At 45.2% G+C, this 71,733-nt stretch overlaps 2 protein-coding genes across 8 annotated transcripts; one reads left to right on the forward strand and one right to left on the reverse strand.

The window, feature by feature from the left end:
• Positions 1-6,784: 6,784 nt before the first annotated feature.
• CDCA2 (cell division cycle associated 2) lies at positions 6,785-46,318 on the reverse strand. 7 transcript variants are annotated; one of them, XM_075601575.1, is made up of 16 exons: positions 43,408-43,485; positions 42,424-42,976; positions 40,748-40,881; positions 39,899-40,043; positions 38,956-39,092; positions 38,121-38,211; positions 37,478-37,713; positions 30,767-30,839; positions 29,837-30,096; positions 28,994-29,066; positions 28,753-28,881; positions 28,097-28,167; positions 27,594-27,731; positions 20,841-21,018; positions 19,195-20,516; positions 6,785-11,213 (listed from the first exon to the last, which is right to left on the reverse strand). In XM_075601575.1, the coding sequence occupies exons 1-15, from the start codon at positions 43,468-43,470 to the stop codon at positions 19,231-19,233; spliced, it is 3,567 nt and encodes a 1,188-aa protein (XP_075457690.1). In that variant the 5' UTR covers positions 43,471-43,485; the 3' UTR covers positions 6,785-11,213; positions 19,195-19,230. The 7 variants fall into 7 exon arrangements, with proteins under 7 accessions (XP_075457690.1, XP_075457693.1, XP_075457692.1 ...); XM_075601578.1 differs by lacking the exons at positions 6,785-11,213; positions 43,408-43,485 and adding exons at positions 45,534-45,596; positions 46,001-46,318 and having other exon boundaries at positions 18,239-20,516; XM_075601577.1 differs by lacking the exons at positions 6,785-11,213; positions 43,408-43,485 and adding an exon at positions 46,001-46,317 and having other exon boundaries at positions 18,239-20,516.
• A 1,193-nt stretch (positions 46,319-47,511) lies between these two features.
• On the forward strand, positions 47,512-59,880 carry KCTD9 (potassium channel tetramerization domain containing 9). The gene is made up of 12 exons (XM_075601581.1): positions 47,512-47,674; positions 48,683-48,804; positions 50,451-50,494; positions 50,624-50,720; positions 50,977-51,035; positions 53,926-54,054; positions 54,146-54,213; positions 54,775-54,870; positions 55,517-55,666; positions 57,917-58,022; positions 58,230-58,363; positions 58,444-59,880. Exons 1-12 carry the CDS (start codon positions 47,597-47,599, stop codon positions 58,558-58,560), a joined length of 1,200 nt encoding a protein of 399 aa, XP_075457696.1. The 5' UTR covers positions 47,512-47,596; the 3' UTR covers positions 58,561-59,880.
• Positions 59,881-71,733: the final 11,853 nt, after the last annotated feature.

Consider the following 71,733-nt stretch of genomic DNA (forward strand, 5'->3'; position numbering starts at 1 on the left):
TAGTTTGGGTCGTGGGATGTACGTCTGTCCTGCGGGTCGAGATGGGTGTTTGGGGGTTACCATATCTCGTCGCTGGTGTCTCGTTCCTCAGGCTGCTTGCGCTGTATGTGGTTTGAGCACCTAAGAAGAAGCTGGGGTCGTTCCTCGTCCTTGCTGCTTCGCGAATGAAGCTCAAGAAAACTGAGAATGGGGGGTAGACGACTTGCTTCTCCCTTTTGTATTTGGAGCCTTGTGAGATCCATTTTTCTTGGAGGTTGAAGGGTAGCTTCTCCAGGATGGGTCTCACTCCACGAGCTGAGTCTAGGACTTGAGACCTATTAAGGAATGGTCTTTCCTTGCGAACTCCAGTTCTTGCAGCAGGTCTCCAAGATCTCGTAACTTCGAGTAGTCTTTAGTTGTGATCTTGGGGAAGCTTTGGACTCTTTTGAAGAGCGAATCCTCGACTGCTTCGGGGCTGCCGTAGGATTCTTCCAGCCATTCCCACACTAGGTCCAGACCTACTTGGGGTTGATTCGCGTTCGCTGCCCGCAGTCTTTTTGCGTACTCTCTGGAATTGTTCCCCAGGAACTTGACTAACAGGTTGAGCTCTTCCCTTGCTGAGAAGTCCAAGCTGTGGATTGCGTCTTTGAACGTGAACTTCCACGTCCGGTAGTTTTCAGGGCGGTCGTCGAAGCAGATGAGCCCTGCTTGTACCAGGTCGCGCCGGATCATGTACTTGGCTATGTCTGTCAGACCTGAGGCATCGGCGTGTTTGTCCCGTTCTGAGGTAGTTGCTGGGACGGTCTGTGCGGTCGCCTCTTCCTTGGCGTGGACGCGTGATGGCTGCTGGCTAGTGTGAGGGGCTGTTTTCTCCCGCGTGGGTGTACCTGGATTGCGAGCCTGTTGTGGTGCATCCGTGTGCGCGCTGGCATGTGGATCACTGTTGCGGCAGTGGCTATCCCAGGCAGCATGTGCCATTGATGGAGCAGCGTCTTCTCCTCGTGGTCCTAGCGAGTTTTCGGTGTCTGTGGAGTCGCTCCATCCGTGTTGAGATGGTGCGCTGGTGTTCACACTGAAGAGGCTCCTTACGTAGTCTTCAGTGCGTTGGACTGGATCCTCTGAGGCGATCCGTCTGTACGGTTGCTCCCCGCCGTCCTGTTGCGCGGCTGCTTCTAGGACTTTGGCTTGGGCTATAGCGGCGGCGGCTTCCTTCTCTTGATTAAGTGCCTCTAGTTCCGCATCAAATTCGGCTTTCCTTCGCGCAGTGGCTGCGGCAGTAGCGGCGGCGTTAGCGGCAGCAGTGGCGGCATTAGCGGCAGCATTAGCCGCAGCAGTGGCGTTAGCGGCGGCTGTCTGTTCCTCCTCTTCTATGCGCGCTCTTCCTGCTCTTATGGCTGCCTCTCTGCGACTATATTCGGCCCTTGCACGTGCGGCCTCTGCGGTGGCTCGCGCCTTGGTAGCATTTGTGCTTGCGCTGGACGCGTTAGATTGTGCTGATCTTGCTGACCTTGATGAATGTCTAGATGTGCTGGAGCGCTGTGATGCAGTTTCCAGCAAAAGGTCTTTCCTCTTACTCTCGGCTTCCGTGATAGAGGTTCGCACGTGGCTGTCACGTGTCAAGTCAATATTGAGCTGTAAGTCCCTTTCTTGCAGGCTTTCACCGGTGTTAGCCCTGGCCAGGTAAGTGACGTATACCTCTGACAGTCTTTGGTAGCGTGCGTGATCTATCTTTAATTGAGTTATTGCCTGCTCGAGCTGTTGTACAGAATTGCCAGCGCCGGCGACATTGCATACCCCAAGTGCGGATGTTTCCCAGGCCAACTCTAATTTGGCGCGGTACGCTTCAATGTCAGTCTCATATTTTTCGCGGGCCTTTTGTGTCAGTGTGACTGTCCGTTTGGGCCTTGCGCCTGCCTGCGCCTGTTGCGGTTGCGCGGCGTTCTCTGTGTCTGAGTGATCGCTTTCCTGCGTGATGTCTGGTGAGGCTCTGAGTTCTGCCATGCTGTAGGTGTGTGTAGGCCTTTTTCCAGTGCGTGTGGCATGCGGTCTTTTACCTTGTCAGCGATGGGCGACTGTCTCAGATGATGCCGAGCGGTGTCCTGCAGCGTGCAGCGTAGGGGTAGCTGTACTCACAGGTGTCCGTTGGCTCTGACCCGTGTCCTGGCGGGTGTCCGGCGGCGTGGCCCTTGATGGCGCTGGCCGTGGGAACGTGCGCAGGGGTAGGTGGGAAGGTGGGTCCTCACTATAGGGCTGTGCAGAGGGTGAACTCAGACAGAGAAAAAGCCAGTTGGGTATTGTGTAAGAAGCGCTGTATGTTGCAAGGCTGCTGTGCAGTTTGAGCTGCTGCTTGTCTGTTAAGGCTGCAGGCTGCTGTGCAGTTTGAGCTACTAGGTGCTTCCTTTGTCTGCAGTAGAGGCTGCTCCGTATAGCTGTGTATGCTGCTTGCATGTACTGCTGTAGAGGTTGCTCTATATTGTCATGGAGTCTGGAGTAGCAGCTCCTGTAAGTGTCTGTAAGGCACACGATATCTTTTCACTATTCTGGAAGCCAGAGGGTCACGTGGTGATGACTTAGCTCAGATAGTGTCAACTCGCCCTCTTTTCCAAGCACGACAAGGTCTGTTTCTTTTCTTACTTTATTTTGGGGAAAACAGGTAAAAACAGTTTCTTGTGTAGAGGTGTAGGTATCTCTGTGTGTGCTTAGTAGTAAAGGGAGGTGAAAAGATAATTCTGCAGCACCTTACAGGGGTTACAGCCAGGTACTCACGAGTCCAGAGAAAATGGTGGAAAGGAAAAAGCAATGTCTGCTGGGTAGTAAGATAGTCTGGGGACAGAGAATCTGTGGCCAGAGCAGAGGGGGAGAAAGCAGACTAGCCCATTAGAGAGAAAGGCTGGGGCTGCCATGGCAACTCACAGGAGTGTCTGGGGAAGCTACAATATGTAGCAATAATGTAGCATCTACAATGCAGCAAGCAGCTGGAAGAGGGGAAATAGCACTGTGTTTTGTGTGCAGAACCAAACACATACAGCTGGCACTAATAAGCTGACAAGCAGGGCTGCGAGGAAAAGGGGGGGGTGTGAAGCAGAAATGTAGACGGGTATACCTGTTCCATGACACTAACAAATAAAATTGTCCTTAAAACGAAATTCACAAAAATGACCTCTGTAGGACCCTTTTCTAATGACAGAGGGGTACTCAAGAAATCCTGGAACTGATTTCGGCAGGCAATGCCAGCTACGACCGCTACGTTCTCAAAAAGTGGGATATAGAAAATTTTCTGAGTCAAAATTTTTGAAGCCGGCTCGCGTCTATTAAGCACAGAGCATCTTTGAATTTGCCACTGATAGTTAGGCGCTTGGAATTTGCCCTCCTGATTGGCTGCAAGGTTTCTTATGGGTTCCAGTGTCCCATTCACAAACCTCTACAGCCTATCAGACTGTGGGAATTCTCTTGCCTGCCAATAACCGATTTGCCGGTATTGTAAAGCCGGGGGGGGGGGGGGGGAGGGACGACCTTTTCTCATTCTGCCAAGGGGCATGCGCCAACCTGGCACTTCTGCCTCTTAGCATACTGAGCCCACCTGCTGTCCAGGCTCCACAGAGTCTGGGTTTGGGCAAATGGTGGCCAGATAGCCCTGTGTTAGCCCAGGATGCAGGTACTCAAGCAGAACTGCAGTTCCCCTCCTGTTCTGACACCTTGGCATCCCTCAGGTTTTCAAGTCCCGACTCCGCACAGACCCATAGGCACCAAGCGTGGTAGCCATCGGTCCCTCGGAATCCAGGACTCGGAAATCCCACAGTTCATTGACAGTTTATCAGTATATATACTGTACGTGTTAGACATAACTCTTTAATAAAATATACTGTGTCCTGTATCTTGTGTGATAAAAATGTGTAATTCCCATTCTGGTGTCAGGGATGGAGTAAGGGGATATACTGCCTACAATCACTAGCCTCATCCTTGCCACACTCTAGAAATAACTTTAAACATTTTACAAACTAAAAAACACTCACAGCTTTATCATACAGCTGGATCATCCCCTGAACCCCTATACTAGGTTCAGGGTACCTGGGCATGCACCTGGGCACCCCTCCTTATACTTGGGATCCCCTGTATGTTGCAGGTATACATTAACCCATTCATGCCCTGTTTACCTTGTCTTGATTATGCTGCAGTAGGAATCCTGGCGGTGAGTCGCAAGAACGTTTTCAGGGTAGGAGTTTGCTTGGAGCAATGTGCTTTGATATATCCGAGAATCTCACTTGATTCCCGGATCCAGCTTTTGGGGTATCAAATAACTTTGGACCCCCGATACATAGCCACATTCTGTAAAGACTTTCTCTGGCAAACCCACCCTGAAACTTACAGCCTAGAAATCTCCTGGTCCCAGCACCCGAAGAAAGGCAAAACACAGAAAAATCTTTAATGTCGCATAATTTGCACACAGTCACAGCAATGCATTTCCAACATCTAGGTGCAAGAGCTGACACGCTAGGACCTCAACACACGAATCGGGGGTACCAAAGTGGGCTGAACCTTTATTAGTGAGCCTGGGTAGCCCTTCACCATCACAGTGTTCCTTCCACATAATGATCCCTTCTTCTCCCACGGGTGTGGGGGTTATCCTTGAGAAGGCCTTGCGCTTCCTATAGTTCTGAGACTGAGAAGACATCATTAAAACCACCAATTGTGATAGGGTCACTCCCAAGTCGGAGCCACCAGTTGACAGGCGACTAGGATATTCGGGCTGAGGGCCTACACAAAACTCTCACCCCGACTGGGGGTAGATGGCGGGTTGGAATTTTCGGCCCTAAGGGGTGCCTCTAGTGTAGTACTGGAAGTAAAGGCCACCCAAGGTATGGGTGAACTTACAACCGAAGTGCTGCTCCTCCAGGGAGCACAAGAGGTACGTAAGAGTTCAGCCCGATTGGGTGCGCCAACGGGGAGTCCCGGGTTAGATGTCACGGGTACGGTGGGTAAGGTGGGATAGATCACCGGACAGCCTGTGGCTGGGGCTTCTGGTAAATACAGGGGCCACGGGGCACCTTCTTTACATAGGTCGTGACCGGCGGCTGCTAGGACTTTAGTCCACCGGTGCATAGCATCATACTTGCAACCTAAGATCCGTGCATTGTCTAGGCCGTGGAGTTGGTAGAGATGCGTGCCGATCTCATGCAGGGCATGTTGGCGGGGATGTCTCCCATGGCAAGCACGTGGCATGGCTCTCGTGAAGCCCCAAGGCCCAGTCATGGACCTCTTGTTAGGTTAGTACAAATATGTTCTCTTTAATTTGGTACTAAGATTTGCGGGCACCCCAGGTCTGAATCTCAGCAGCGCCTCCAAATGTAGCCCCTTTTTCCCTATATTAGGGTGACTACGTGTGCTGCTAATATCTGCACGGCAAACAGGAGGCCTGATCCTCCGCCACAGGGAGCCTGGGATGTATATATCAGTATCTACTAACAGCGCCTTCACCTGGGAAGGATCCTCACACAGTAGGATAGCCCCTCCCAAGACAATATGCCCAGTAATACACACAAATAATGGGTAGCAGTATTTACTGGAAGGTACTAAACAATAACTATGAACACACACAATATACATATACAGTATAACTTATACCGACCTGTGGTGTATTCCTACAATACTTGGGTGCAGGGACACCAGTGTCCCAATGTCCAGGCCACGAAGGCCTTTCTCGCCCCCAAGTGTGAGACAGCACTGCCCCACAATGTGTTGGTGCACTTATTGAAACATCTGCCCGGAGCTCCAGCCCCGGGTTTCGTTGAGTAAGGCCAAGTAAACGGCCAGTCTGTTCCACCGAAGATCAGTCTCCGTGTGGGGTGGCCTCCAGCCAGAGCGTCCCACATTTAGATAGTCTCTGAGATGATGGCTGGTCTGGTCCCAGATGCAGGCCACGGTAACTGCGTGCGTCCATCACGGGACAAAGGTACTAGCACCAACAGGCTAAGTGAAGCGTCCCTATCTGAGTGGCCTTCCCAATAGCACCCCAAGCTAGTGTTGGTCAGGGCCTAGCTGGGACCTGAAGGGGAATACTCTGGCCTAGTCCAGCGGAGCACTTCTCCCTGGACCTTACCTTAAAAAGGAGATCGCAGGCCCCATAGTTTGATTCCATAAATTGTAACAATTTATTGGTTCCAAATATATATATACGAAGCTCTAGATTTGTGACTGTGTACACGTCGGGTAAAAGAAAGGCACCTATTTTCTTCTTCCCAAACCAACAGATAGCTGAATACAGCACAAAAAGTAGGGGATGCAAATCAGCATGAAAAGCACATATAAACTTGTTAGGAAGCAAAATGAGTATGTTTAACACATCCAAAAAAAATCCAAAGCAAACAGAAAACAGTCATTAAAATGAACAACAATGTTGTCTGAAAATCCATGTGTAGGGGTTAAGAGCGCACGAGAAGCTGAAATGCTGTGTTACAGAGACAGATTTTGGCTGCAGAGGTAAGTAAAACCGCAAACAAAATATTAAAACTGAAAAAAACACGTCTTCCTGTCAGATGATGAGTGAAAGCAGCTGAAAATGATTTTTCCCAATAAAAAGATGATTATTACTCAAGAAAAAAAACAAACATCTGCGCTGGACATAGGATCTGCCAAATTACCGCCCCCCCCCCTCCTTCTCTGTACCCCACCTATGTAAGTGCACAGCTGAGTGTTCAACCTGACTGCAGAGCATCACAAAGACACTGTTGCAGTGTGTGTGTGTGTGTGTGTGTGTGTGTGTGTGTGTGTGTGTGTATACATATATATTAATGATTTGTTCCCACAGCCTTTCATGGGATCCCTCTGCTAGGCATGTAGAGGAGCAGATTTTGGGGGTGATCTGAAGCCACAGAAACGCGGTGACAGGAGCGTTGGAGAGCGCAGGAAGGAGGGTGAAATAAAACACATCCTATTGAAGGGAAATGCGAGCTCCTTAAGAAAGAAAAACAGGCAGAGGAAAGACGTGGGCATATCAGGATACAAATGGGCCGCTGGGGAGAGATGCATTCCACACGCATGATGTTATGAGAGGGGCAGATACCAGAGAGAGCACCTGCACGACTCAATTACATCCTTGTTCTGAGCACCAGCATTACAGCTCTGACATGGCAGGAAGTGCTTATGTTATATATCAAACCCGCTGCCACGGGAGCAGATATGGAATACATCAGCCGGGGAGTCAGGAACTAAGCGATCGTAACCCTCCCACTGCTGGACCCGAGAACAGCCTGGGAGAGGAAATGAGCGTGCTGTGCTATAAAACGACTATCTACTGTATACATTGTAAAATTAACATGCTTCAATGTATAACTATGCCAAGTATCTCTATACACTGATAATAAACACGACACACTGTATAATGATGATAGGAATCTCTGTACTGATGAGGGAAAATGTTGTTGAGTCTCTCTATATACCAATGAACAAGCTGTGCTGTATAATGATTCCGAGTATCTCTACACACTGATAATGAACACGCCACTGTATAATTATACTGAGTATCTCTATACTGATATTGACACGCTTTGCTATTATTCTGTGTATCTATATACGCTGATGACCACACTGCACTGTATAATTGTGTTAAGTATGTCTATATACCCATACGAATAATGAATGTCATGGGAGACCAGGTCCTTTTTACACCATTTATATATTACCGGGAGCATTCATTAGGCAGAACAAGATAGTAAAAACAAATTGCGTTTATTTTGGTAATCCCACGTACAACAAGAAAACATACACAAGAAACAGTTAAAGATACACTTCCTGGGGGTCTAGAGTAAAAATCTAGGCTTTCCTAGGTGCAGGGCGCACACTTGGATGAGCTCACCCTGACTGGGATATACCCCTGGTTCTCCTGGTTCGGCTTAAATTCCTAGCTACGACCGCTCCGTTCGATTTTGAGAACTTGGGCGCAAAAGACGGGACGTGGTCTCTGCTAGGCAAACTTTTCAGGCTTTTAAACGAAGCCGGTCGCTCTGTTATTTCGAACAGAGCAACTTTGAAAAGCCCACCATAGTTTCATCGACTCACCTCATAGGTTGGCTCGGATGGACTTTCCCCTTCTCTTGATCAGCACCTTACTGTGACAGTGAGGGATTTAACCAGGCTCACTACTAAAGGTTAAGCTCGTTTGGTTACCTCTGATCCATGTATTGGGGTTCAGGAGTATCAGCTCTTGATCCCAGTGATTGTATATGCATTTTGAATAATTATTGGACAATAAAGAATTTATATGTTTTTACCTTTCCAGGAGTGCCAGCAGGCAGAGATAGCTGGACTATGGGTTTCAAGGTGGGTTTTACGGAGAAAGTGTTTTCAGAATGTGCCGGGTTCCAGAGTTGCTGATAACCCAAAAATGTACCGGGAATCAGGTCGGAATCCCGGATACATATAGGCACATTGCTCCGGCAAAATCCCCCCTTGAAAATGCTTGTGCGACTCATTGCTAGGATTTCCTGCTTCAGCACAGACCAGAAAGGTAAATGGGGCAATGGGATGTGAGGTGTCCCTGGAACAGTCAAGGGGTCACTAGATTAAGGGGGGTTGCCCAGGTCACCCAGTATATGGGTTCTGGGGGTGCTCCAACCATAGATAAGGTTGTGAGGATTTTTAAAGTCTAAGTCTAGTTATAGTGTGTGGGGAATATGGCTAGGAGGAAAAAAGTGCAAGCTTCTTATTCTATTCCCTATAACCATAAGATTTAGGAAAGTATCAAATGTATGGTTTATTTAACAGTGTGTTTAAAGTACATATATGCTGTGCATGGTATAATGAGCTGGGTCTTTCCGGACCGATGTTCTGAGTGAGTCACTGGGCTACCAGCTTGGTACCACTTTGTCTACCCAGACATGAAAGCCACAGTGGATATCAGAGGTGTGAAGAACATTTGGGCAGGAGGTTTAAGCTTGAGCACCGAATATAAATCCCACTTTTTGCGGTCAAGTTCTGAGAATTGAACGTAGCAGTCGCGGCTAGGATTGCAAGCCGAGAATAGTTCCAGAACGTTTGGAGCTAACTACCGGTCAAGGGATTTCAGCACCTACAGAAGAGAGCGGTGGCGTCAGGAACTTCATGCCGATTTGAGTTCCAGGACATTTCGGTCTGAGTCCCGGTCAACTAAAAACTTTGGTTTCTCGTTCATTTCCACAAGGAAAGTCTAGTTTTGTAGCACAGACCCCCAGTAAGGCACGTTCTATAGTGTCGGGCGTGTGCTACGTCGTGCGCACGCGCGGATTTTTAGTTGGCTGACGTCAGTTCTATACAAGGGCCGCGCGCGCACGGAAAGGAGAAGGGAGCCGAAAGATAGCGGAAAAGATGAGGAAAATCATCTTTTCGCGCCGCTGCCTGCGCTCAAATGTATGTATGTGTGTGTATGTATGCATGTGTATGTATTTGTGTGTCTGCACAAGTCTAATACATTTTTTCTTTTTACTAATGGTTTTTTTTTAATAAATAATAAATTATACATAAACACACACACATACACACACCCATATACATACACACATAAACACACACACACCCATATACATACACACGTAAACACACTCAACACTGTATACACTCAACACAGTATATTCACGAAAAGCATGCGGCACGTGTACGCGCGTTCGCATATGCAGCAAGGCCGCATGCTGTATATAACAACCCTTTGTGTGTCTTTCTCGTGTATTTTGTGTTTCATTGTGTGTTTACCTATTTTAAGTGAATAAACCGCAATTTATTTCATCAACTCGTTTTGCTCAGTTTTATGATCCCGGTATAAAGGTGTAAATGCTGGTCTCCCGTGACACTTACATACACTCCGCTGGGCTATCCCCAGAATGGAGGGGGAAGGAGCAGCCAATTGGAGCGTGTGATTTACTCCCCGTCAGCCAATAGAAAGAGGGTCTTGTCTCCGACTGACGTCAGAGGAATAGGTGTGCCCAGCAAGCTCGAAAAGCCAAGTGAGTGGGAAAAATTATTTTAGCCAAAAGGAGAGCAAACTCATTGCCACCTGCAGGGCCGGCTCCACCAATTCTGGAAACTACAAAAGGTGTCCCCACGGGGTGCCCTTTGTAGTCCGGACCTGGCCATTCGCCCTTTCTTCGCCCACAAACATTTTCACACCTCTGGACATCCTCACCCCTTTGAACTACGGACCCTATGCAGACTTGCTGGCACCTTAACTGGATGCCTGGGCAAGCTGCATAGAGCCTTATAATAAATTTTTCAAACGTGATAAAACATACCTCAATACATGGGGGAAATTGCAGGGACTCATGACTGTAAGGGACTTAGGACTGGGATATCGGGACTCGAAACTCAGGAGTCTGGGGGACTAGTGTCTGCATGCTGGGTAGAATGAAGGTACTACTGGTAGCTCTGGACCCCGAACTCTTGCAAACAAAATAATTGTCTTCTTGCCCAAATATCCCACCTAAAACTTACACACAGAAAGTTTCATGAGTCTGGGGTAAAGGGAACAGGGAAAGTGGAAAAGCAGGGCTCACTTTAACTTTATATGTACATATACCTGGCGCCTGGCTTATAGTGCTGGGTAGCTGCCAAGGACCCACAGGACCCAATGGCAACCAGAGGGCTTAACCTTTATTATGAAGCCTGGTTAACCATGCCAGTCACAATGAACATGCTGCACTTATGATGAGTATCTCTATAGACTTCCAGCCCCAAGGTAATGAACATGCTGAAGACTATGGTAATCGGTATCCCCACGCATTTGCAGTCCATGATAATAATGCTGCTCTGTACAGAATAATGGAACCGAGTATATCAATGCCCTTCCAGTCCCTCAGAAAATAAACACACTGAGAATCAATGTACAAGTTAAAGTAAAGTAGCCAAGACACCCCAACCTCTGCCAGACCTGCCATGTTAATCTTTCCATGTTTTACCGACAGGAAATGAGAAAAACTCTTTGTACAAAATATGAAAGCTTTAGCTGTAGTGCCTGCCTGCAAGAGCTTACAATCTAAATCTGTCTAATGGAGAGAAAGCATCATGCTTGAAGTCAACCAAAGTTATTGTTCCAGCCCTGAGAATCCCAGAAACACTGGACGTGTTGCAGAGCACCACGCTCAATTGCACTGCTTGCGGAGGTCCCTGGAAATTTGTCGGCAGGCTCTGCTCTTTGGTATAACCATACCACTGCCTCCCCGCTTTTGCTGTCAGTCTCTGCTTTTCCCCTCGCCTTTCTCTGGAAGGTCAAACTGTTGAAAATAAATTAACGTGTGTTTTTAAAGAAAGTTAAATAAAACATAAATACCCCAAAAACCCTTTAGCCCCTCCCAGTGCACTGTAATATGTCCCGTCAGTTTATCCTTGTTACTGAATGCTTCAGGAGACCATTCGATTGGGTTCTGGTGGGCAGGGAAGAGATTAAAAAAGGTACTGTCCTCCAAAATGTATGTTGGCAAAAACCTAGCAAATTAAAGAACTCCTAAAATATTCAAATTTCCAGTTTTTCATTTCCCCCCATTTATTAAAAAATAATAACGAGCATTAATTCAATCCTTTTGGTGTCCCATGATTTAGCTACTAAGTAATGGGATCTGGGACTCCAAGGGCCACCTTGACTTGGTAGCTCATTTTGTAGGGGAGATCTGGCTACCCAAAGACCAGGAGACTCGTGGAACTCCTCTTCCATTCCGTCATCAGGGAACACGCAATCACATGATCGCAATGTACCGCAGACCCATCGTTCACTTAAAGGGTTAAATAAGCTTTAATCCTGACGAGAGAGCACGTAGATCAGTGCAGTGCTACAGTATAAAAATTAAAGGAAAGACTCCCTGCAGAAAGCCTACACAGCCTTCTTACATGCTGCATCAGCAAAATAAGGTATAATTACAAATAACAGAGCAGGAAGGCTGCTGGAGTAAAACTTTATTCCCCCTTGTGATTAGAAGTCAATTTGTAAGAAGCATCGGTTTGATCTGCAGGAGGTGAAAAGGTGTGACACTACTGCTGCTTAATATGAACGGATCTTATGTCCTGAGCTAAACACAATGCCATATATCCCTTTGTCACAGGCGACAAGGTTTATTAACACCTTTTGTACCGGGATCATATGATTGAGCAAAACAAGGAGGTAAACTAAATTGTAATTTATTACAGGAAAACTCACACACAATGGATCACAATATGCAATAGAAAATACACTTACTGGGGATCTGGGCTAACGAACTGAACTTTCCTAGTCCGAATGGCTACAAAATTAAGTCTGTATGAGTCATTTCCAATGACCGGGAGGTATTCACAAAAGTCCTGGAACTCAATTCGGCATGCAATTTCAGCTGCTACGTTCTATTTTCAGAACTTCGCCCCTGAAAAGAGGGACGTAGAAAATTTCTTGCCTTGAAATCTCTGAAGCCGGCTCACGTCTAGATCTCCCAGAGCATCTTTGAATTTGCTGCTGATGGTTTGGCGCTTAGAATCTCCGCTCCTGATTGGCTGCTAGGTTTCTTACAGGTTTTGGAGTCCCATTCACAAACTCCTACAGCCAATCAGTGCATGGGAATTTCCCTGCCAGCCTATCACCGATTTGCCGGTATACTGAAATCGGGTGGACACCGATTTCAATTCTGCTAAGGGACATGCACCAACCTGGCACCTCTGCCTCCTAGCATATTGAGCCCCCCTGCTGTCCAGGCTCAGCAAAGTCTGGGATTGGGCAAATGGTGGCCAGATAGCCCTTTGTGCTAGCAGATGGGGGTACTTGAGTGTACCTCCAGTACTCCGCCTGCCCTAACACCTTGGCATCCCTGAGGCTTTCAAGTCCGGGACCTGAGTAGACACAGTGGCACCAAGCCTGGTGGCCATCTGGTCTCTCGGAATCCAGGACTTCGAAATCCCACAGTTCATATACAGTGCATCCAACATCCAATACATGTATTAAATGCACACTTTAATAAAATATGCTTTTACACTTTACCTGGCTAAAATAACTAAGTCGGTTCTGGTGCGAGGGATAGAATGAGAATCTTTACTTTATACTCACTACAACAAAAGACAGGGGTGCCCAATGCTACATCCAATTGACAAAACATATATGGCAATAAGTATAAAATTTAAATACTTCAATAATAATAAGTACTTGGTTATTTAGTTAAACTCTTTTGCCAAAGTGTCATAAGCCTGCCTACTAACATCAAGTTATAACCAAATGAATGCAGGTCCTACACTACACTGTGAACCCTTCATTTTACCTCTGTATGAGGGGAAAGGACCATAGTAGGTCCTGTTTTTGCAGCAAAGTGAAAAGACCTCCCAAGTTAGGCATGTTCTAAAGTGCCGGGCGCGTGCTGCGGCGTGCGCGGATTTTTATTTGGCTGACGTCAGTCAGCCTTTCTATACAAGGGAGAGGGGAGCCGACAGACAGCGGAGAAGAGGAGGAAAATCATCTTTTCGCGCCGCTGCCTGCGCTCAAATGTATGTATGTGTGTGAATGTATGTATGCGTGTGTGTGTATGTATGCGTGTTTGTATGCATGCATGCGTCAAGGATTGCAAAAAAAAAATATTTATTAAACTTTTTTTTTCTTTAAAAAAAAATATATCTTATTTAGGACTTACTTTCACTCACACAACCCATGCACACACAACTCATACAGACATATACTCACACATACATACACACACATATATACATTACCTGCAGCTCCCGGCTCTAGACAGGAAAAGCATGCGGCACGTTCGCATAGGAACGCACGGCCGGATGCAATATATAACAGCCCTTAAAAAGGTGAGGAGTGAGCTCTGGGGGGAGGTGCCACCTACCTCAATACCACTGTTGCCAGTCAGAAATTGATTAACACAAGGAAGGGTTCAGTGTAGTGTAGGACCTGCATTAATTTGGTTATACCTTGATGTTAGTAGGCAGGCTTATGACGCTTTGGCCAAAGGGTTTAACTAAATAACCAAGTAATTATTATTATTGAAGTATTTAAACTTTATACTTATTACCATGTTTTGTCAATTGAATGTAGCATTGGGCACCCGTCTTTTGTTGTATACATTTGCCACGCTCAGTAGCACTCTTTTTGACAAATATATATTCATGATGTGGTGGGTGTAGGAGTTGGAGCTAGCTGGGAATGTGTGTCTTTATACTCACTAGCTTTATCCCTGGCACTCTGTAAAAACCTGACCTGTTATTTTACCAAAACCTCTCAGCTTTGCAACTTAGCTGGAGTATCCCCTGAACCCCTATACTGGATACAGGGTGACCTGGGCATATAACGGGCATCCCACCTTTATACTAGGGACCTCAGGTATGTTGCAGGGATACATTAACCCCTTTCCCCCATTTACCTTTCCAGACAGACTGTGCTGCAGCAGGAATCCTAGTGGTGAGTCGCAAGAGCGTTTTCAGGGTAGGAGTTTGACCAGAGCATTGTGCTTCAATGTATCTGCAAATCTTACCTGATTCCCCGGTACATCTTTGGGGTATCCTGTAACTCAGGAACCCCACTACATAGCCACAATCTATAAAGACTTTCTCCGTCAAACCCACCCTTAAACTCATAGCCTAGCAATTCCAGCTGCTGTCAACCCATGAAAGGTAAAAAAACAAAAAACCGCTAGTGTCGCAGTAATGCATATACGACATCCGGGTCCAAGAGCTGACAATCTAGGACCCCAAAACACGGATCATGGGTAACCAAGTGGGCTTAACTTTTATTATTGAGCCTGGTTATCCCCTCACCGTCACACCTTTCCACTTTAGAGGCAGTAAAGCCATGCCCTGTAAACACATCGCAGAGGTTATCTCCCTTGCAATACATTCATTTGAATGTCATTACCCAGAATCCCGGCTGCAGTGGAAGCATTCTATTCCAAGTGATAATGGGGGAAAGAAAGGGTTGCAGACCTGTGAGACGTGCATGTACCCACAAGTGGTATTTTTATTCGCTGTATATGGGAAGTGTAAAATGCATGCTAAAAAAAATGTTTTTTTTTTTTTTTTAATCATCTATAGAACAAATGTTTTTGCTTTAAAGCAGCAATCTCCCCCAGAAACTTACATAAGGTTGACTTATACAGTATAATGCTAGTATCTTGCCCCTAGAATATCCGTTATTAAATGTCTTTCCTTTGTAAAGATTTCAAAAGTATAATTTGAGGAAGGTGCAATCTACAAATAGATTATAACCAATATGTTGATTATATAAGGCACATACCAGCGCTGAGAAGGTTAAAATGGAGGCTCTGAAAAGTTTGTGAGGCTCCACATTTCTCAGTTTCCCAAGAAGCAGCCTCCCACCTGCATGCTGTAAATATGTGTTATTATCTAGTGGGGTTTTTCGTTTTTGTGTTTTATTTGGCAGGGGGAGATTTTCAAACATTAGGACGAACAAGAGCTAGAAATTGTCAAATCAAATTCCTTCTCGGGGGCTGAGCCAACGAGAGAGCAGCACACAAGGAGGCCTGGGGAATACTGTGTTGTTGCTCTTGGCTGCAATCCTCTGGAACCTTTTCCATTCCATCCCCGAGCAGTCAGAAAGGGTTTTGTGAAATATGGCACAATAAAAACCATTCATTACATCCGCCCCTTCTCGCCCTCTCAAAACAAAAATGGCGGCTCAGGTCCAACTCTTCGCAGGGGGCAGGAAGGTGGAGGTCAGAGGGGCGCTGGAAGAGGCCCAAAATTAACACCGGGATTGTGCACTCAGTCAGAATGTGCAGCCTGTCAACCTTCCCAACGCACTCCATCTTTCTTTCCCCCTCCCCCCTCCTCCTGGGTGCTCTAAGTAGCTAATTGCTTTGTTCTGCACAACTTAGCAGAACACATTACATTTACTCATGTACAAGTCCACTTGTGGGAGTGTTGTAGATGGAGTTGTGAAGGTGCTCCCTGGGGGCTCGGCCTACAGCTGATCCTGCTTTTAAATTAGTCCCCAAACGCCGTGCCTTTGCCTCCTCTTTAATGACATGAAGGAACGCAGCTCTTGCTGGATATTCCATCCTGTGCGGTGTTGCTACATAAGAGGGCAGGCCAGTTGTAAAATCTCTGCCCCATGGCCCTGAACTTCAGTTCTTCTCTGCAGGAGAAGATACTAAGAGCCCCAATACATTTCTCAGCATCCGAAAAAGCAAGTTTCTTTGTAGGCTGCTACGTCTGAAAAATAATACTAGGAAATTCTCATTGTTTTTGCATTTGGGGTTTTCTTTATGTCTTAAAAAAAAAGCTCCAAGGGAGCTTTTCTTTAAAATACGCACACGTCGCATCGCAGCCTGTCTGAACGCAGCCTTACCTCTGAAGGTGCCCCTAGTACCATCCTCTGCCAGGGAAACAAAATGGGGAGTTTTAAAATCTCACTCAGCACGACTTCCTATTGGTCTGCGTGGCACAGGAAATTTAACAACCAGGAAGTAATGGCAGCTCGCTAATCTCCTATGCTTTAAACAAAAAAAAAAAAGGAACTGTGCCCATTCCCCTTGGAGAACCTCCTCTAAGGTTTCAAAATGCAGCCTCTCTTATTGGAGGCACAATGAGGCAAAATCACTCAACATCTTATTTACCATTCAAAACGCACAACAAACAACAATAGCGAGTACAGAACAAATTCTGATTCTGTTAGAAGACAAGTTATGGGCTTATACCTAAATGAGCAAACAATACAGCATGAATTCAAGAATTACTTGTGATCAGTTTTGAACCGGTACAATTTTTTATTTTATAAACATGTTTAGCCCATTCAGTGCAAGACTGTGTAGGTACTACACACGTCCACGGCCATGTGATTGTTGTTACAGTGATTACAAGAGCCTAATTTCTCACCTTTCTCGTTTCTGAACACTGGCGCAGCAAGATCAGCTATGGAAACGTGCTGGCCAAAAGGGTTATGGACGACTTTGTTTTCCTCAGTCATTTATCCAAACACAGAGCTACATAAGTATTTCAGAAATGAACATGCCAACAGTGTGAAAAAGAAACATCAAATTACATTTTCAAAGAATTAAAAATGTAAAAGATGGATGGACAAAAAAAAAAGATAGGATAAAACGAAAAGCGGCATTTACTGAACAACTGTGGAGTTTTAAAGTCTGATGAAGCCGTTTTAGTGAATAACTTATAATAGTGCATAATGCTCAGGGATTTAAGTTGGTTACACAGAGCTGCCCTCTGCTGGAACACAGAGTAATAACCAACAATGAAGCTTTGCAGCCTGCAGCGAGTGACCCAAAGTGGAGCAGATATGCTGCCTTGAACAGGAATATAGCAGGGCCTTGCCCATACCTACTGGTTTAGTTGGAACAGTCCTGTCTCGACAATGTTCTAAAAATAAGTCAAATGTCCCGGCTTTTAGCTTTTCCCTATTTGGACCCACTTAAAACCGTTAAATAGACACCATGTTTTTATGTGATGGATCGTATCAAAGAGTAAACATGTTAAATATATAGGTAAACTCATTTACAATTACAGGTAATATAGTGTATACAGCATAAATAGGGAACCTATTAAACAAATGCCATTTAATATTTATTGTTAAGTGATGTCATTTGTTTTATAAAAGCATTTTTTTTCCTCCCGGTTTCTACATTGGAAAATCTAGTCGCCCTACCTTACAACCCTCACCTTCTCAAAAACATTGACAATACTGGGTCGACCAGCATATTTACCTACAAAAGCAAAGCGAAGGAGTCACTTCCAGCACCGTAGGAGTTAAAAAGAATAAAATACTGAACTATGTTTTCATTGAATTAAATTCCTCAAGGGTGCTATAAAACAAACAGTGTGTTGTGCTCAGCTTATGTCTAGTTACACTGGCTGCTGAGAAGTCTATAAACACTGGTAGTTACTGGAATCTCCAGCAGGGCAGGGTAAACACTTTGCTGCCGGAGGTCAGCAATACATTGCAGAGCAATATATAACATGAGCAATGCCGTGCAGAGCTCTGGCTGTGGAGGGGTTAAAATATGCAGAAAATATGGGCAAATAAATTACTCCCATACAATTTAATGACTCCTGTAATATATTTGATTAATTAGTTGTTGTAATTTACAGTTGTTTCAGAAACTACTGTGCAGACATCTCTGAGGTGGAATCCTGGTACCTGAAAGGAACCATGATAATATCTAATTACAGAGGTGTAACAAAGGCACAGGGGAAATAACGAGGCCTGGCAGATCACGCAATGCATGCATGCGTTGTGTGACACTGAAATCAAACGTGATCGATACCAACCTCAGCCACAATTCCTGTTATAGGAGGACAATACAAACACATCCGATGCAAAGACAAAAACACATTTAATTCAGATTTTTTTTTGTACAGACAAATCAGGAGTCGATGGATTACGATCGCAAACAATGCAAAGAACAAACAACAAACAAGAAAAGAAAAAAAAACACTGCAGAATGAGGCCATGTGTCTGCTCCCCCCTTTCAGCCCCTCCGATTACTTCTCGTTTCCTGGTCCACAATTAAAACAACCCTTTACAGTTAGTTCTAGATAAAAATAGACATGTTATATAAAGAGGGAAAAAGTCTGGCTCATCATTTTATTGATTAAAAAGTTTTGTGCTCGTTTTATTTATTTTTTTAAATAAAGGTTTATTTTCTTTGAGAACGTTGAATTCTTGCACACACCATTTTCTAATGTCCAGCAAAGCTGTAAATTTTGACCCAAGAATTCAGAACCAGAATAGGTTCTCATTATTTATTAGAGGGCAAGAAGGACAATAAAACATCCGCCACAAACCTTATTCCTGGCTCAGAAGGTGCACTTGGGATGCTCATTAGATCACAAGCACTTTGATTGAGGGATAAAATACACATACACAATCATGGGGATATACTGCAACATGTTCACACTTTGCTAGAGGGACCTGCAACGCATAAGGCAACGTGTGTATATATATATATATATATAGATATATATATATCTATATATATATATATATATGTGTAAAGCAGGATATTACAGAACACTTGCTCAGAGAAGTTATGAAATATAAAGCCACAATTATGTTATTGTATTATATGTATATGGGTTTTGAGAGCTTCCCCTCCTGAGGTGGCTGTGCAGAGTTGGATTTTCTGATAGTGACCAAGAAGCAGATGTATATAAGATTACAGAGCTTTTGGGAACGTGCGCCATTGTTTGAGGTGCCCTAAGTGGGTACCCTGGTAAGTGTGCACTGCCAGAGAATAGTAACTATTAGGCACTTGTTACAACTAGGAGTACCTTTCTCTTGCTCTGTGCACAGAAACGCTGCAGCTTCTAAGCCTTCTCAATGGTGTGGTTTGTTTCTGCTTCAGAATGGCAGATGTTGAAGTCTTTATAGGAACAGCTTGATGTCCTCCTCTTAATGTCACGAACAGCTGAGGCTTCCTGGAGCATGGAGTTGCACAAGGTTCTTCTCCGGGATTTTCTGACGGGGACGGGTTGGCCCTTCTCCTTTTTTTGGGCTGGGCTACACATCCCATTTTCCAGCCCCTGGTTAGGGCTCTCTACTTGTTTCAGTGTTGAAAAGCTTATGGACTGCCTTCTGCCTCTCTCCTCTGTGCCCTTCTCCTCTTGCACCCAGGACAGCCCAATGACCTCAGAATCTCTGTGCAGTCTCATGCTGCGTCTCACCTTCCTACTTGGTGCGGACTGCAGAGTCTCTTCGATGGAGAAGGCTGCATCATCTACAAAATGCGGTGACACAGTAGAGCGGCCATCCTGTGGGCTGGTCTCCACCACGCTGCCCTCCGGGTGGAGGTAAAAAATGGTGGTCCTACGAAGGTTCCTGGAGGACCTTCCAGATGTTCTGGCAGTGACAGTTTCTGTCATTAAGGACGAAATTGTATCATTCAGGGATGAGCTGCTGGTGAGGTTCTCCACTGGCGGCTCCTTACAATCTCTGGCTGGAGATTGGAGTTCACCGCTTACGGGTTGTGGGGCACATGTACTTCCCCATGAAAACTGAGCATTGTGCACAGCATGGAGTCCCTGAGCCACAGATTCCGGTGACACAGCTGATAGCAGTTGTGGAGTAGTTTCCTCTTCTAAAACACGTTGTGACACACACTTACATGTGACAGACATTCTCTGGGAGCTGCAAGATGCTGCCGTACCATTTGATTCTTTCTTCGCCAGGGACGTTGCAATTGTGACAGTGCTACTTGCTAACGGGTTAAGCCTATCCGGCTGCTTCTTTTTCGTCCTCTGTGTCCCTGCAGTTGGGTGAGGCCCTTCACTCCCCAGGCAGCCAATGAGGTGACCGGAATCTAGGACAGGGGCAGTTACTTCTGAGTGATCTGAGCTTCTTGTAGTTGAATTACTATGTACGACTCTCAAACAGCCCTGCTTATTTTCTGGGGTCTGAGCTATTCCTTCCCAACACACCTGTAATGTATCATTCTCCTGTCTTCCCAATGTCCTAACAAGTTCATTGTCAGACTCCTTGAAAGTAGAATGGTCACTGTTGTCGTGGACTTTTCCTTGGGTTCTACTCTCAGATCCTTTTGTCCTTGTAACCTTCATGACTTCTTTGCTCACATCTCTAGGTCTTGAACACCTACCTAAAATGTGAACAAAATGCAGCAAAGAAAACAGTTATGTAGCAGAAATATAGAAAACAAGGGCAATAGATTTGGTCATTTACAGCTCAAGGAACATTCCCACATGCATTTAGCAGTAGCTTAGGAAGTGTTTGTATGACCTGCAACCCATTCACATTAACTCCAAGCACTATCATAATTCCCTTACAGACCACGGCTGATTTATAGTGAGCTAACGTTTTGAACTTGTCCATATAATGCTTCTCTTACAAAGTCGTACACTTAAGACTCCTTAAAGTGATTTGCAGTGTTACATTTACTACAAAGTATAAAAATTACAGGTACCGTGGAAAAAGTTCCAGCCGGAGGAGGTGGACGGCATGGGGCAAAACTCCGGGAGCTCTGGGATGGGGCTCAGGAGCGGCGTTTTGGAGGCCGTCTCTCGCTTTCCGTACAGGGGTTTCTGCAGATATTTCTGAGATCTTCCTCCGCTCTTCTTCCCTTTCCCACGAGCAGCTCTCAGCTGAGATGGGGCAAAGTAATTAGTGTGTGTGTATGTATATATACACACACACACACACACACACACACACACACAATCACTAGTGAGCACATTCACATGTCTCAGACAGTTCTGCACCCCTGCCTTTCAACCATTATCACCCAGCTCCCACTGCAGCAAGGGATTCTGGGAAATGACATGCAAATGAACACACGTATCACCGTGTGCCTGGAATATCCATACACATGGAGCCCATTTAAGCAAATGCATCGGCGTTCACGCAGCATGGGACTAGCGAAATATTGCAAGGCAAGAATAAACCAACCTCTCACTGATGATAGTCATTAAGATTGAAACATGCCTGTGAGTGGTTTTGACTTGCTTTGCTTGAGAAAGTTCCCGTTCCGGTACCGAAACGTCGGATTGGACGTCTCGTTTTACTACATGCCTGAATACACTGATTTTGTATTATTCAACTGTAGTGCTGTCTTCACTTACCTGACGCAAGAATGGTAATATATATACACACACACATATATACATACACACACACACACACACACACACACACACACACACACCTCAACCCCCTTATAAGCTGTGCTTGGGGTCCAAAAAAAATCACATTGCGCTATAAGTGGATCGCGTTAGATATAATGTACAATTGTATGCATTGTACAATAAAGTATTTACGATACAAATAATCGCGATGTAAAGTATTCATAAATACAAAAATTGGATCCACGCTTGTATCACGTTATAAGCGGATTCGCGTTGTAATGGGGTTGAGCAGTATACACACACACACACATAATTTACACACATTTATTTAAATAATTATAGATGAGAAAAACAAGATTTCCAAAAATTTACATTTAGATTCTCATAATATATGAATGTATACAAAATAAATCTACATTTATATCTAAAAAAAAAAAATTAGGATGTGAAAAGACAGCTAAACAATATATTAAAGTAAAGCTTTCTGGACTGTATTTTTTAAAGATTAATACAATGTGTGCTTTAAAGCAAAACAGGAAAGAATATTTCTAAAATAAATTCCTGGAGGCAGGGGAGGGTTAAAGGAGAAAAAAAAACAAAAGAATTCCTATTTGCACTCACCTATACTAATAAATGGTTAGGAGAGATTCAATCCCTGGGTAAAAACCCATACACCATTTAGTGATACACAATAAAATCAGTGATACACAATAAAATCATTTAATATACAATTATGCAAAGACAAATACATTTTGTTAAAAGAAACAGGGGGTGGGTGCAGAGAGTGGAGTGGGCAATCTGACCTTGTATAGTCAGCACACAGCTAACAGACGCAAATGCTTATTGGTATACCATGTCAGACTACTGCATAAACCCTCCTATCGTGCACTCACTCTAGCATGCTACAAGCGGTGTATGCATGACATAGTCATGGGAAAGACCTCAAGCACGTTAACCTGTGTGTGTAAACTGCTAGCACTTGTGTCCTATCTCAGTGGAAATTGTGCTGTACTGCACCAGTTGGAGGGTTTATGCAGTAGTCTGACATGGTATACCAATAAGCATTTACGTCTGTTAGCTGTGTGCTGACTATACAAGGTCAGATTGCCCACTCCACTCTCTGCACCCACCCCGTTTCTTTTAACAAAATGTATTTGTCTTTGCATAATTGTATATTAAATGATTTTATTGTGTATCACTAAATGGTGTATGGGTTTTTACCCAAGGATTGAATCTCTCCTAACCATTTATTAGTATAGGTGAGTGCAAATAGGAATTCTTTTGTTTTTTTTTCTCCTTTAACCCTCCCCTGCCTCCATACATGTGTCTTTTTCCTGTATGCACCTCCTATCTATATGTATATATTTTATGTACATTTGGTGAGCAGCAATACTCTCTGTCTTAAAATAAATTCCTGAAAGAAAACATACATTTTACTACCGACATTTTTATTTTGCTATGGTGCTTTATAGCACTTGAAGGGTTAACTTGCCAACTTTAGCATTGAGATAGAGTGGAAAAACCCTTCCCGGTCTCCCAGTTTAGCTGGTAACACTGTTGATTAGTCCACATTTCTATTATAGATAAATATAAACACTATGGTATAAAGCTCTCTTCTGGTCCCTACATCATCCCAACTGATCACGCAAAAAAAAAAAAAACAATCTTGTGGCTACCATAATGGACTATAAAAAAAGGCAATATTAATTAGTAAATAAATATTTTCTCCGTGGTAGCCAATACTTACGTTCGATAGCACAGGGAGGGACCTTAGGAAAAAAAGTGCTAATAGAGGTTCAGGTAGCCACTCTGCAAATCTTTTCTGGAGAGGCTTGGGCAAGGGGTCATGGAGGTAAAAGTGGGAGTTTGGCAAACAGGAGAGACCCATTTTAAATACAGATAAAACTAGAAAACTTCTAAAGACTAAATCCAATTGGAATAGAAAGGAGGAGCAGATAAGATAATCGTACAGACTGAAAAAAAAACTTAAATGCATACTTGCTAATGCAAGGAGCCTGACAGATAAAATGGGGGAGCAAGAATTGATTGCTACAAGGGAGCAGTATGATATCATAGGCATTACTGATAGATGGTGGGATGAAACTCATGACTGGGCAGTTAATTTAGAGGGTTATTCCCTTTTTCCAAAGGATCAGGCAAATAGAAGAGGCGAAGTATGCTTATATGTTAAACCGGATCTAAAACCTATTATAAGGGAAGATGTTTATGAAGGGAATGATGAAAATGTAGACATTATTGATAGAAATTAGCAGTGGAGGTAAAAGTACAAAGAAAATGTTTGTAGAGATATGCTATAAACCACCAAATATCTGTGAGACTGAGGAAGCCAAAATACTTTTGCAAATGGAGAAAGCATCAAATCTAGATCATGTTTGCATTATGGGTGATTTGAATTAGCCAGACATAGAGCAATGAGATTAGCATTACAACGAAAAGAAACAGGTTTTTGTTGGTGCTTAAAGACAATTACATGACCCAAATAATTGAGGTACCAACCTGGAGAGGGTCAATACTGGATTTGGAAATCTCAAATGTAGAAGTAATACCCAAATGTTCCCGGACTTAAATATTTGTTAACAGTGATCATAATGTGGTCTCATTTGAAATAAATTATTAAAAACCATATTACTTGGGTTCAACAAAGACTTTGAACTTTAGAAAGGCAGATTTGAATAAAGTGAGGACTAATTTACAAGGAATGCATAGGGATGGTGTTTGTACAGGTAAAAATGTGGAAGATAAACGGGCAGTCTTTAAAACCTTGTTAGAAAAAGGACACTTAGAAGTGTATACCCTTGGAGAATAAAAGAAACAAGGCTAAATCAATGTGTCTAAATAAAAGTCAGACTGGACAGCGGCATATCAGAATTATAAGGAATGTAACAAAGGTTCTAAAAGGGCAATCAAATTAGCAAAAATAGAAAATGAAAAAAGGATTGCAATAGAAAGTAAGATCAACCCTAAAAAGTTATTTTAGTACCTTAATAACAAAAAAATGAGAAAAGAATATATAGGACCCTTTCAGTGTGAGATGGGCAGGCAACTTATTGGAGATGAGGAAAAAGCAGTGGTATTAAATACCTTCTTTGCCTCTGTATTTACCAGGGCAAAATCTAGTAGTGACACATGAGGAAGCCGCAACCACTATATTAACGAACAATTGCTTAACTGAGGAAGAAGTTCATAGGCGGCTAGATAAAATTTAAGTAAATAAGGCACCTGGCTCCGATGGCATACATCCAAGAGTTCTTATGGAGCTAAATTCAGTAATAGCCAAACCACTGCATGTAATATTCAAGGACTCCATTTCCAGACACTGAGTATCACAAGATTGGCGTAAAGCAGACGTGGTGCCTATATTTAAAAACACAGCTTGTAGACAGCAGGCTTAGCAACAGTGCCCAAAGTAATGCAGTAGCTGCAAAGGCAAACCAGATCTTAACTTACATTCAACGGTAATGGATGGAAGGGAAGTACACATAATTATGCCCCTTTATAAAACATTAGTAAGACCAAACCTTGACTATGAAGTACAATTTTGGGCACCACTCCATAGAAAAGACATTATAGAACTAGAGAAAGTGCAGAGCAGAGCCACCAAATTAATAAAGGGGATGGATAATGTGATTTATGAGGAGAGGCTAGCTAAAACTATATACAAATATATTTGGGGACAATATAAGGAGCTTTCAAAAGAACTATTCATCCCAAGGGCAGTACAAACGACTTGGGGTTGGAGATTTCATCAGCAACAAAGGAAAGTGTTCTTTACAGTAAGGGCAGTTAATATGTGGAATTCATTACCCATGGAGACTGTGATGGCAGATACAATAGATTTGTTAAAAAAAAAGGTTGGACATCTTTTTAGAAAGGAAAGGTGTACAGTACAGGGATATATCAAATAAGTAAACATGGGAAGAATCTTGATCCAGGCAGTGATTTCTTCCAAATTAGGGAAGAGCGGATGTTCGTCTGAATAATATGTAAAAACAAATAAAAAATGCACAATAGTGAAGCCAATATGGGTGAATTCAAAAGTGTTATACTCACAAATTCCCTCTATATAAATGGCATGTCAGAGACCAAGTCTCTCTCTGACTGAAGCAAGGTGTAAGGCCGAGTCCCCGGTGCTGATGGCGGCGCCTCAATCAGGCAGTGGGTCCTGTTGTCGACTCACGAAGAGCTATGGCGCGTCAGCCAGCAGGGAAGACAAGAATTTTGTGCTGGGAGCCAATGGCAGGGCAGATAGTTTGGACCAATGGCTGCTTGGGCTGTGCATTGTCATGCCCCCCCCCCCCCACCCACCGCGACTCCAATTGCTCCCTACAGACCGCATATTGCGGTTTTAAAGCGGTGTACCCACCGTCAGGACGCCAGGCGGGCGTGTGTGCAGCAGTCAACACTGGGGCCGTAGCCTAATGCAACTTCGTTGGTAGCCAGAAATTAAGCCAATTTCTCCAGTGTTCCTCAAAAAAAGGAGAGACTCACAATAGTATAGTACAGGTAGTCCTCGTTAAAAAACGTTTCACTTTACAACGAATGGCATATCCAATGCAACCCGAAGGGCCGTTTTTCGACGCCTGAATGCATTATCCGACGCTCACCGCCACTGATTAACATGGGACTCACTTTACAACAGTTTCACTATCCAACGCTACTTCCAGAACGGATTCCGTTGGATAACCGAGGACTGCCTGTATGTCTATACTTATACTGTGAAATCACATAACAAGTAACAAGTGTGCACTCACATTATACACAAAGGAAATGTGCATATCAATGTAAGAAGATTCCCTTACATTGATATTCACATTTCCTTTGTGAATAATGTAAGTGCACACTTGTTACTTGTTATGTGATTTCACAGTATAAGTATAGACATAATATACTATTGTGAGTCTCTCCATTTTTTTGGAGAACACTGGAGAAATTGGCTTAATTTCTAGCTACCAACGAAGTTGCATTACCCCTTGCTTCAGTCAGAGAGAGACTGGGTCTGACATGCCATCTATATAGAGGGAATTTGTGAGTGTAACGCTTACCCTGTTTATAACACTTTTGAATTCACCCATATTGGCTTCACTATTGTGCGTTTTTACATTTGTTTTTACATATTCTTCACGTGAGCATCCGCGCTCCCCTTATTTGGAAGAAATTGCATCAGTTTGGACTAAGGAATGGTCCTTAAAGGGTTAATGAGACCCTTTACATTATTTCACACTTTGTTCACATATTTGGTGATTATATACTGTGCTATTGATTTGTGCACAATTATATTTTATTATCATTATGTGTAAATAGTTGTTTAATTCACCATTACTTAGTAAGCACTTTATTATTTATACACTCCAATCCCGCACAAGAGCGCCCAGTTACAATCCTTTCTATCGTGATCCAGGGAGTAATCTGATTGCCAATATTTGGAGTCGGGAAGAAATGTATTTTTCCCCTTATGAGATACCATTAGATGATTTTTTGTTTGCCTTCGTCTGGATCAATATACTGCAAGTAGAAATTTAGGATATCTGTCGTCTAAATTTAGCATAGGTTGAACTAGATAGACGTATGTCTTTTTTCAACCTCATCCAATATGTAACCTGTAGCCCCTTTTACAATACTTGCGTAGGATACTCTGAAGGCAAATTCCCTCTCCTTTAGCACAAGACAAATGTTTAATCTTTGCTAATACTTTGTTAGGCTTTAGTACACCTTCAGAGGCTGAAGGAGCAGCCTTGTGTTCAGAGGGGGCACTGGAAATAGTGACCAGCAGGTGAACACACAACTGAGGAAAGAAAGCCCCGATTAAAATAGCCTAAGGAGAAGTAGGGGACAACCCTAATCGGCTGCCAACAAGTCAGAAAGAGTGTCCTTGCAGTGCTGGCACTTCCTGTGCGAACTGGCAGTTCTGGGAGTATGTAAATAAAAAGTAGTGGTACATATATCTAGTAACAATCAGACTTTACATTTAAAAAACACCTACATATAGCTGCTTTGCACCTTATTGGTATTGCTTTTGATACAGATACAAGATATACATTTACAACTCCATACACATTATTTCACGTTATACACACCTGTGCTTTCCTGGACACAACTGACCCTGGCTTTTTGTTCTTTTGGAACTTATTCCTGGCTCCAGTTTTCACCTGTTTCGTGCTGGCGTCTCCTGCTTGTGAGATGTTACATACGGAGCTCTCCTTTAATATGCAAAACTGTCAGGAAACAAGGCATCTGGAGTCAGAATTGCTCTTCTAACCTACCTGATTGTATGTATACAGTACTGTTGCACTGTAACCCACAGTAGGAGACCCCCCCCCCCCCCCAATTCAAACGGGGAACACAGCAGACTTGCCTTTGTCTCTATACAACTATTAGCAATTTACTAATTACAGTGGTAATGCGTTCAAAAGGGGAGTTCTGTGCTACCTTCCCACACAAAAGGGGGGAAACCTCTTGGCATTTGGAATTTGTTAGAGACCCTGTAACTGTGGGGTGTTTTACACAGAATCGGGTTCAGTGTAGTCATGCACCATATTGCACAGATCTCCAAACAAAAAGATGCTTGTTGATCCTCTACCTTTCTCTTAATCGAGGAACGTGTTACTCTTCTGCCAGCAGATGAGGTACCAGACTCTGGGAGGGAGGTTTCTGCAAGAAAAAAAGCCATATAAAACATGGTTATCGGAGGACATCATGTGTTCTACTAGCACACATTATGCATTAGAAAGCTCCCAACAATAAAACAACCCAACTGAGTGAAAATTAAACCAATCGCAGGTCCTCATGCACAAATAAAGTGGTCACATTTTATTTATTCTAGTCACATTTTATTTTTTTAGCACTCAGTTGTAAAGACACCTCTTTAGACAAAACCCTTCAGAAACACGTCTGCTACATGAACAATCAGCATTAACCACCTTTGCGTTTCTGTAAATGTGATAACTTGCGATTATTACATGCGCGTTATTTTGTATTTACATTTATTGCAGACGTTCATGCTACTTTCAACTGCGCTTCGATATATATGCATGGAACTTCATAATTAATCACTCGGCAGCAGCAGAAATGGATTACAAATGTTGCCGGAGGGCCCTGCAGTGCATTGCTTTGCATGTAACAGGTACTACCTGTTACATGCAAAACAATGTCCTTCAGGCCCTCCGGCAGCATTTGTAAACCATCTCTCGGCTAGAGCAGGACAGGGAGCCAGTGTGTGTTTATAAGCTGTTTCACTGTTATATGGTGAGGAGGACTCTAACGAAGGAGAAAGATCCAGCTTGGTCTGCAGACTGGATGGATGTGACCAGGTATTCAGCTTTAACACTTCTGCTTCTTCAGTGGGCAAAGTCTCGTGATCATGTTCTAGAAACAGATGAGGTTCAGTCAGAAATTGTTTCCTGGTGATAACTTGTATTTTTGCGCTGAAAAACAACTCTTTTAAAAGTGCTCATTATTACGGACAGACAAACAGTACCTGGCAGGGATATAGAGATGGGAGAGTTGCTGCTTGGGGACTCAAAACATAGAGAGTGAGGCTGAAGGGTCTCCTAGATTAAAGAGAGAACACACGATGTATAAATCAGTTGTAACTGAAACACTGCATTATCAAAGGAATATAATATACACACTCAACAAGCAGCTCTGAGTCCTCAGCGTATCGACTATGACAGAAAATTGATAGTTCAATGTTGGGATCTCACATCAAGAGATGCAAACAAGTTCCACCCTGGATGAAAGGATCAGGAGAGGATTCCACACAGAGGAGCCTCAGCGTCTGAGGACTGACTGGTACTAAGTTATATAGTCAGTGACATCTACTCCTAGGATGCATGATAGGAGGGAAAAGGAGTAGCTGAGCATGTTGTCATAATGGTGCTATTAACTAGAGATAGCAATTATTTTTATTTCAGACGAATTGGGTCTCATTTTTGAAGACTCCTGTAATAACTGTGGATGGATAAAGAGCTGGCGTGACCGGAGATACAATGGTCTGTGCCAAGCTTAGGTCTGGGAGCAAACAACAATAGAGCTTTATTAAAAAGTGATGCATACACGCTCTAACCCAGTGTTTTTCAACAGGGGTTCTGCGGGAATCTCTAAAGGGTTCCCTCCAATTTTTAGGTCATTTGAAAATTATACCAAGTACAAAATACATTTCAATGCATCTGATCTCAGGCACGTTATTAGAGATGTTTGGGGTTCTGTAGAATTTCACAATATAATGATAGGGTTCCTTAAATAAAAAAATTAAAAAAAGGTTGAAATCCACTACTCTATCATTGGACTGTATGATCACTGATGCTGCAATGACACTCACAGCATCCGCGTAGTCAAAGTTTGGCTGTTGCAGTGGCTGCAGAGGGCTGTGGGTCAATGTCTGCATGGCAGCTGGTGTGGAGCTGCCTGATGTTGAGCGATTGTAGGGGGTCCCTCCCCGACGAAGAGGGGTGTTTGGTGGCAATTTTTCGTCAAATAATTCAGGGCTTAACACTTTGCCAAAAGTAACCCTCTTCCTCCTCCCCGAATCCTTAACATTTTCTCCGGTTTCTGGCATTTTGACTGGAATCTGAATGTTTTCTTCCATAAGAAAGGGAAAATGAAGAAGGGAAAATGAAGAAAAAAGGGAAAATTGAAGAAAAAACACAAACCTAAAACAGATCAGAATGACTGAACATGTTATACACACGCACAAAACAACATTATGCAAGACGTGGCTTCTAAAATGAAGTAGCGGTATTGTGTCTGGCTCCACAAAATTCAACTTTTAACATTGGAGAAAAGCTATTCAGTCACTTACCTGAAACGTCGTACTACCTGTATGCTCTTGAAAATTTAAATGTGGATACCATTTTGCAACAGCTTCAGTTTACAGGGTAGTCTTTTCCTTGCAAGGAGCTTCTCAAAAACAGTGAGTTTTATCAATTGAGTGCTGCTGCTCCTTACATAAACCCTTTTGGAAAAGCTATCCAGACCATATTTTAAAAATAGAAAGAATATTTATGCTTAGAAAGCAGGAAGGGAAATTGGCACCCTAAAATAAATCTAGAAAGTCAAAAACTTAGCGGTACTTTGGGCTTTTAAATTAAAAAGCGGTAGTGTTCCTTACCCCTTAGTACTATCACATTTAAACCACTGGTTAAAACAGTTTTTCTAATAAATCTCTTGGAAGTCTGCATGGAAAACACACTGTGCACACAGCTAATTTGGGGTGGAGCTGCACCATTAAGGACATTTATAGATTCCTTACCACAGTCTGAGGATTCTGCTCCTTTAAATGACAGGGGAAGTTCGTGTTCTCCAATCTCAGAAAATGTAAACCCCTATGAAGATAAAGAGTGTTTCATAGGCCGTCACCCCAACTGGATCTCTCAGTCAATAAACAATGCTCCAATTCATCATAATTTACATTAAACGCTCATTTAAACAAACAATGCCTTCGTGTTGTAGCTCAGACTAGTGTAGTGTAACTACCTCCTTGGTTCAAAGGGCAATCAGATTAGCACAAATTTAAAGCTGCAGTTCAGTCTTTTTATTTATTTATTTATTTTTTTAAGTCAATAGTTTCATGTGGGCAATCTCTAATTACCTAAAGAACTGTATAGCTGCCAGTCAATTCGTTCTCCATGTATTGATCGGCGAAATTTGGCGACATCTTCAGATATGGCATATGTTTTTCATCTGCTTCTGTCAGTCAGTGGAAGCTCATGAATATTTATGAGCACTCCTGCACTGACATGTGCAAGAGGGAGGGCAGGGCTGACAAAGGTGTGTGCCAGGGCTTGTGACAGGACATGAAGGGGCAGTGCCTTAGCAAATGCTTGTTAAAATAGAATACAAGAAAATTGGTCTTTCAAAGTTGTTTTTTTAAAAACAGAAAATGCTAAAGTATTTTTTCTTACTACAGAACTGATATATTAAAAAAAACACACATGCAGGATATTGACTGAACTGCAGCTTTAAACCGAAAAAAGGATTGCAATAAAAAGTAAGAATAACCCTAAAAATGTATTTATGTAAGTTAACAAAAAGATTAGAAGAGAGAATAGAGGACCCTTTTAATGTGAGATGGGCAGGGAAATTATTGGAAATAAGGAAATAGTGGAGGTGTTAAACGAATTCTTTGCCTCTGTATTTACCAATGAGGAGTCAATTGCAATAATATTGCAATCGGGGGAAGCCACAACCTCTATAATTAACGAACACTTGGTTAACTGAGGAAGAAGTACATAGGCGACTTGATAAAAGTTAAGGTAAATAAAGCACCTGGCCCCGATGGCATACATCCAAGAGTTCTTAAGTTCAGTAATAGCCAAACCATTACATTTAATATTCAAGGACTCCATTTCCACAGGCTGAGTACCACAAGATTAGCGTAAAGCAGATGTGGTGAAGTAAAGAACATCTACGAAACGCATTGGAATTGAACAAATACCTGTTTTTTATTTGCTCCAAATACATTGCCAGTATATCTTCAGTCTGCGGTATACACTGTGCTACCGACGATGAAACTTGCTGGTCGCCTCTGGTGACGTGATCTTGTGACGTCAGTAGCAGCCATCTGTGACGGCAGGGGAAGCCGGCCACACACCATAATGGTGAAGCCCGGCTGGCTACCCCTAGAATCGTGTGTAACTGTCTGCCTCTGTGGACTCATATGGCCGGTACATTTTGTGTGGTATAACCCCTTCCAGAAAAAGAGTATAATCACTGTATGATCTGGAAGGGTGAAATCTGTGTTTATTGTGGGGGAACAGGGAACGTGAAATGTATATATGTGTGTGATGGTAAGGGGGTACCCAGGCCAATAATAAAGGTATTATGCCCGGCTGGGTGCCCTTGAGCCACATTGGGGAATTGTGGAATGATGGCAGAAACACTGTAATTGTAATAAAATGTATGTGTGGTTCAGAATATCTCCCACCAGGTATAAGGTGGCGAGAGTAATGTCATTTCTAAGTTTAAAGTGTATAAAGGTAGCAGTGTTTTCATGTGTATGTATAAAAGAAAAACGGTTTTAAAGTCCGGCGCCTGGCAACATTGAAAGCAGCTTTTTGCTAACTTTGGCTGGGAAGCTCCTAGAGCGCTGAGATTTGCTGTGAGCGCCGTTCAGGTAAAACCAGGAAAAAATCACATAGCGCAATTTTTATACATTCATATAAAAATTGATGAAGGTAAGTGCCCCTGTTTTAATTGTTCCAACATATTAGGCACATAGGGATTTTCATTTGAAACGCCAGAGACAGAGGGAACACTTAATTTACAATCACTGTCGTTAGAAATGCATGACGGAAATTCCTGCAAATGAACGGAGCATCTCCAGCCCCGGACTTCTAACACACCCCGCTGGCGTGCTGCCTGGATGTCTGAAAAAGTCCGGAGTTGAAAGGCTCCGACCTACTAAGGTGTGAAGTGGGGAGGGGTAGCCCCATCTTAGTGTAAAGTCCGGACAGATCGGCAAATGGCCGCCCAGATTGAGTTTTGCAAGGAGAGGTTGGGTCTCATATGCTAAGCGGCAAAGGTGCGAGGTTCGCACATGCCCTTAGCAGAAGGCGAAGTCACCTCTGCCAGTCTTGTAAGGTATTGGCAACTCCGGGATAGGTGGGGAAAATTATCCCCACGGAGTGATTGGCTGCACAGGTTAGGTATAGGAGTTTTAACCCTATAAGAATCCGTGCAGCCCATCGGGAACCAGATTCACCTAAGTTCCATCTACAGTTCTAAAATTCTACAAGATTTCGTAAGAACTGAGGTTCTAAGTACCAATACCACAGTGGCAGAACGAACGAAGCAGTTCCGTCGGAGTACACAGCAGTGGCAAATTGCACCGCTGACTGAGGACTGTTTCCAGCTCTGTTTGCGAGCAACTACCACTCCTGGGAAATTGCTCCTAGAGACTTTTCTACTCAAGATTTCGTTTTGGAAACAAGATTTCGTTTGCCCCGTCCCAGTAAGTGTATTTTCACTGTAATTGTGTAATTGTGTAACAGTGTGTATGTCATTTGTGGAAATAAATGACAACTTATTTTATCTCTTTGCTTAGCTCAATCATATGATCCCCGGGTAAAAAGGTGTTAAAAGTGCTGGTCTCCCGTGACAATGTGAACACACTTTATTCCCAATAAATTGTAATCCTTCAACTAGCCAGCCAAGTAATGTGATTTGTGTATAATCATTTCTATGCAGACAGACTCTGTAATTCACTTAGCCGAGTTACTTGCTGACATTCCGAATCCAGACAAAGGCTGGGCGCAATTAGGTGTCAGGACAAATGGTGAGCAGGGAAGGGCTGAGTATCAGGTCTGAGGATGGGTTCTCAGCAAGGTAGAGCCTTTGTTCCCTGCAGACACTGAGGCAACTACCCAGCGGGAGGTATAGGGCTGGCAAGGGTAAACCATTGCCCGGGTAGGAGCCATTTCCATTGGCCAGTTTGAATTTCTCACTCGCCAGCAGCCACATCTTCACTTAAACAGTCCTGAGTGCCTAAGCATGCCCCCTCCTGATTGGTGCAGCCGGACAAACCCCGGGCTGGGGATTGGCTGCACCATCTTGATTCGTGCTCCGATTAGCCGACGGCTCCTTCCCCATAGAAAAGATAGGCACCAAGGTCTATGTAAGGAGCGCTGCCAATCTGAGTACCAAAAAAACTTTGGAGTTTGACGGAGACTCAACTGGCGGAAGTTTCAAAGTTGCTATTGCGAGAATAGCACTTTGAGGAACCAGGACGTGAAGCAGGCAGGGTAAGCCTACCTGAAGCAGGCCCCTGCACCTAAATCGAGGATAGTCTTCCCCCCCATGCCCCCAGTTGGTGAGTGTATGCCGTAACTGTGTATTTTGTATGTTTGCTGGCTTGCCAGAATAAACCCTCGTTTATTTAACTTCTTTGATCCGTCTGGTGATGGTGATCCCGGTGTTGAAAGTACTGGTCTCCCATGACACCACAATCGACCTGGATAGTCAATGTTGGGAGTCTCCCAGTATGGCCCTATGTTAACTCCAAGGAGCGACAAACTTCCATGGACGCGGTAACGGAGACCAACGAACGCGGACTACAACGATCCAGGACAAGTGGGACAACGGAGATATCCATCTACTCTGATCCGAGGAACGGACCGCAACGGACATCAGATGCAGTGGTCCAGTTGTGCGCCATATGTGGTAACATGTACCTAACATGTATTGTCTGAAAAATTAAGTTTGCTGTACGTGCATTTTTTACCCAGATCCAAATAGCACATTATATTATTTAATACACTATGAGTTGTGCGCTGTCTTTTTTTCTACTAGTATCCAAGATGCTGAGCCATCTGTACTGACTAGCTGCAGTCTCTTAGAATCACTAAAGGCTACATTTGTATCCATTTTTTTCACTTCCCTAGTGTTAACTTGGACACTAAAGGACACTATTTGATACATTTATTTTTCACGGAATATTGCTGAGACTTATTATATTATTGATTTTATTTCCACTGAATTGAATCAGTTGATATTAATCAATGCACTTTCAAATATTTAAAATAGGATCACTCAATCTGGTGCACGGTTTCTTCCACTATATCAACGCTTGATGGAGAAGGATTTAGACGTGCTTGTGAGCCTAATGTCAGGTAGTAGCCGCAAAGGCAAGAATGTCCTCGGATGCAGTGGGCGCACGCGCGACGGAGCGCATGGCGTCGCGCGCGCCTATCGCTCGAGTGATCTGAAGACTCAGATCACTGACGACAGGGAGGCGTAGCCGTGACGTCACGAGACTGTTCCGCCCTCATTGGCTGACCCACTCGTGTGACACGGCTGTCGCGCAACATCACATTTTTTTGTTTGCTCTAAATTCTGCCGTGCGGTCGTTCTTAATCGCATGCGCTCACTATGGTCGGCCCTCTAGAGTTGCGGCATTTTGTTCGCGCCGCGCGCACCATCACTCACACTATGGACGCAGCCTAAGGTCTTACATTGCATTAAATGGGGTATGAATAAAAATCGAAAGAAGCATAATTACAGTGGTATAAATCATTAGTAAGAACACAACCTTGAATATGGAGTAACAATTATACGCACTATATATATGTGTGTGTGTGTGTTCACCAGAAGGAAGGCTCACAGCTGGCAACTGAAACTGCCGGCAGACTGGAAAAAAGCCTCACTACTTCTGGCTCCCTACAGTGGCACTACAGGGCGTGGTTTACAGACAGTGAACACAGTGTATTCAGCAGGAGTAGCAGCAGACAGCAGCCAAGAGGTGCCGGTGGCCGTTTGTCCCACTATTTGCCTGCAGGAAGACTAGCAGCGCAGAGGATTGAGGCCCCGCTCCCACAGCCCACCGGACGAACTCTCGCGAGAGGGAGTGACGTCACCACGTTGTCACGTGGCACGGAGCGTCCCCAGGAGACGTGGGTGACCGGAGGAAGATTGAGAACTCTTCGTGGGAAAACAGAAAGAACTCTCTATATGTGAAACCGGACAGCACCTACCTTTAAGTACCGTGAGTACTATACGCACATTAGGTGCAGTGAGATAGACCTATGTAGGTTGATAAGAACGGAAAGAGACAGCTCACACAAGGAGACTGTGTGGAACAGTAGAGACACTAAGTGTGTGTGCTATTTACAACCTGGACTCATTTCCCTATTGGTTACATATCTACAGACTAAGGACTGTTGAAGAAATCTGCATAGTGTTACTACCCTTTTCCAATGAGTGTGAGATGCTCAGAATTCTCAAAAGTTTTATGATATCTCACAGAATGTGAGTCTTTTACTTATAGTCATTTTTATTAATAATTTTAATAAACTGTGTTACGCTATTTGTGTTCTATCTCTCTTCCTGCATGGGTACCTTTGCTCGAGATTGCAATTGCTGTGGATGACCAGCTGTTCCAGACTCATCATTTAATTGTTCCAGATCCCAGAGTGGATACAAGGCTTGATATTATCCTATACGCTGTGAGTGCATATTATACCTTCTGGCGGTTTATTTGTTAGAACATACTACCCTATGTTTGTTTTTTCTTGTCTCCATTTGCGCCTAGGTCATTCTCTTTGGATATATATATATATATATATATATATAACTATCCCCTCTTAGATGCCACTTTTCTAATGTTTAGGTAGCCTTTCCTCAAATCTGATTGTATATCCCCTTTATAAAATTTAGAAAGAGCAACCAAATTAATAAAGGGGATAGAAAATCTGACATGATGAAAGCCTACCTAAATAAGATTTGTTTACATTAGAAAATAGGCATCTAAAAGGGGATATGATAACTATATACAAACATATTTAGGGTCAATACAGGGAGCTTAAAAATAACTATTCATTGCAAGTGCAGTGCAAATTACACAGGGTCATCCCTTAAGGTTGGAGGAAAGGAAATTTCACCAGCAACAAAGGAAAGGGTTCTTTACAGTATGGGCAGTTAAAATGTGGCATTCATAACTCATGGAGACTGTAATGGCAGATACAATAGGGATCTAAAAAATAAATAAAAGGTTGGACATCTTTTTTAGGAAAGAAAGATAAACTAAATAAGAAAACATGGGTATTGAGCCAGTGAGAAATCAGATTGCTATTATAGTCAGGAAGGAATTTATTTTTCCCTTTATAACACATCATCGGATGTTTCACTGCGATTTTTTTTTATCTTACGCTTTATCAGTGTACTGTAAATAAGAAATATAGGATAAGTATTTGTCGTCTAAATTTAACATAGGTTGAAGTCGATGGACATGTCTTTTTTTCAACCTCATCTACTATGTTGTAGACCCCTTTTGGCAATTAAATTCTGCTAAAAGCATCACAAGTTAGCTCCTCTGTGGCAAATTAGGTCTGTGCTTTGCAGCACCAGCACCCTGCTTTACAGCCCTGAGGTGTTATGTGAATCAGTGTCAAGATGACGACCGGGGAAGACAGTCTGCGCTAGTAATGGGAGGAAGACAGTACAACACTGAGGGGAAAACGTTCACCACCTTGTGGATGATTTCTCTCCTCTGGGTTTTCTTCAATGCAGGCCGGAGGAACGGGCTGAAACAGGGGATGCTCAGAGGAGGGTTTCGTTTCTGCAGGACCTCGCATGGGGGCAGGGATCGGTCAAACAACTCTGGCCTCTGCGGCTCTGCAAACATCACCTTCCTCCCGGAGCAATTTGGGGGCGGCAGTCTGAAAAGGGCCTCATCTCTGCAGGAGGGACTGCTCTGCCCCTCTGCTGAAAGATACATGGTTCCAACATGTCTAATTAGAAGATACTATTGAGACAAAAAATATATTTATGGAAAACCATTAACTTGCCTCAAACATGCAGCAATGGATTTAAAGTCTGTTAGAACCTAACTGCCATAGAAGAGCGGTGATGTCGATCCCACCAACCCTGTAACTCTGCAAGGGGTCAGTGTCCAGATGGTGAAAAATAGAAGCGCCATAAAGCTGTAAAAACCAGGATCAGAGCAAGGTAACTCCATGGAACAAAATTCATATGATCAGGAGCAATGCAAACTGATTCCATGGAGCAAATGTAATCTCTCCGGGCAGAGCAAGATGACCTCATAAACAGATATAATCCGTATCAGGAGCAGAGCAAAGAAGCTCCATCAAAATTAGATATTTTCCGCTCACCTGTGATAATGGAAAGATGAGGCAGTATTCCTGAAGTTACTGAACATTCAGACTCAGGGATGTTCATAGACAGAGAGGTGCGGGCGACTTCCTAAAAGGAGGCATAACAGAAAACGTGTCACCATACTGACTTCTCAGAGATTAAAAGTGCAAACTCTCTCTCTCAAAAAAAAAAGACAGAAATCAAACCCACCCCCACGAAAAAATAAAATTATGTAGCATCCTGCGCCTTAAAACTTATAATATATACAGTAAAATGCCATTATTTCCTGGTTGAGAAAATAGCTACTGTTTTGTTTTATCCCCAAAAGTCTATAAGCTGCAAGTTGATAGCTCGTTATCTCATAGATAAATAATAGATTAGTCACAATGCAGAACTTTAAAAAAGTTTATTGAACTGTGACACTGACATACATTGCCCTTGAAAAATAATAATAATTGTATCACAGACTGCACCTGACATGATATCTGTACATACTTTTAAACCTGCAAAATGTCTATGCTACAAAACATACACTGGCAGCCTCCTGTCTAGAGAGAAAATAGAACATGAAGACGATCATATAGACCACTGATAACCAAAAGGAAAGAGGTCACACAGTGGGTGTTTCTGTATTGCTGTTTGGAAGGGCAATAGTAGGCAGTGTGGTCAGTGGGTGACTAGCAGATGTAACTAATGCTGATTTTGTAAATAAAAGCACATGTAGACACAATTGGAAATATGTAGTGCTATTCTGTACTGCAGCATGTTCCTCTTCCATAATTAGTAGTTCTATTTCCAAACCTGACTATGTTTTCAGGCACTTAGCAGTTGCATTGTTTACACAGTACATACCTTAGCAGTCTCCTCAGCAGGGGGCGGAAGTAATGGACAATACCGAGAGTCAGGCGCACTCGCATTCAAAGGAACAAGAACACTACATACTTTCTTTCTTTTTCCTGCTGGTTCGCATCTCTCCTCTCCCACATTAGCTGCAATAAATATAAAATACATATTTATTTTTACAGCAATAGATTGAAAGAAACCACCCTGCCTCATCTTGGCTCCTGCATTACATATATTCAGTATGTATCAGACATGCACACTGATTACAAGAGGGGCAGCAACATGTACAGATGGATTTATAGTCCGTTAGTGCCTGCTTGGCATATAAGAGCTGATATCTATACTAAAGCACAGCAACATGACAGAACCCCTAGTTCACCATGAGATCTTTCGTGCAGTAGTTCTAGTAGCCATGTTGCTAATGGAAAAGTACAATAAGACTTTACTAAAAAAATGTAATACTATAAACGAAATATGCGTAGCGGTCCGCAGAGCTTGCAAACCTCTGTACACACTATAACATCCACGAAGAACTCTCTTGATGACCATAAGGCCTGGGACATGGTACAGCAGGCCGTGCTGAGCTGCGCACTTCCCCCCTGCATCTGTGATCAGCGCGGCTTTAGCAGCCGCTTCCGCATGCGTGCGGAGGCTCAGGAATTTTCAGGAGACAGGCAGGTTTGAATTTCGGCGCTGAGGGAGCGGTCATGTGACGGCAACCCTCCAATGGGAACGAGGGACTAGCCCTGCCTCCCGCCACGCCTCCAAAGCGCTCTCACTGCCTCACCTGCCAGGACGCAAAAAAGCCCCAGCTTGAGCAGGCGAGGCAGAGCAGGAGCGCGGCCCGAGGCACCATGCCCAAGGCCTTAGTAACGGTGTATCGCACTGCATTCTTCACCGGCATTATTTTCATAAATAAGATTTCCAGGCGTTATATTTTTCTCTCCCTCACCACTTCTAGCCTGGGACGACGACTCCTCTGAGAATTCTGAAAACCGAACCTTCCCTTCGGTTTCCTCTACCGTCTGGAAAGCGTCTCGGAAGGCACAGATTTTGTCTTTCAATAAGAAATTCCGAGGAGAGGTGAAAGGATTAGCCTGTGAAAACAATCAGGTTTTTTTTTTACCAGGGCTGAGCTGACACATAGAAAAAAAAAATGGAAAAAAACTCGAGATGAATTACTTTAATAACTTAAAACATTACAGCCCCATTGGCATGGAGTAAGGGGTACTTGTAACAATCAGATTACACTGACATGCCCCAACGGTGCACAGAACTACATTACAACTAAAGTACATCTAACATTTCACAGATGTAATTTACACTTGGTGATCATTTTAAATAGATTCATATTCCCTATATCTAATAACTCCTACGTCTCCCACATCTGAAAGCTGAGAATGTTTCCCTGTTTACTTTTTTTTTTTACCCACGCGCCAGAATAACAGTTGATTATCACTGCACAAGCAGCCCTTGTCTATAAGAATCCCTCCAATACATTCTATTAATGATGCACTGCCTTCTGCTCTCAGGATGAGGCCTAAGCTGTCAAGAGTTTTTTACATTGAGACCCAGTATTTGTAATAAGGGAAAATAAATTACTTTGTACTGTATGTGTAACCCGTGCATACCTCTATTGCATCACAAGATGAAACTGAAACACAATTATATTTATAGGTATGCATCAAACTATTTTATTTGTTCTACAAAATCCTGACACTTCAGATTGTTGTGCAACTAGGATGTCTGGAGTTCCTGTTTGAAAATAGCTCATGTTAATTTTAACAAGAACTATCTTTACCAGGGAATCAGGCTCTCTCTTTGTCTTGCTCCTCTGCTGAGCAATATAGCGGATCAGGAAGTTTGTTTCTGGGGAGCCTCGGACGCCGACGGAAGATCTGCGCCTATGCTTCAGCAGTGATTTCGGGGATTTCCCTGAGTGGTAATAAACGGAACGTAAAAAGCAGTGTTTACTCAATTTCACAATATTAAAAATAAACTGCAGGCTCCCAAAAGAATAGTATCATTCAATAAATGCTCCCTCTGGATTCTGTTCAAGTCAATATTAAATAAAGAAACCACAACATCAATGTTTCCAGTCCCTTGTCCCTTCGCAATGTCCCATGTAGCAGAAATACAACTTAGAAGTATAATTTGCTTCCACTGAAAGGATCAATCGAAAGTTTAAATATTTGTGTTCTGTGAAAAATTAGGCTTTTATTTTCAGCTAATTTTGTGAAAATGTGTTCTTATCAAATACTGTAGTAATTTATTTCCACTTCAAAGCATTTGCTTACTTTGGAAAAAAAGTATACATTTTTACTACAGTAACTTTTTTTTTTTATCTAGGTATGTATTAAACATGGGGTCCCCAACCTTTGGTACCCAAGGGCACACTAGAGCGTTCAGGAGAGTGGCAGGCACCAACCAATTAACACACACGCTCCTTGGGGGGATGCCTACAGTGTTCGATGCTCGCAGATGCAGAAGTTGGGCCCGAATGGCACGAGAGAGGCACACAGCTGTCGGCGGAACCGTGGTGAGCTACACACTGGCAGGCGGTGAGCTACCAGTAGCTCACGATCGATGTGTTGAATGGAGACCCCTGCTCTACGCTGTATTATCAACTGGTTGGCCAGTCTGTCGCGGGCACCCACAAAAGGCTTGGAGGATGCCATGGTGCCCGTGGGGCATGAGTTGGGGACCCCTGCATTAGACTGTGGATCTACATTATACTGTCCTTTAAATGACCTATTAGCACTATTCTTTTGGAGATGTCTGTAAGTGTTAGATTTTGGTCCCTGGGATATTTAAGATTTCTAATCCTATTTGATGGTCAAGTAACTACATAGGCCCAGGGGGAGGAAAAAAGTTGATTGTGATACCTTTAAAGGGATTAGCAGAGCTCATATAGAAGAAATTAGTGTACAGAGCTTTCAAAACCATATAAGGTCTCTTCAATTGTACTGCACACTTAGGCCGCGCTTATAGTGCCGGCGACGCGACATCGCCCGAAAACAAATGCATTGCCGCCGCCGAGTGCACTTATGGTAAGCGCGACGGCGACAATGCGACGTCGCAAAAACTGGTAGCCGGCAAAATTTTATTTTTCAAGGGCTGTCGCCTCGTGTCGGCCCTTGAACCAATCAAATGCCCGGAAAACCGCACCGCCGTCGCCCAGCGAAATAGAACTTCTGTCTGTGGCGACGGTGAAGTTACCCGTCGACGGCACTATAAGCGCGGCCTTAAACAAGTCCAAAAGTTCTGTATACTATAATTACGAAGAACTCTAATGTTGATGTCCTAAAAGAGATCAATAACAACCTGCATTTAATCTGGTCTGTTAATAAAAGTATGACAGCGTATAACCTGAATAAAGCCTGGCCTTGATCAGCATCATACTGTGTGTGACCTGGTGTTTGTTGGTCAGTATAAAGTTGATGCTTCTCCTGTAATTGGGAAGATCTTGCTGTTTACCTGCATATTTGGGAGTAAAGCTGTCAGTGGAGATGCCCAGATCAGTAATGGTCACTGTGGGGAAGTCCATTGGGGTGTTACACGTTTCCCCCAGCAGCTCATCCTTATTGGTTGTTGAATAATTTCCATCTGCTGGAGAGGTTTCGCTTTGTAGGATCTTGTCACTTGCTGTTTGGGATGAATCAGTGTCAGTGTGAGATCTTGCTGTGCTCCTTGAAGGGTCTGTCTGAGAGAGGTCACATTGACCAGCCACTGGATAACAGAAGTTACTTCTGGCACTTCTCTCTGCTTCTGCAATTTCTTTTCCATTCTTCTTGTGGCCACACTTTTCCTTGGTAATATTCCCACTGTCAGGACAGTCAGCAGGCTCCAGGTTTTCCTTGTACTTATCACAGCCCACTCCTTCATAACGTCGGCTGCTGTGTAACGTTGGCTGCTCGCTGAGAGGAGGGAATATGTTTACTTCCTGTTCCATCAGTTTGTCAGAAGAATCATGACCAGGCTGTGAAGGGGAGATGGAAATCTCCTGCAAAACTCTCCCGGAGGCCATCACCTGTAGCAAAATATATTAAACTCAACCAAGCAAAATGTGATAACACACAAAGCAAAAGCAAGACGACAGCATATGGGATAGCAGCTTTCATTCATAATTAAATGTCCATGTTTATTTGACAAATTGTGCTCTGCAGGTAACAGTGTATGATACTTTGACATTATTGATTGTACTGTTAGTAATAGATTGTATTATGCCCAAATACACTCTAATAGACAAGTGTATGAAATTGTTGGTAATTTACAGTGTATTATACTCTAATAGACAGTGTAATACACTTTAATAGATCATTCTATTGTTGGTATTAAATTATGTATTATACTCTGACAATGTATTCTAGCCTACTGTTGATAAAAGGCAGCGTATATAGTAGACAATGTATCATACTATAATAGGACTATTATACTGTTGCCGAAGATATGAACGTTTACCCCTCGGGCGTGTGTCAGGTGATTACTGGGAAAGAAGTGCACAACTTGAGAAGCTTCGTCCATCTACAAAACATTGTATATGAGGTGGGGAAACATTAATATTTTTCTCTGTTTGTATGTGGATGTGTGATATAACTTGTCATGTAATGCGCAATGGTAACGCAATTGATTTGTCCGTATAACTAGTCAGTGATTGTCTGGCATCCTAGTCACATAACATGTGGTACAGCATTACCTCAAATACATGTGGTGTTATCTTTTGCTTTCCCCCCCCATAATGATGCAACATATTGATGTTTATTAGATGCTCTGGGTGCTCTTGTGATCCCAACACAGGCTCATAAGTCATTAAGGTCACACCATATTTGTTCCAAGAATTAACCCTTAGATCAGGGGGACGCAAACTTTTGCCCCTATGCCGGCGGTTCCCCTCTCCACGCCCCCCCACCCCCGCTTACCTCGGCTCCAGCGGCATGACGTCACCATTTGCCGCTGCGTTGCCATGGCGACAGGTCTAAGAAGCCGCCGGAGCCAAGGTAAGTCAGGTTTACAGAGGCCCTGCAGCTCCCTCGGCACTTAATTTAAGTGCCTTCGGGAAGCGCGCTGGGCCTCTGTAAGCCCTGCGCCCCCCCCGCAGCCAGTCTCGCGCCCCCCAGTTTGCGCACCGCTGTCTTAGAGAATCATTTTCAATATAAAGCTCAGTGCTGATGTCGTCTTTTACCCTGCAGGACCATGTATGTATATTTGTATAGCAAAAAAGGGAATGCAGGGGGTTTACAATAAAGGAGATATCATAATACAGTGCATCAAGACAAATGTAACAGCAGATGTCTCTGCCCCAAAGAGCTTACAGTCTAACCGGCATGTCTAGTAGATGAGTGCATGGTTCGAGTGTGTAGAAGAGCATGCTGTAGTTTACTGAGTTATGGTCAGCAGGGACTATTTAAAAAGTAAATTTTCAGGTGGGCTTTGAGGTCTGAGGTGATTGGCAGACATTGAGAGGGAGAGAGTACGAGTTAGTAAGGCATGTGAGAAAGGATTTAAGCATGAGAGCTGTAGGGCAGCGGTGTGCAAACTGTGGGGCCCTAGATTTTCTGGGTGGGGCCCGGCAGTTATAGAGGTCCAAAGCTCTCCCCCCAGGCATTTAAATTAAATGCCGGGGGGGGACTGAACGAGGCCTCTACAATACACTTACCTTACCATCCAGCGTCACTTTATGCCATTTGACGTCGGGGGCGAGCGGGGGGGGGGGGGGGGGGGGCAACAGCAGGCAGGGGGAAAAATTGCGCACCCCTGCTGTAGGGGGTAGAGAGAACACAGGCCTGATAAGAGCATATAGAGCGAGTGGGGGTTCTCCATACTTTTTTTAAATCACAGGTTTCATAGAAACATCTGATTTCTGCGATGCATACTTGTAAACATGGCAGCATTACAATTTTCTCCAGTAAACAAAATGGCAGTTTCAAACTCCTGCATTAGGCTGCGGCCCCGCTAGCGCTGAGCGCTCAAAGCATGCGTGGCGGGTGTCCTGTGTCTGCTCGCATGCGGGGGGAGGGGCGGCATTGCCGAATATTGAGCGAGCGGGAAAGTATAAAAATGTTATTTACCTAAGCGCATCGCATGTGTGCACGCGCATACCCACGTGAGCGGGGACTTGAATATGCATATATATATATATATATATATATATATATACACACACACACGTCACCTCGCCAAGCACCGCCAGATCAGTGCAAGAGGGGCCGCAGCCTTAGGCTGCGTTTATAGTAGGTACGCGACGGAGCGCGCCTGTCGCTCAAGTGATCCCTGCACTGTGGTGGTAGGCGTGGCGGATGCGTCACCAGGCTGGTTCCCGTCATTGGCTGTACCGCTCATGTGACAGCCGCGCAAAAGGTCAAAATAATTTGTCTTTTCAAAAATCTGCCACACGGTCGCTCTGCATCGCTTGCGCGCACTATGAGCAGCCTCATAGCGGTTTTGCATTTTGTTTACGACACACACGCCATCGACCTACTATAAACGCAGCCGTGGGACAATAGAAAGCCAGCGACATCGTCCGTTTCAGCTTACTATTGGCCAGCGTAATGCTGTTTATTTAAACAACCAGAAACTACTGGTGCTACCTTTCCCGGTATGTATCTCGGTGCCAGGCGGTCCACGGAGCGGAAATAATGCGCTGGTGACACCTTCTCCATGTAAAAAAAAATGGGTGGATATGAAGGGTGGAAACTGCTCAATTTAAAGCCAAGGTATAAGGAGGGGAGAGCCTTAAAGGAGATATTTTCAGTGACTACACTGGGAGCCAACATAGCGTTTTTAGACGAGAAGTAGAGACTGATCGAATGGGACACAATACCAAGCACACACTGTCACACGGTGCCCCGTCGCGTTCACACGGTGCCCGGGACTCCGTCGCGTTCACACGGTGCCCGGGACTCCGTCGCGTTCACACGGTGCCACTTCTCAGGGCTCTGCACATTATAGGGATATGTTTAAGAGGCCTCTGCGGTAGGGAAGGGGGTGGGTCAGTATTAGTGTGGATCGGAGTGTCGCTGTACAGGAGTTATATGCTGTATATCGCAATCTGTACCCGTTACACCGCCGATCACGAGCCGTGCGCAGCTTCTCCCACTCCCACCGTCTCCCGATTCAAATTCAAAACCACGCGGGACGCGAGCTCCCAGTATCCCTCCGCCGAAATGAAATAGTCCGTGCGGGCCCACCGGGCTAAAACACAGGCGGGGATCCCCTCCCAGGCAGAGGGAGTCACGGGATGATTAATAATCAAAGCTACAATCTACATCGCAGGCAAATTTGTACTGCAGACTTCGCGGAAGAATACAATACAAAATGAACGGTTACTGCGAAACCACGTCTCAAGTTACTGGGTGGCGATATGATGCGCATGGGCAGAAATCATTGCCGCCCCCAATCCATTACAACACCATGGAATATCGCCATCTTTGATTGGGGCAAAATCAACGCAATAGTATACATCTTCCATGAGTATTAAGTGACAAACTTGAAGAAGATGATCCTTACTTATTATAATCCGAATGTTTTTATTTTTAAGTTCCATTAAACGTGTGAAAACTATTCTCGTGGAGTTTGGCTAGCTCTTTATTTTAAAGACAAATACAAAAGAATATTCCTGCTCAAACCCCTGCAAAATATTACAAGACTTGTACCTCCACTCTCCCTATGGTAAACACCCTTAACATCACATCATAACCCTCATTCTCAGAGTTCTAACAATCTGATAGAAATAAGGGAGATGAAGGCAGTTATAAAGTCGGCTGCAGGTTAAATAGACACTTCCTTAATGCAAACCACATGAACATGTGACTGATGAGAAGTCCCTAATAGTAATAACTTTTCGCTAGGAAGTTGGAAAGTGCGCCCTGTCCTGCAGTGAGGACACATCCACAAGAGATAACAACATTGTATCGTATTGTATGTCTTTAACAACATTACATCGATCAGTGAGTACAGACCAGTGTAATAACTATGTTCAACCAAATCTTTTAACATTTCATATTTTTAAACCACCTGAATAAATATGACAAACATAAATCGTAAGCTCATCTGGGCAGGGACTGTGTCTGTAATATTCCAATGTGCTTCATACCGCACTATAGTGTAATTGTGAAGCGCTTTGAGTTCCATTGTGAGAAAAGCACTATAGGAAATAAAGTTATTATTATCAATATGAGGCTGATTTGAGTTCTTGTTCTTGTGCATTATAAGTGAAAATCAAGCGTAACACTTAATCGTTGTCTGCTTTCTTCACTTTATATTACAAGGTATTTCAATTTGAATGTTTTCCCTATCATATGCCCTTTGTTTATTTTTCGGGTAATTATTAGGGACTTTCCCATAATTAAAACAAAATAAAGTTCAACAGGAAAACAATTGAAAAGAGCAATATGCGCCAGTAGTGGCCATATCCAAAATGGCTGCCGGCAGCTTCACCTCCTAGCCCATCACGTGTTCTCTGCCTTATTGAAGCTGTGGGTCTCTCAGACCACGCCTTCTCACCTCCTCCCACTCGGATTGGTTCGTAGTCCTTCCCATTCGTTCTGTGGTTGGTCGGTGACTCCAGCTGTCTCAGTGCTCCGCCTCTCTTTTCCGGGTGTGTTGTCGTGGCTGTCCAGAGCTGGAACGGCAAGTGAAATTCGGGGGAGCCATGAGTGGCCTCTCGGTGGCGGAACCCAGCATGAGGAGGGTCACCCTGTTTGTCAACGGCAGCGCCCGACATGGGAAGGTGAGAGGAGGGGGTATCGTTTAACGTTGGGTGAGACGCGGTGTTAGGAGCAGGGATTGGGGGTGGGGGGTACACGGGGGTGAGGATATGATGGGACAGGGAGGGTATGGGGCGTACATAGGGTGAGGGTAGCATGTGGTGGTGAGGGTAGCATGTGGTTGGGAGGGGCATACATGGGGTTAGGGTATGATACGACAAGGTGTGTGTTATGTATACGGTTAGGGTATGATGGGGAAGAGTATGGAGATTCATGGGGTGAAGGTATCCATAGGTATGGGGCATACTCAGGGTCAGGGAGGGTATGGTAGTGCAGGAAGTAGAGATGTGCAAACTTTGCACTTCTAAACAACCTTTGCGAATTTGAATTTTTATCAAACTTAAAAAATTAGGTTAACTTTTCAGGGCTGTTTTTTTGCCACATTAAACAATCAAAATGGTGACATTTTAAAAACTCCAGTCTATTTTGGTCAAAGTTTTGGCAGCAAAAGTTGTAGCCACGTTTTTGCTGGTTTAGCTAACTTTTTTAATGTTTACTCGGCAGATTTGCACATCTCTAGCACAGAGGATATGGGGCATATTTTAGGTGTGGGTATAATGGGAAAGTGTACAAGGGGTGAGTGTATGATGGAAGAGAGGGTATTGGAGGTGCACGGTTTGGAGGATGATGGGGAACGGAAGGTTTGAGGTGTACAAGGGTGAGGGCATGATTGGGATGGGCAGGAGAGTATGGGGTAAACGGGTGAGGGTATTATGAGGCAGGGATGGAGGTACCCTGGATGAGGGTATGATGGGCCAGGGTATAGTTTGCTGTCTTCTGTGATATAAACCTCCTCGACTATAAAGTATACATGGTTCACTTCTCATGGTTACTACATCTGCAGTATCTGAAAAACACAACGCGTTCAAATGCTCAACCAGTGAAATGATCTAAATGCAGTGTGTGAGCTCCGAGACGTGCTGAGCCTCTCATCGCGCAAGCTGTCTCTCACCTCTGCTTCTCTCTCTCAGGTGGTCGCAGTGTACGGGTCACTCTCTGACCTCCTGGCTCTGGCCAGCACTAAATTGGGCATAAGAGCGATGAGTGTGTATAACGAGAAGGGCGGACTGATAGATGATCTCGCTCTCATCAGGTACTACATGTGACACATGCTTTACACTCAAACAAGGTACTATATGTGACATACTCAAAGCACAAGCCAAACAAGCACACATCACTATATGTTCCCCACACAGCACATGCAATACTACATGTTACACACAGTACACTCCAGTTTCTGGCACACAAACCACACGCGCCAACTTCACACACTATAATACATGTAAACACACAGCACATGCCACACAATACTGCATGTGAAACACAACACACACCAGCCACTCACACACAACTCTACATATAACGTACACAATACACACCAACTTCTCTTGCAGAGTACTACATGTTAATTATGTTTTTTTTTTATTACCTACCAGGGTGCAAACAGTAGTATACAAAGGTGAAAAGAGGCACACCAGGACTTCAAAAGAATATGCGATATTTAATGGGAAAAAATTGATCAATGGATCCTTTTTCAAACAGTCTTTGAATAGGCTCTGTCAGAGCTGAAACGTTGATCAGTTTTTAGTGCGTGCGTGCGTGCATACGTACATGTGTACGCATGCACACACGGGTTGGACAATATCAAAATTCTCACCACGATACTATTAAGACATTGATCAAGATAACGATATATATCGCAATACATTTGTTAAAAGAAGTCTGATAATGTTCCAGTAAATCTAAATAAAATGCGTTCTCAAAAGATACATTTTCTTTAGATCTACTAGAATAAAGAGATCTTCTTTCCCACATCTTTTCCATGTCTGCACTTTACCTTTTCACACCATAGAATTCCCCTCATCCCATCACTCTCACCCTAGTAAAACTTTTCACTTCTAAAATGTAAAAAATAGATTAAACAGGTTTTTTGATGTTCAAGAATTGTCGTAAAATCTATTTTTAATCCGCTTTTAAAATTTTCATAAATGGTGACAGTGATGGGGTGAAATCCAGGCGTGGGGAAGGGGTGTGTGTGCCAAGGGGGAGAAAGGAAGGGATTTAAGTGAGCCATGGGGGAAGAAGGGGTTATGGGTACCAAGGGGGGTGGAGGGTTTAACAAAAATAAATTGTGGAGTTCCTACATTTCATTGCTGCCTCAGCTTTCACCCCATTCTGCCAGAAGCTCCTCCCCCTTCCTCTGAGCATTCAGAAGCAGGAAGCGAGGGGAACTCGGGAGAGAGACAGCACAGTGGCAAGCTTCAAAGCTGGGCACACCGACAAACTCACTCTCGCACTCTCTAGTGATGAAAATGTGTTTATTCAGACCTCTTTTGGTGTGCGTCAATGGTTGTTACCGATTTGTGACTTGATGAATCTTGGATATAACAGGACACTCTGAGTACCTTGTTATATCCTGCTGTTTCTGAACTGTATATTGTTTATATGATTGGGTGCTTATTGCTGTGTCTCAACTATGTGGCTGTCAGGTGGATACTACTAAATAGACACACATCCCTTTCAAGTGACACTAGTTCTTCCTTATTGGACAGTTCATTAGCATCTGGACATTTATCAATAGAAATCAACAAGTTGTTTTATAACCACGTGATTATGTGAGCACCACTCCCCACACTACATAATCGGTATTACCAATTGATGAATCCTGGGCCTGTGTGTGTATTTTGACGATAAGATGTATCTCTCTCTTTCCCTTGTGACCCGGTTTCTGACTCTCAGAGATGATGACATCCTGTACGTGTGTGAGGGGGAACCTTTCATAGGTGAGCTATAATTCCCAGCCCCACACTGTAACTCGTTCCAGATTTGTTCTACATTAATATTGTGTGACTGTCGTCCCACCCCTGTTTTCCCCCTCTTACACTGTCACTGTGTCCCTCTCTCCCTCTCAGACCCACAGACTGATTTCAGGACCCCCGAGGAGGTTACAGCAGGTCACACAGACTGGCTGACGCTGAACGTTGGGGGCAGATACTTCACCACCACACGGTAGGCGTGCCCTCTTCCGATCCTATGCGCCTCAGACACAAGGGGGACTGGGAGGGGCATATAAGGGATACTGAGGGACAGGAGGGGTAAACAAAGTGGATATACAGAGTCAAATAAATGGGAGGTCAGAGAGTGATAAAAATAGTGAGGAGGAGGTCAGAGAATAAAAAAAGAAGTGAATACAGGGACCTTGCATCAATATTCATATAATTTATACACTGCCGACCTTTCTCCTATCTCTCCCTCCCTCCTGCAGGAGTACACTTGTCAGCAAGGAGCCAGACAGCATGCTGTCTCACATGTTCAGTGACAGAGGTTGGTGCTTCTTGGATGTTAAAATCCCTGCTGGCTTTTAGGAGAGGTCTGTCCCCCTCTCTCGGGCTGCAGCCACGCTGCTGCTGAGCTCACTCATGCTTGAGAGTGGTGACATCTCCAAGCATGAGTGATCGGCTGTCCTGCAATAATTTTAGAGCACTAGTGGGGGGTGTGGCTATTATTGGAGGGGGTGTGTCCTTTGCTGGAACTGGTCTGTCTCTGTCCCTCCATTCTCTTCCTCCCCCCCCATTCTTTCCTCCTTCCCTCCATTTTCTCTCTCTCTCTCTCTCTCTCTCTCTCTCTCTCTCTCTCTCTCTCTCTCTCTCTCTCTCCTTGCCTCCTCGCCTCCTCTCCTCCTCTTCTCTCTTTCTCTCTCTCTCTCCTTGCCTCCTCTTCTCTCTTTCTCTCTCTCTCTCCTTGCCTCCTCTTCTCTCTTTCTCTCTCTCTCTCCTTGCCTCCTCTTCTCTCTTTCTCTCTCTCCCCATCCAAAAACTCCACAGAGGATTTACTCCAATGAAAATTAAGCCTAATATTGTGTTTGTTGTGGTTGAGGACATCGACAAATCTCCCTAGATCCTCAGCAGATCCCTGCCAGAGAATGAGAACATCATCGATGTACCTCAACAACACATGTACAGTAAGCTCCTAGTTCCTCTAAGTAAAAACCACTTCTACCACCATCCCAGGAAGATATTTGCATAGGAGGGTGCACAAGTAGCGTGCATTGCCGTTACTCTGACCTGTAAAAAAAATAAATGAATTTTTGGAAACAAAATAATTGTGTAAGAATGAATAACAAAAATTGCATTAATGTTTTAATAAGACTATCACTGAGATTTTGCATGGACAAGAAGTATTTGGCCACGTGTATGCCGTCTTGATGTTTTATACAAGTATATAAACTTTCTACACCACACATTGCCAAAATAGTCTCCTTGTCCATAGTGATTTGATCAAGTCGAAGTAAAACATCGATTGTGTCCCTAATGTATGAAGGGAGTGTTTCGACAGAAGAACACAAAAAACAGTCTAGGAAACGGCAAATGGGCTCAGAAAACACCCCCTATGCCAGATACAATCGGTCTTCTTGGGGGGGGTGGGAGAGGCTCTTATGTATTTGTAACACATATTCTCCCCCCCCCCCCCCCCCAATCGCAGATAGGGACCATGTGGGGAAATCTATATGTATTACCAGGTGTGTGGTGCTTTTACCTGTCAGGTTCACAGGAGGCCTGAATCTCTGCCAGTAAGAGCCTGGGGTGTGTCCTCTAGAACAATACTCATATACATAGCGCCTCCACCTGTGTACGATTCTAAGGGTAGAATGACTCTGACACAGACACACGTACAGTAACCAATACACCAGAGTATATATATAACAGTTTACTGAATATGCATAACAATATAACCATCACATCGGCAAGGTGTCACTTTATAACACTAATAGGCACAACTACCCGGTCACCTCGCAGGGCTTTGTACCCCACACCTTATTTCCCAAAAGTCACCAATAGTCCAGTAACCCAGCCCAAGTGTGGAACAGCGCTGCCCACTAAGATGAAGTGTATAGGTGGTGCACTTGGTGATTTGGATAGTACCTGCCCGGTGCTCCTGCACCTGTGTCCAGAAAAACAACAGCCAGGAGATTGGTCTGTGTCCAACGCCGAAGCCTTCAGCGGTGGCGTCCTCCTCCTGGTGGATGGTGTCCTTCTGAGCGATATCACTGCACAGATAGTTTCTGTCTCTGCTACTGCAGAGACTGATTCCCTTCTTGCCAGAGCACGCAGCACTGCAGCTGTGTCCCTGACTAAACTGACTGCTTACAGGGCAAAGTCCCTATCTGCAGGGGCCTTCCCTAGAGCAGCCACAAACTGAAAGGTGAGTTGGGCCTAGGTGGTAACCTGGCCTAGTGTAGGAGACACTGGCTCCCTACACAACTACCTCCCCCTACCTTATCCCAGCACCAACTGATTTTCTCACTCAGTGCAACAATGTATCCATTCCCTGCTGCAGGGAATCTGTAAGCCCTATTGGCTGTAATGCAGCAGGTGATTGGAGTGAAAGGGAAGTCTCCAGAGGCTTCTGGGTATTGTAGTCCCTTAGTGACCTCTCTTACATTGGGGCCGCGTGCGCGAGTTGCACTGAGCATGCGCGAGTTGCACTGAGCATGCGCGAGCTTGTAATGGCCGCTGCTAACAGCGCATGTGCAAACTGGTGATGTCCCTGCGCTACGGAGCGGCACTTCTCCAACCCAATAATGGCCGCTGTAACTCTGCTGCGCATGCGCAAGCCTCCGGCATGCGCGAACGTAAAGATGGCGGCGCCCTGCCTCCGACGTCGCCAAGAGGCCCCGGCGACGCGCTCGCCCCCTCAGCTGTCTGACATACCGCGGGTCCCCGCCACAGAGCGGAGGTAAGGAGGCACCAGGGGAACCCTGCAACATATTTTTGGAAGCAGATATAGTGTAAGAACAACAGGATATCTTGATGTCAAACACTCAAAATTACGCTTAGTAATTGTACTCATAGAGTAGGCCTCAGACAGAATTTTGTCCAACTCTGTCTTAAATTTAATCGTTGGGTGCCTGCTAAGTTCTTTATAGCAGAGTGGGTCCCGTAGTTGTTTGTAGGCTTCTTTTTCATAAAGAGATTTAGGCCATAGTACAACATTGCCCCCCTTATTGGAGGACTTGATCTTAACAGTTGTAAGTTTTTTTTGTTTTTTTTAACTTTCTATGGCCATCCATATGGATTTTGTGAGGTTAGTATCACTGATTTCATCAGGTAGTTGACAAATAGCCTGCGCAACTAAGCCTGAAAATACCTCTATTTGTGATTATACATAAAAGCGTGCACACCATGTATGGATCATCTCATGCCCATCTTCTCAGATGCCTGGGGTAATAGGAGGGATCACAGAGGCGCTTTCCTGATTGACCGCAGCCCGGAGTACTTTGAGCCAATATTAAACTACCTGCGTCATGGGCAGCTGATCGTGAATGATGGAGTGAACCTGCTGGGTGAGTAGTGGGAGCAGCAATGGTTCCATGTAGGGTGGTTCAGTCTGTGAATGTTACAAGGGGGGCAGTCTCACAGGGATTTATTTTACAGGGGTTCTGGAGGAAGCCAAATTCTTCGGCATCGACTCCTTAATTGAACACCTGGAGCTGGCGATAAAGGTTGAAACTATGATGGAATAATTCACTGCGCACTATGAGGGACTGAGTTTATCCAGCTGGACTGTATGAGTTTATGCAGCATGGGAGGAGATGCTCTGCACATTCTTATACACAGACATAACAATCAGAGCTTCCAATGTCTACAGATATTTTATTAGCACCTTGTAACATTGTTCTACTCTGTGCTTGAGAAGCTCACACATTTCCAACACTGGTCTGAAGTGTTTGGTATTGCATGAGAAGTGAAGTTGAATAGACCTTTTAGCTATGTCTGCACAGCTTTCTTTTAACCCATTCTCTGCCATAGGGGCCAGCATCACATTGCATAGCAATATAATAACATGCAAATCATATAGTAACATGGGCACACTATACAGGTCAGTGGTGAAAGGATTAATGGGTCGATGGAAAACCCTTCATAAACAACTGTACATGATATTTCCTCTCCATCTGGTGTGATTAGAGAAGGGGGGTGTATGTGTGTGGGAGGGAGGGGGGTTCCCCGCAGGGGTTGTGCGGGTCAGCACTCTACTGTGCTTTTTTTTCCTCTGTCCCCTCTAGAACTCGCAGCCTGCGGAAGATCACTCCCCAATCTCTCGGAAGGAGTTTGTACGGTTCCTCCTTGCCACTCCGACCAAGTCTGAACTGCGCTGCCAAGTGAGTGAGAAGGATGGAATTAGAACGGTGTCCTATTTAATTTACTTGGGGAAAGGGGGGTGGACCCCTTCTCCTTGCAGGGTAAAGCAGTGACAGAGATAGGAGGAACTTATGGCCCCTTTAGTCCGCCTCTCTCGGAGTGACCGACAGAAGGGGTCGGTGTCCCATGGAGTCTGTCCATCTCCCCACAGGATGACACTGTGACGGGCATAAATACCCTCTTAGTGTGACTGATTTTTTTTAAAGTAGAAACCGGGACACATTAAAAAAAGCAATATTTATAAAACAAATGACATCACTTCAAAATAATTTTTTGAATGGTATTTGTTTAATAGTGTCCACATTTATGCTGGATTATTGATTGTACTCGCAGTACAGCACTGCGAGTATATTGGAGTTTACCAATATATTTAAAATGTTTACTCTTTAATATGATTGATTACATAAAAACACGTTGTGTCTATTTTTATGACTTTGAGTGAGTCCAAACAGGGAAAAGCTAAAAACCAGCACATTTTGGTCGATTTTTCAGAAAATTGTCAGGAGATGGGGGTGTTTAATGAAAATCTGGGGCTGCCCAGGCTAAACCGGGACCTATATCCACCCTATCTCTTAGTAGTTATGAATCCTTTCTCTTCCTGTGCAGGGCTTAAATTTCAGCGGTGCTGATCTCTCCCGCCTGGACTTGCGATATATAAACTTCAAGATGGCAAATCTGAGCCGCTGTAATCTGACGCACGCTAACCTGTGCGGTGCCAACCTGGAGCGAGCAGACCTATCGGGATCTGTGCTGGACGTAAGGATATCCACCGTATATTATAATATATCATTACTAACTGTACCTTGCATAACATACGCCGATCTAGCAGATGTTAAAGGTTATTAAACATTCACATTTATTTTAACTTATTTTTTTAATCAAAGATTTCTCTAAAGACACAATTGTCAATTTCTGGGTTCTTTTCTGACACTACGAGTGAATCAAACGGTCTGGCTCTTGATAGAGCAAGATATAATTGTCCATGACTAAAAACAGGCTTAGGTAGGTAAAGGCATATTTTACCTTGTGATTTATTGATTGTCATTGAAAAAGCCAATCGTATGGGAAATGGTTTTAGTTTGAAACTGAATGGTAAATGTGTGTGTGCTGCAATGAGGTGGGTTTCTTGGAATAAGTACCATGTCTGAGTTTTCTGCACCGATCACTTTTGCTTCGATTTAATGTTTGTTTGTATTCGAGTAACAGTAATTCTTGTACCATTACGTAATCCACTCAATGGCATAAGGTTTCTAAGGAGCATAATAATCTCCTACTGTACATTTCAGTTCATGAGGATGTATTCCGGTGGGAGTAACACTGGTATGGAATTATTTTGGGAATGCAAGTTGATCAACGGTATCATCACCCACAATAGTATCCACGCTTTGCTGTTGCGATCAGTATTCTGATAATATAAGTATTATAAGTACCCAATCTTTCAGTTTCTTTTATAACCGTATCGCAATCTTATCATTACTTAACACTTTGCTTTATATCACAAAATATTAATACTTTTGTTGCCAATGACCAGTGGTCGACAAATCACCAAAAAATCTACTCGCCGAACAAAAAATCTATGCGCCACCTAGTACCACATGTGTGCTGCTTGGGCCAATAGGAGCTCGCCACAATGTTAAATTCACTCGCCCGGGGCGTGCAAATGTATAGGTTTGTCGAACACTGCCAATGACCATACCATTTTGAACACACATTTCTCATTTGATCACCGACGTTGAGCAACATCAGGCGCAGTTACTACTTGGATGGGTGACCGCTTGGGAAAAGTATATATTTTTTTTATTTATAGATATAAACACAGTGCCCACTTGTTGTAGCTCCTGTGTAGTGTCACTCGCCGTCCGTGAAGCTGAACTCAGGCCGTATTAGTAACACTTTGCTGGCAGGGATGTTCAGGGATTGGTTAGTGAAGTGCATACAGCAGACCAAGTGATCCGTGGGGGTCAGCACAGCGCTAATGACATACACCTGGTTTGGAATGCAGGGTCTTGATGAGTCAGGGAGAAGAGTTTAAGCTGAAGCTGAGAAAGATCTGTTCTGGAGATGGGACAAATCGCGTTCATGAAAATGTCAACGTTCAGTGAGTCTTGTTTCAGAGAATGGATCTTTCCTTGCGTTACCGTAAACTCTTCTGCCTGTCTCATCAGGACCCTGCAGTCCCGCCCAGGTGGATGTCATTAGCGCTGTGCTGACCCCTGCGGATCACTTAATCTGCTGTGAGCGCTTCCGTAACCAATCCCTTAACATCACTGCCAGCAAGGTATTCCTAACCTGGAGTTCATCTTGGAGGCAGGTAAGTGACACTACACAGGAGCTACCACCAGAGGAGGCTGTGTTCATTGCAGACATCCATGGCCTTTTACATATGTAGTAGCTGTACCAGGCGTAACGTGCCGATCTAGCAAATCTTAAAGGCTATTAATAAAACAAAACATCACTCTTTGTTTTCACCCCTTCCTGTCTCTTGTCCCCTCTTCTCCCACCTTATTGTCTCAGCCATCATGCCCTGCACCTCTTGGCACTCCCTGCCTTACTGTCTGCTCCTCTGTGCACACTACTCTCTCCTCTCCTACTAGTCCGTCTCCTCCTCTCCTTGCTTTCTCTGTTGCCTCCTTCTCACCTTGCTGTCTCTCCTCCTCTTTGCACTCCACCTGCCCCATGTAAACACTGCTCTCCATTCCTTCCTTCTCGTCATCTTCCTTCTCCTGTCCTTGCTGTCTCTCCTCGTGTGTGTGTGTGTATATAATATATATAATCATCCCTATTTGTCCATGGCTCCTTCACCCCCACATTACTGGAGTACTGCTATGCGTTGCAAAAGCAATATCGCCATGCAAAGCAGTGTGCACCAGCATACGTGTGTGTGGCGCACCCTGGTGCTGTAAATTAAAAAGTAGTGATTCTCCATACTCCATAGTACCACCACACGTCATTCCCTAAGTTGGACACAGTATCATTTGTCTCAGATCGTCTGTTTCTGGTCTGCAGGGAGCAAATCTGGAGGGTGTGAAGATGCTTTGCTCTAATGCAGAGGGGGCATCCCTGAAAGGCTGCAACTTTGAGGACCCATCTGGCCTGAAAGCAAATTTAGAAGGTAAGAGGAGGACAGAAACAAACTTTAACAGGGGCCATGTTTAAAGAGACAGTGGATATTCCTTTAATATCACATATATATTATCTGCCTTGTGACTTATAGTGTAATTTGTGCGTTATGTTAATAAAGTTTTTTTTTTTTTTTTTTTTAAATCCGCCCTCTTCTCTCACTCCCCCCTTTTCTGTCCTTGTTCCCCTACCTCCTCAGGTGCAAATTTGAAGGGTGTGGATATGGAGGGCAGTCAGATGACCGGCATAAACCTGCGAGTAGCTACCCTAAAAAACGCCAAGCTGAAAAACTGCAACCTGCGCGGAGCTACACTGGCAGGAACTGACCTTGAGGTTAGTGGCAAAGCTCATGTGGTGGGGGGTGGTTGTCTGATCAACACCAACTGATTTTTACTCTCTCACTCTCGTTTCAGAACTGTGACCTCTCAGGGTGTGACCTACAGGAAGCAAATCTCCGCGGCTCCAATGTGAAAGGCGCCATATTTGAGGAAATGCTCACTCCGTTACACATGTCCCAGAGCGTTAGATAAACATGGCCGCAGCTCTGTACATAGTCGTGCAGTGTATGTGTTGAGTTGGGGTTATTCACCCCAACTACTGCAGGGGCAATAGAGAGGCCTGTGCCAATTGGTAATCTGACTAGAGTGGGGCATATTTCTATATATTACACGGAAACAAACCTTTATAATTACCCTTTGCTTAGACTGATTTGCTGCAGAACTCCCACATTACATCATTGTGCACATAACACGTGTTACACGATGCATGCTTAGGCCTTCGTGTTTGATACACGCACACAGATCTGTAACTACCTGGGTGTCTGGCATGCATGTGTAATGTGTCTGCGGTAACTGACCTGTATGTATAACCAACTCATGACTTTGCACTGTCTGTGCGCTTGGTTAAGAAGCACATTTGCATCTTCTCGTTAAGATGTTTGTTCTAATAATTAAAACATGCACTTTTGAAGTGAAGAGGTTACACCTCCACTGTGCTTCCTTTAGTTTAATACATGAAGGGGAGTTATGTATGCAAACCTGTTGGTGCAGTCCTGTGTGCTGCAGGCGTATTTAACTGTTTGGCTGTCAGAGGGAGTTCCTGTGCATTTCACAGCTAGTCGTTCTCAAGCAGAACAATAGCTACAGGTCCCTCTGACATGGAAGGGTTAAATCTGCATTCCTGATGCCCTGCTCCTTCTGGCCAGCAGCAAGTGGAAGTGTCTAAAAGCTTCAATTTGTTGTGGGGCGGGGATTAGTTCTAACTATGTTACTTCTGTGTGTTAGTGGGTTCTGCAGTTTTGTGTGTGTCGCACATATAAAATATATATATATATATATATATACACTCATAATAGATTTATACATATATTGTCACACGTATTATGCACATATATATTTATATAAACACCCCTATAGACATATGTACTATGAATAGGCATATCAATAAATGCTATATTCTGCTATATTTGCTCAGTAACTTGTCTGCTATAATGGGAGTTCTGGCTCCAAATCCTCTGTACAGGATCAACCAGTCCTGGTTTTTAAACCCGAAAGGATAAAAACATGAGCTGGCTCATGGTTTTTAAACCTTCCATGCTTATTTCAACGTGCTTCGGATCTGTACGTTTGAGGATGTGCGGCACTGTATTGAAGTGTGAATGACTTCATATTTGGAATTAGAATGAACCCCTCTACTACCAGTAGGAGTCTGCATCGCTCTGTGTATCTCACACATGGCACCCCAGCAGCAGCTCAGATGTTATGAGTGCCTTAATGTGTTAAATGTAGCCGAGCAAATGCTGCGTCTTATCTTCTGGAGGAGGATTTTAAATAAATATTATTTTGGGTGAATGTTTGGGTAATTTTTTTTATCACATATCCCAGTCGGTGTTTTGATGTATTTATCACACAGGTCATATTCTGTTCTCAGTCAGGAAACGGTGCTGATGAGGTAGTGAAGTGGGACAAATTTCCACAGTTGGGGTATCCGTATGGTGTTGGGCACTAACAGGTTAAATCACAGCGCTCCTACTAATTAAAGATTTTAGCTTCTTTTTTATTTAGTAATTGGTGGATTTCAGTGCTGAGTGGAGTGTCCTAAAGTAGCATGTCATCAGGGGAGCTGTGATTAAGTGACAGTTTGTCTCCTCTCCCCCCCCCCCCCCCCGTCCATTACACTTGGTGTTCTGCAGGGTACCTGCTAAGCCGTCCCCTGATGATTTTACACTAGGTGATCAGTGAGTTATAGCTAAACAGGCCTGATTCTATATCTATATCAATGGTTTTGAAGCAAAAGGTGGCACTGTGTGCTCATTTGCATGTCATTTCCCAGATCACTTGCTGCAGTGGAAGTGCTGTGTGCTGGGTGATAATGGTGAAAGGCGGGGTTGCAGACCTGTCTAAGACATGCAAATGAGCATACAGTAATATTTCCATTTGCTATATGCTTTGCTGTGGAGGGTTTTTGTCACTTTTTTTACCCACCATAACTTAACGAAGTATGGTAAAACCTATCCTTGCTTCATTTTTGCATAGCCAGTATAACCAACCCCAAACTGATGAGACCCATTAAGGTCGAAACGGCTGTCGGTGGGTGGGTTTACTGGCTATGTATCTTAACCCTGGCTGTGCCCTAATGGAGATTCACTGCTGTTACCTGGTGTTGGTGCTACCTGTTAGGTTTACAGGAGGCTGTGAGCATCCGCTGGATGGTAGTGGGGATAAGCAGGACAGGCTTTCAGTGCTTGATCAGTTCTTTCCTTGGTGTTGCAACGCCTTCATTCCCACAGGGCCTATAGGAATAGGTGCTGTCCCCTGTGGAAAACACTCTCACTCCTCCCTGAAGAAACTGCAGCCTCAGGCAGGAGTAATAATAATAATAATAGCATGTTCTTGTATAGTGCTGCTAGTTTTACACAGCGCTTTACAGAGACATTTTGCAGGCACTGGTCCCTGTCCCGTGGAGCTTAATAAATATATATATAATATTTTTGTGGGTGCCAGAGGCACAGGGAGATAAGGTAACTTGCCCAAGGTCACAAGGAGCCGTCACTGGGAATTGAACCAGGTTCCCCTGCTACAAACTCAGTGTCTTTACTCACTGATCGACTCCCTCTCTAAACAGTATAAAACAGTAACTTGGTTCTTTATTACAGCAACTACAACAGTACACAGCATACTCTACTTTCCTGGACTCAACCCCCAGAGTTTGAGGCCCCAAAGGTCTATCCCTGACTCCTACATTCCCTGGTGAAGTGTGGGGTAATTGATCCCACTCCCCTGAGGGAGGGGAAGGAAGGTGAACCTGAAACGTAGATATTGCTCCAGCGTTTGATTTGTTCTCTCCGTCTGATCGTTTGTTTTATGGATGGTATCCTGAAGAGAAGTGTAACGAGATGCCCAGCCTTTGAGAAAAAGCACACCAGTCGGTAGTCGGAGACTATGGTCTGAGGGACCCCATGAAGACGGAAGATTTCCTGAACAAAGATATCTGTGAGCTTGGAAGAGCTAGGAAGTCCTTTCAAAGAAATAAAATGTGACTGTTCAGAGATTCGATCGACGATGACGAGAATCGTGTTCATCCCCTTGGAAGGGGGTAGGTCTACTATGAAATCCATAGAGAGATGGTTCCAAGGGCGTTCCGGGATCGGAAGTGGATGTAGGAGTCCCAGAGGTCTGCTCCGCGGTATCTGGTTGCGGGCACATGTAGCACATGCTTCACTTAACTTCTTGATGTCTGCCTGCCTACCTGGCCACCAAAAGGTTCACTGCGCAAGGTCAATGGTCCTACGAACGCCTGGGTGTCCAGATGATTTAGTGGAATGACACCACTCCAGGACCCTTTCTTGGTATAGAGGTGCGGTGAAGAGACGATCCTCCGGAACTTTGAGACCTTCAGGGATATGGGATTTGTCCCGGCGGATCTTGTCCATAACGTCAAAGGAGTTAGCAGAGATAATAATATATTTAGAAGGAAGCACGGTCTCCAATAGATCTTCGGACTTCTCCTCAGCGAGGAATTGTCGTGAAAGAACGTCTGCTTTGAGATTCTTGGATCCCGGGACCAAGGATATGATGTAGTTAAAACGGGAGAAGAAGAGCGACAAGTGTGCTTGTCGGGCTCCTAGGCGACGAGCGCCTTCAATATAAAGGAGATTCTTATGGTCGGTTAAAATAGAAATGGGATTTTCCGTACCTTCCAGGAGGTGTCTCCATTCTTGAAGAGCCAGTTTGATTGGCAGTAGTTCCTGGTTCCCTACATAAGCGGTGCGCAAACTGTGTGTGTGTGTGTGTGTGGTTAGTGTGTGTGTGTGTGGTTAGTGTGTGTGTGTGGTTAGTGTGTGTGTGTGTGGTTAGTGTGTGTGTTAGTGTGTGTGTGGGGGGGGTTAGTGTGTGTGTGTGTGTGTGTGGGGGCTGGGTTGAGTGTGTGTGTGGGGGGGGTTAGTGTGTGGGTGTGTGTGGGGGCTGGGTTGAGTGTGTGTGTGGGGGCTGGGTTGAGTGTGTGTGGTGGTGGGGGAGTTAAGTGTGTGTGGTGGGGGGGTTGAGTGTGTGTGGTGGCGGGGGGTTAGGTGAGTGTGTGTGGTGGTGGGGGGTTAGGTGAGTGTGTGTGGTGGCGGGGGGTTAGGTGAGTGTGTGGTGGCGGGGGGTTAGGTGAGTGTGTGTGTGGTGGCGGGGGGTTAGGTGAGTGTGTGTGGTGGCGGGGGGTTAGGTGAGTGTGTGGTGGCGGGGGGTTAGGTGAGTGTGTGTGGTGGCGGGGGGTTAGGTGAGTGTGTGTGGTGGCGGGGGGTTAGGTGAGTGTGTGTGGTGGTGGGGTTGAGTGTGTGTGGGGGTGTTGAGTGTGTGTGTGGGGGGGGGTGGTGTGGAGGGGGGTGGTGTGGAGGGGGGGGGTTGTGTGGGTGTGGGTGTGTGTGGGGTGTGTTGAGTGTGTGTGTGTGTGGGGGGGGGGTGTTGAGTGTCTGTGTGTGGGGGGGGGGGTTGTGTGTGGGGGGGGGGGGGTTGTGTGTGTGGGGGGGGGGTGTTGAGTGTGTGGGGGGGGTGTTGAGTGTTTGTGGGGGTGTGTGTTGAGTGTGTGTGTGGGGGGGGGTTGTGTGTGGGGGGGTTGTGTGTGTGTGTGGGGGGGGTTGTGTGTGTGGGGGGGGTTGTGTGTGTGGGGGGGGTTGTGTGTGTGTGTGAGGGGGGTTGTGTGTGTGTGAGGGGGGTTGTGTGTGTGTGTGGGGGGGGTGTTGTGTGTGTGTGGGGGGGGGGTGTTGTGTGGGGGGGGTGTTGTGTGTGTGTGGGGGGGGGGTTGTGTGTGTGGGGGGGGTTGTGTGTGTGTGGGGGGGGGGTTGTGTGTGTGGGGGGGGTTGTGTGTGTGTGGGGGGGGGTTGTGTGTGTGTGTGGGGGGGGGTTGTGTGTGTGTGTGGGGGGGGGTTGTGTGTGTGTGTGGGGGGGGTTGTGTGTGTGTGTGTGGGGGGGGTTGTGTGTGTGTGTGGGGGGGGGGGTTGTGTGTGTGTGTGTGGGGTTGTGTGTGTGTGTGTGTGTGGGGGGGGGTTGTGTGTGGGGGGGGGTTGTGTGTGTGTGGGGGGGTTGTGTGTGTGTGAGGGGGGTTGTGTGTGTGTGTGGGGGGGGGTGTTGTGTGTGTGTGTGGGGGGGGGGTTGTGTGTGTGTGGGGGGGTTGTGTGTGTGTGTGTGTGTGTGAGGGGGGTTGTGTGTGTGTGTGTGTGTGTGTGTGTGAGGGGGTTGTGTGTGTGTGTGTGTGTGTGTGGGGGGGGGGGGGTTGTGTGTGTGTGGGGGGGGGGGTTGTGTGTGTGTGGGGGGGGTTGTGTGTGTGTGGGGGGGGTTGTGTGTGTGGGGGGGGGGTTGTGTGTGTGTGTGTGTGGGGGGGGGTTGTGTGTGTGTGTGGGGGGGGTTGTGTGTGTGTGTGTGGGGGGGGTTGTGTGTGTGTGTGTGGGGGGGGTTGTGTGTGTGTGGGGGGGGGGGGTTGTGTGTGTGTGTGGGGGGGGTTGTGTGTGTGTGTGTGTGTGGGGGGGGGGGTTGTGTGTGTGTGTGGGGGGGGGTTGTGTGTGTGTGGGGGGGGGTTGTGTGTGGGGGGGGGTTGTGTGTGTGGGGGGGGTTGTGTGTGTGTGTGGGGGGGGGGTTGTGTGTGTGGGGGGGGTTGTGTGTGTGTGTGTGTGTTGGGGGGGTTGAGTGTGTGTGTGTGTGTGTGTGTGTGTGTGTGTGTGTTGGGGGGGTTGAGTGTGTGTATGTTGGGGGGGTTGAGTGTGTGTATGTTGGGGGGGTTGAGTGTGTGTGTGTGTATGTTGGGGGGTTGAGTGTGTGTTTGTATGTTGTGGGGGGGTTGAGTGTTGTGGGGGGGTGTTGAGTTTGTGGGGGGGGGATGTTGAGTGTCTGTGTGTGGGGGGGCTTGAGTGTGTGTGTGGGGGGGGGTTGAGTGTCTGTGTGGGGGGGGGTTGAGTGTGTGTGTGGGGGGGGGGGTTGAGTGTGTGGGGGGGTTTGAGTGTGTGGTGGTCGAGGTTGTGTGTGTTTGGGGGGGTTGTGTGGGGGGGGGTTGAGTGTGTGTGTGTGGGCGTTTGGGTTGAGTATGTGTGTGTGTTGTGGGGGGGGGTTGAGTATTGTGGGGGGGGTTGAGTGTTATGGGGGGGGTTGTGTGTGTGTGGGGGGGATTGTGTGTGTGTGTGTGGGGTGGCTCATGCTTGGAGAGTTGGTGATGTCACCGCTCTCAGCGGCAGCGTGGACACAGCCTAATTTTGCAAGAGCGAGCTTTTGAAGTATGTAAGTATTTAGACTGCGCTTATAATGCCGGTGATGCGATGTCGCCCGAAAACAAATGTATTGTTGCCGCCGTGTGCTCTGATAGTAAGCGCAACACGATTTTTTGACGCTGGCAATATTTGATTTTTTAGGGTCTCTCGCCTCATGTGACAGCCCCTGAACCAATCAATGGCCTGGTCGCCTGCGCCGCCACAAAGCGAAATACAACTTTCGCTAGCAGCGATGGGTGACGTCACACGTCTCCGTCGCGGGCACTAGACGCGCGGCTTTAGACATTTGTATTTACATTGTATACCGTTTAATAAAGGGGTTTTTTTCATGTGATTTTGATTACATCAGGCATGGGGGGGGGGGCTGAGAAATTTCATGGATAAAAAGGGGGGCTCGGCATAAGAATTTTGCTCACCCCTGCCCTACATCATAGTTTCTTTCAGCTGAAGGAATTTTTTTTTTTTTAAATGCGCACGGATGAAGATTTTCTTTGAGATAAGATGACCCCAGCCCCAACATCTGATGCATCTACCTCCAGTGTAAAGGGTAATTTGACACTGATCATACTCAACTTTATAACTTAGCAGGGACTTGGTGTATAGGTGCAGATATAGTTTAACCCCTTCATAGCCAATTACCTTGTCTGGAAGGTGCTGCAGCAGGGATCCTGGCGGTGAGCCGCAATAACGCTTTCAGAGTCAGAGTTTGGCGGAGTAATGTGCTTGGCTGTGTCGGAGAACCTCACTCAATTCCTGGATACAACTTTTGGGGTATCCCATAACTTTGGAACCCCCGATACATAGACACATTCTGTAGAGACTTTCTCCGACAAAACCACCCTGAAACTTACAGCCTAGAAATTTCCCGTTCCCAGCACCCCAGTAAAGGCAAAAGACAGATAAATCTTTGTCGCAAAATTAGTAGACAGTCCCAGTAATACATTCTCGACATCTGGGTCCCAGAGCTTACACTCTAAGATCCTACCACATGTGTCAGGGTTAACCAAGTGAGCTTAACCTTTATTGATGAGCCTGGTTAACCCCTTCACCGTCAAAGATACTACTCAGCCTTGACGCAGAGAAGGCCTTTGACCATATAAACTGGGTGTACATGGAGGAAACACTGAAAGCCTTTGGCTTCTCGGGCATCTTTCTTAAGGCAATTTTAGCCCTTTATTCAAACCCCAAAGCAAAAGTGCTGAGCCAGATCTTCCCCTCATCCCAATTTCAGATCAAAAGCGGTACGAGGCAGGGGTGTCATCTATGGCCACTTGTCTTTGCACTTTTCATGGAACCTCTTGCAGCGCATATCCATCAGATTCCTAATGTCACAGACTTGGTAGTAGGAGGTCAATCCTATGATATTATAGTAACTACCTCAAAGCCCCTAACAGCCCTGCCAAACTTGTTCAATGAACTCTTAGTATTCAATAAACTATCTGGTTTCAAGATCAATAATAGTAAGTCAGAGGCTTTAAATATCAATTTACAGAAGGAGACGGTCAAATTAATTGGCCAACTTTGATTTTAAGTGGCAGCAATTATCGTTGAAATACCTGGGAGGGTTCCTAACCAAGGACTACGACTCACTCTATCAGGCTAATTACCCCAAATTGCTGAAAGTATTAAAAGCGGACCTCATGGGGTGGACTAAATGTAATATTAAAGATGAACCTGATTCCCAGGCTGCTCTACCTTTTCCAGGCTCTTCCCATACCCATTGTCATTTCTGATATAGTCAAGCTCCAAGCGCTGGTTTCAAAATGTATTTGGAAAAATAAGAGACCCAGACTTAACCGCAGGTTACCTACTAGATCCCTAAGACCAGGAGTTCTGGCGCTTCTCTGCCTCCTCTCGTACTATAGAGCCGCTCAGGCAAGCCAATGGGCAAGCTGGCATAGCAGCCCCTTACTCAGGTGGTGGGTCACCTTGGAGTCACATCCGCCATAAAAAATATTCTTTGGCTTCCTACCCAGGTCAGCCTATCCTGCCAACGATCTCACGTTTCCTCAGACTATGGGACAGACTTAAGTTTAAGTACAAGCTGAGTAGTTCAAACTCTCTGATGACCCCTATCTTTGAGAAGAGGGACTTCTCCCTGGGCCAGTCAAAGCAAGTTTTTGCAAATTGACGGAAAGCAAATTTCAGCAGACTATTGGATTTCAGCCACGATCTTAAGATAGTCCCCTTTGACAAACTAGTAAAATATAGAGGAATTCCGTCATGGGAGATCTTCTGTTATCTCCAAATTAGAGCCTTTTATGCAAAAGTCATGCCCACTAACCCTGTTACATTATTTGAAAAACCTGTGTCTGAGGGCGGTCTCCCACCAGAGGCTTTTTTCAGAGTTATATGAGCAATGATCTCTGTTGGACTCAGGATCCCAGGAAAAACTCGGGTTTATGGGGAAGTGGGAGATAGATCTGAGGGAGGAGCTGGAAGGTGAAGATTGGGAGGAAATTTCCGAGTCGGTAGCTAAAAGCTCAATATGTTTAACAGTCTGAGAGAGCGCTTACAAAGCCATGACCCATTGGTACAACACCCCCGAAAATATCTCTAGTTATGTACCAGGCTACTCCCCTCTGTGCCCTAAGGGATGTGGTGAAGTGACCTCTCTCCACCATATGTGGTGGTCCTGCCCACAGGTGCATGAGCTTTGGAGACCGGTGAGAACCTGGTGTAGGAGATGTCACTTATGCTATTCACAAATATACACTAATTGCACCGTTAGAAGTCAGCCCACTGGTGTACCAAGCCCCAGCTATCCCATCAACAACTAGAGACACTCCGGCACGCCGGAGTAAGTTTCTCTGGGGAACCGGCGTTTGAGGCGGGCTACTACCCACGGGTCCTGCGAGAAGCCGCAACCCGGAAAGGAAAAACAACGTGGTGCCGAGCCTGGCAGCCCCAGCGCGCGGGTCTACCTTGTAAGCCTCTGCACCATCTCTCTATGCCCAGGACACCACCAGGACTGTTTCCTCTGCACTATTCTACTGGATGTACTTACCCTACATGTAAGTTTTTATTGTTACTATTAACTTGTCTTAATTAAATCTTGACCCTTGGTGCGCTTTTGTGTTTCATTCCTTGCTGTTGCCCGGCGTCTGGAGCCATCCTGCGACGGGACCTGTGGAGGAGGGGTGCCTTCACATCGCATCAGCTGCAAGAGGGAAGAGTTGATCCACTACAATATCCTGTTAGGAAGCAAGAGCGCGGTTTGACTTTATCAACTAAGGGTGGGTGGTTAGAATTAGGGACAGCAGATAGGGATGCGGTGAAAGCTGACCCCAGCTTAGAAGGTATGGGACTGCGGGCGTCTGAGTCCTGGGAAAGCGGGGGGGGCAGACCACAGGCTGTGGCACCGCGGGCTCTGGGGTAGGGAGCCAGATTCTACCAGGTTAAACAGGGGCCGGACAGGTAGAAGACGGCTAGTGGGACCCAGGGAGGGTAGGCAGCAAGTGTTGCAGGTAGCCTTCCCCAGTCCACTAGTGGGGCATCAGGGGGTCACTCACATGAGAACCCAGCTGTTGCAGCCTTACTTCTGGCCGGAGGCAGCAGGGGCAGTGGCAGACTTTGGCCACCCCTGGGACGCCTGCCAGCCAGAGGGTAAAGCGGGTGATTATGTGCAGATGCTCCTGAACCTGTTACCAGGGATGGGGAACATGTTTCAGGAAGTAGCTCAGGCAGTGCCAGGCCTCTTAGGTAGGATAGGGTTTCCTAGGGGGGTCCTAGTGGAGCTAGGGGCCCTGGGAGGTAGGCAGGCAGGGGCAGAAGCTGGGGCTAGGGTAGAGCAGCCTAGGGTCCTGTTCTCAGAAAAGCTGGTCAGGGCACATAGTACGGATCAGCCTGTGCACCCAGGTGATCTGCATCCTCTGCATAAGAATATCTATGGAGTACCAGCAGAGGTGGCAGACAGTGTAGAGAGGAAGGCAAAGGGGGAGTCAGTCTTCAGCCTTCAGAATGGCCTCTGTGAGTTTTTCAGGGTGCCATTCAGGATGAGGAATGCTCTGGCTACCTCCCACTGCCTGGTCAGGAGGGCACTAGAGAGAGTGCAGAGGTATGTGGGGACATACAGGGAGGGGATAGTTGGCTTCAGGCAGATCTGGGGTTTGTATCCAGGACAGGTAGCAGCAGTGCTAGCCAGGGTTAGGGAGACAGGGAGGACCCAAGTCTATCACATCAATATGCTCAAGGAGGACATAGCAATGCCAGATCTCCTAGGGGAGGCTAGGCAGGGAGGTACCATAGAGCAGGTGGAGATAGGGGCTCAGCTGAGTGTCAGGCAGAGAGCAGATGCCAGGGCTATGCTAGAGCAGTATAGGGCTCTGTTCACGGACAAGCCAGGGAGGACACAGATCACTGAGCACCCAGTGCTTACAGGGGATCGGAGACCTCTGCATAAGCACGCTTATAGAGTGTCAGCAGAGGTGAAGGGCAGTATAGAGAGGGAGGTGGAGGAGATGCAGGCCCTAGGGGTAATTGTACCATCTCAGAGCCCTTGGGCTTGTCCGGTAGTCCTAGTGCCTAAGAAGGATGGGACCACCCGGTTCTATGTGGACTACCGGCAGCTCAATGCAGGAACGGTTTCAGATGCCTACCCCATGCCCCGCATGGATGAGTTGCTGGATGAACTCGCGGGGAAAGGTATCTGACCACCAGGGATCTCAGTAAAGGGTACTGGCTGATCCCTTTGACCCAGGAGGCTAGGGAGAAGTCGGCTTTCATCACCCCAAGTGGCCTCCATGAGTTCTTAGTGATGCCATTTGGGATAAAGAATGCACCGGCTACTTTCCAACGCCTGGTCAATCGTTTGCTAGAGGGCATGCAAGGGTTTGCAAGGGCTTATCTGGATGATATTGCTGTGTTCAGTAACTCCTGGGAATCACACATTATTCATGTAGCTGCGGTGCTAGCCAGGATTAGGGAGTCAGGTCTCACCTTAAAACCCACCAAGTGCTTAGTAGGGATGGCTGAAGTCTTATACCTAGGGCATAGGGTGGGTGGAGGGCACCTCAAGCCAGAACCAGGTAAGGTAGAGGCAGTCGTGCAGTGGCCCACTCCCAAAACCAAGAAGCAGGTCATGGCGTTTCTAGGCACTGCAGGCTACTACAGAAAGTTTGTTCCCCAGTATAGTGCCATTGCAAAACCCCTGACTAACTTGACCCAGAAGCGACTGTCTGTGCTGGTAGTCTGGTCTCCTGCCTGTGAAGCTGCATTTCAGGCTTTGAAGACTGCACTAGCCAGCGCTCCTATACTGGCCGCTCCAGATTATTCCATGAAGTTTCTGGTGCAGACTGATGCCTCAGACTTTGGCATTGGTGCTGTGCTCAGCCAGGTGGGGGAGGAGGTCAGGGAACCTCCAATGATGTTTCTGGGCCGCAAGCGGCTGCCCAGAGAAGTGGCATATGCCACTATTGAGAAGGAGTGTCTGGCCATAGTATGGGCTCTAAAGATGCTACAGCCCTCTCTGTATGGCAGAACCTTCACTGTTATCACTGACCATAACCCCCTAAGTTGGTTGCAGAGGGTGTCGGGAGAGAATGCCAAGCTCTTGCGCGGGAGCCTTGCCTTGCAAGAATGTGATTTCACCATTCAGCACAAGAAAGGCAGTGAGCATGGGAACGCTGATGGCCTCTCCCGGCAGGACAATCCCCAAGCCCTAATGACTTCAAAAACCCTCCGGTCAGCCCAACCACCAGAGGAGGTGGCCAGGGCAAACCTTGGGATTTGAGTGGGGGGAAATGTGGCGAAAATGGGGTAATCAGCGCATTAATAAAGGCAATGGGCTCGGTTGGTTACCCCTATTTCATATTGGGGATGAAGGGGTTCATTTTGTATGCTGTTCCCCTGTACCCCTGTACCATTTTCCCCTATATGCATTGTTGTCCCCTTTTTGCAGGCTAGTCACTACCTGCAGTGCTGAATAACAGGAGCCGTTCCATTAAGACTGCTAATTTAAGAACGGAGTGAGCCAGCACCCAGATTTTTGGTGTACAGCCTCAGTGTAACCGCCCTGTGGCAGGACGGCCTGTAGCCGAGGTCAGGGAACAGTCCACACGTGTAGTTTCAGGATAATGAAAACGTTCAGTGGCTTTATTTCTCCATAACATAACATGTGGGTACACTGTCCCTTCAAACCAAAACAATACCTGCTCCACATTGGGAGATCTGACTAACACACCAGGCCTATCTATCAGGCTGGCTGGCTAGACCATAACCAAACCATAAGTGTTCTTTAATCAGTCAGGAAAACAAATGAACAATCCTTACTTTGGTTGAAGTAGTGACTTTGGTGAAATTCCTCTGGCTAACAGCTCACATAGCAGTGTGCTCTGGTCTAAGGCAGGCAGCTACTGCCAGTAACAAAATCCTTTTCTACCTTGCTGGCTATCGGGTGTCAGCGTACCTCCTGATTACCTAGCTTCCTCCTGAGTTAACCTTCTGAGTGCTGTATGCAGCACTCAGACATATGTTTCCCAGGCATAACTGATAGGGGTTGAGTTCACCCTGTCACACCCCCCAAGCACACACATATTAAAAATATAACTTTGTCATAAGGGAAACATATATTTTTGATAAAGTGCCTTTCTGTTGCAATTTTAAAATGTATCCGCAGGATGCTATTTTTTTCTGCCTGCCTTTGTAATGCATTAAGGAACAAATGTTATGCATAGATGAAAGACCCCAGATTCTTAAAGTGTCACTTAATCAGGATGTTTCTGAGTAGCAGATCCTGTTACTCATCCTGGATATTTCACACCTTGGGACCAAACTCCAGACATTGCGTCCCCTTTTTACTTAGCAGTGCTACCAAGCTGCTTACTGAGCATGCTCAGAGTTACCTAGGCTGGCTGTAGGATTTGCCCATGTGACATGGCAGGTTCTGATAGGAGGAAGATAATTCCTTGCCAATGGGATGAGGCGAATGTAACACTTCACAGGCCCTTGTCCTTAAAAAGGCCTG

Source organism: Ascaphus truei, chromosome 5 (assembly GCF_040206685.1).
Source record: "Ascaphus truei isolate aAscTru1 chromosome 5, aAscTru1.hap1, whole genome shotgun sequence".
Classification (NCBI taxonomy): domain Eukaryota; kingdom Metazoa; phylum Chordata; class Amphibia; order Anura; family Ascaphidae; genus Ascaphus; species Ascaphus truei.

Bases quoted from the DNA above. Each gene is read 5' to 3' on its own strand.
- KCTD9 (XM_075601581.1), top strand. From the start codon at position 47,597: ATGAGTGGCCTCTCGGTGGCGGAACCCAGCATGAGGAGGGTCACCCTG. The intron at 55,667-57,916 runs GTAAGGATATCC...TCTGGTCTGCAG, and splicing joins TATCGGGATCTGTGCTGGAC to GGAGCAAATCTGGAGGGTGT. The intron at 58,364-58,443 runs GTTAGTGGCAAA...CTCTCGTTTCAG, and splicing joins TGGCAGGAACTGACCTTGAG to AACTGTGACCTCTCAGGGTG.
- CDCA2 (XM_075601575.1), bottom strand. From the start codon at position 43,470: ATGGACGAAGCTTCTCAAGTTGTGCACTTCTTTCCCAGTAATCACCTG. The intron at 38,212-38,955 runs GTATGTACTGTG...GCCTCCTTTTAG, and splicing joins CTGCTGAGGAGACTGCTAAG to GAAGTCGCCCGCACCTCTCT. The intron at 28,168-28,752 runs GTGAAACAGCTT...TTTTTCTTGCAG, and splicing joins GTCCTCCTCACCATATAACA to AAACCTCCCTCCCAGAGTCT.